General features: G+C 47.1%; 2 protein-coding genes across 2 annotated transcripts in view; both read right to left on the bottom strand.

Moving 5' to 3' along the window:
- Positions 1 to 11,973: 11,973 nt before the first annotated feature.
- On the bottom strand, positions 11,974 to 31,288 carry Nqo1 (NAD(P)H quinone dehydrogenase 1). The gene is made up of 6 exons (XM_059263063.1): positions 31,282 to 31,288; positions 21,877 to 22,044; positions 21,676 to 21,806; positions 17,442 to 17,555; positions 16,145 to 16,246; positions 11,974 to 13,546 (listed from the first exon to the last, which is right to left on the bottom strand). The coding sequence occupies exons 1-6, from the start codon at positions 31,286 to 31,288 to the stop codon at positions 13,241 to 13,243; spliced, it is 828 nt and encodes a 275-aa protein (XP_059119046.1). The 3' UTR covers positions 11,974 to 13,240.
- A 16,802-nt stretch (positions 31,289 to 48,090) lies between these two features.
- Positions 48,091 to 60,948, bottom strand: part of Nob1 (NIN1 (RPN12) binding protein 1 homolog) — a 14,376-nt gene continuing 1,518 nt past the window's right edge. Inside the window, exons 3-9 of the mRNA XM_059264045.1 lie at positions 57,112 to 57,242; positions 54,266 to 54,337; positions 53,858 to 53,986; positions 53,589 to 53,771; positions 52,245 to 52,342; positions 50,384 to 50,528; positions 48,091 to 48,679 (exon numbers count right to left, since the gene is read on the bottom strand). Of these exons, the coding sequence (XP_059120028.1) occupies positions 48,410 to 48,679; positions 50,384 to 50,528; positions 52,245 to 52,342; positions 53,589 to 53,771; positions 53,858 to 53,986; positions 54,266 to 54,337; positions 57,112 to 57,242 (1,028 nt within the window). The 3' untranslated portion in view covers positions 48,091 to 48,409. The remainder of the gene's footprint in view (positions 48,680 to 50,383; positions 50,529 to 52,244; positions 52,343 to 53,588; positions 53,772 to 53,857; positions 53,987 to 54,265; positions 54,338 to 57,111; positions 57,243 to 60,948) is intronic.

Raw genomic sequence — 60,948 nt, 5'->3', positions numbered from 1 at the left:
TTTACAAATCACTGATGAGTTAACTCATGAAAGATTCACTTTTCAGAATAAAACTGAATACTTGCTTTCTGAGAATCACTGCTCTCTGTCCCACACTAGCAGTGCTAAGTGGCTTACTCTACAAACTGGTGCTGGAAAGTAAGTAGGCAAACTGTTGGAATGTTCTAGAGACACCCTCTGTAGTACCCCCACCCCAACCCCGCTGGATTACAGCATCTGTGGCTGGACCCAGAGCATTCTACACAGTTTACTCAAGCCCCGGTTTGTAATCCCTCCTTTAAAAATCCTGCATTCAGCCATGTCACCCCTACTTGCTCTTTCATGTCGGTCCTCCCCCAACCTAGAACCACCCCAGGAGTAATGTATGGTTTGTAGGGGTGACCTCAGGACAGCTTACACTCACACATAATCCCAGATGCAGGAGAGTGGGGTTAGAATCAAACTTCTGTGACCAATAAAACCTGTCCTGGCTGGAGTTAGTAAAGCTAGGTAGTTAGAACCCAAGGTGGGTGCAATCCCCAGTACAGAGAGAGAGAGAGACAGAGACAGAGAAAGAAAAGAAAAAGGAACTGTCCTGCACCGAAGTGATCACAATTTCACTCCGTTGAACTAACTCCTCCTATCTGATGACTGCTCACCTTGTTTCTTCCAAGGATAAGCTCCAAGGGATTGCCGCTTTCCTGGCAACTTGACTGAGTTTCACGCTTTTCTTTTACTTTGTGTTTTAATGAGTAACTTGGACTATTTCATTAACCTGTTCTCAAGTGATTTAGCTGCCATTCTGCCATTTTGAGTTTTTATTTAATTTTATCTGCTTGAGCACACTGATCAACCACTGACTGCCTTCTTGCATTGTCCTGCAATGATGTAAGAGTGACATTTGTGTATATGGCTTCATAGTTGGAATTTCAGAGCACTGACACCAGATATTCTCAGTTTGTTCTCTGGGGGAATTTTCATTTGCATCTATGTTTTTAGCTATCTGTGATAACTTGTTAAATATTAAAAAGATATTTTGCTTCTATTGGAACATTTGTATACTCGCAATTATATTTCTGTAAACAGCTGCAGTCAAAAATAAAACATTGAAAGTTTTCATTTTGTAGTGTGTTGCCATCTTTTTTCCTCAGACTTTGTGTTGTTGGCCTAAATGTATCTGCAGTGGGGAGAAGTGGCTGAGACTTGAGACCATTATAGAGGTGATAGAAAGCAGAGGAACTTTTTGAGTTGTTATTTTGTACCTACCATTTTGCCTGGCAGAATACTCAGTATGTTAGTGTGGCCAGATTTCTCTTTAGTTGTTCATATTGAATACGTGCGTAGATAACACAGAGTCTCTCTATTCTGCTAGTTGCTTCTGCTTGTATGAACTGGTGTTTATCACAGTGTGCCAAGTATAGGTAGCTACTGGTAGATCTCTGTGATCTCCCGTGAGATATGCACAAATAGTTCTAAGGGTTCATGTGTGAGGGACTCAGCATGTAGCTTATAAGAGCACTCTCTTAGCATGTGCAGTTCCCTGGTTTCAGTTCATAGCATCTCAAAAAATAATATGTCCACTAACCAGATGATGAGGGAAAGGGTGAATCAAAGAAGAACAATAAATTAGTAATATAGGTAATACAAGGATATCATGAACATAGTATATAAAGAACAACCTCAGACTGCCTCAGCAGGACATGGTGGTACATGCCTTTAATCCCAGCACAGAGAAGGCAGAAGCAGGCACAAGTCCATGATTTCAAGGCAAGCCGGTAACGTGTATGACAGCAGATGAAGAACTGAGTTGATCCTACCACCTGAGAAAAAGCTAGATGTGGTATACATCTAACCCCAGCACCGGAGAGACAGCTCTACGTGCATCCCTAGAGCTCATTGACCAGCCAACCTATCTGAATCTCTGAGCTCCAAGTTCAGTGGAGAACCTAACGAAGGAATTAAGGTGCAGAGCAATCAAAACGGACACCTGAAGTCAACCTCTGCCCTCCACACTCAAACGTAGGTGTACTTGCATGTACACATGCCGAGGACCGTGGGAATATACAGCGGGTGACAACTAGTATTCAACAGGTTGACCCACCAGATGAATAACTCTATTGGGAAGCCCCACTCGGCAAAGTCAGAGGGGTCACTGGCTGTGGAAACTGGTTGTGTTCTGTCTGTAACTTTCTCATGTGCCATCACAATACCTCCTCCCTAAAAAGAGCATCTCTAGGGTTCCTTCCACAGCCCATTGGTAGTGTGTTTTCCATCTTTTGGGCACATATAACTATGGATGGTCAGGAAGATGATTTCTGCTTATGCTTATAATTCTAATAATACTAGAATATTTTTCATAACAGACATAGGAAAGTTTCAAAGAACAGTCTTTTACATATTTAACTAAGACCTTAAGAACAAATTTAAAATAGATGGGCTGCCCCTGCAGAAAATACACAAAGACAAATTCCTGGTGATTTTTGCTGAATCAAGGTCAGACTTGAAGCAACTTTGGTAGACACAACCCTCTGCAGTAATTGACTTTTTGCACATCCTCCCAGCCTCAGTTTGTGTTGTAGGGTTCAGCCAAATAACTTACTGTTAAGTCCTGAATGTCTCTGTCTGGGAAAGAGCTGTGTGCATGGCCAAGCGTTACTCACTGGCCAGTCAACATGACCTTCCTAGCCTGAGAGAAACTCTGAATTTATCATGTGTCTGCTGAGTGAGAGATGTAGCAGAATGGGCAGAGAGAAAAGTGTGAGAGATGAAGACGTGTAAGAAACATAAGAAGTGCCGGGCGGTGGTGGCGCACGCCTTTAATCCCAGCACTCGGGAGGCAGAGCCAGGAGGATCTCTGTGAGTTCGAGGCTAGCCTGGGCTACCAAGTGAGTTCCAGAAAAGGCACAAAGCTACACAGAGAAACCCTGTCTCGAAAAACCAAAAAAAAAGAAAGAAACATAAGTATCGTGAGAGTAGTATGAGAATTGGAACTAAGGAGAATTGGAACCAAAGAATTGGAACTAAAGATTTAGAACTACAGAATTAGAACAAGAGAGAAAAAGAGAAATACCCTCAGATCATGTGTGAATTATTATAGATAAGAAATCTTTCTATTCCCCGCTCTTGAGAAGTCTTTCTCTGAGTAACCCTGGGAGCTGGACTCCCAGACCACTATGTACACATGCACACACAGACGTATAAACACCGCACATGTACACATAAAATCAGAGAATGTTAATTTGGCATTAATAAGCTTAAAAGAGCACTGGAAAGGTATAATAACCAAAAGGAAAAGGCAGCTGGAAGGATGGCTCAGCAGTTAAGAGCATCTGCTGCTTTGCAGAGGGACCTAAATTTGGTTCCCGGCACCCATATCAGGCAGCTCGTGACTGAAACAGCACGCTTTTTGTCCTGACTGCCTGGTCCCAAATAAATACACAGAGGCTTATATATTAATTACAGAATGCTTGGCCAATAGCTCAGGCTTATTACTAACTGGCTCTTACATTTAAATTAACCCAATTCTATTAATCTATGTATTACCATGTGGCCCATGGCTTTACTGATTCTCTAGCATCTTGCTTCTTGGGCAGCTTGCTGACATCTCTCCCAACTCTGCCTGTCTTCATCCCAGTCCTCAGTTTGATTGTCCCACCTAACTTTATCCTGCCTTGCTATAGGCCAAACAGCTTTATTATTAGCCAATGAGAGTAATACATTCACAGTGTACAGAAGGATTATCTCAGAGTAAGTGACTCCAACTCCATGAGATCAGACACCCTCTTCTGGCCTCTGCAGGCACCTCCATGCGTATGTTTATACACATGCATATGTACATATAGTTATAAATAAAATTAGTCTTTCAAAAACAAGACTCATTGTCTCATAAGCCTGACAACCCGAGTTCAATCCCCAGAACCCAGAAAAAGATGGAAATTAAGAACTAACTCTGGCCGGGCGGTGGTGGCGCACGCCTTTAATCCCAGCACTCGGGAGGCAGAGCCAGGTGGATCTCTGTGAGTTCGAGGCCAGCTTGGGCTAGAGAGTGAGTTCCAGGAAAGGCGCAAAGCTACACAGAGAAACCCTGTCTCGAAAAACCAAAAAAAAAAACTAACTCTGTCAAGTTGTCCTCTGACCTCCATAAAATCACCATAGCATGAATGCACACAACACAAATCAGTGTAAAAATTAAAATGAGGGCTCTTAAGTTTGGTCCTGTGTGCAGCCTTGACTCCCCATACTTTACTGTACAACCATTCACCAATTTGTTTTTCTGTAAAAGAGACTGTCCCTTTAGGGCTGTCATCGGAGTTAGGCCAGTTAATATGTATTAGTTAACTTAGTTCCTGGTTCACAGTAAATACACAATATTAACATTACTAGTCCTGACGCCACCCTGTTCTATTGTCTCATATGCTAGGTACCTTTTCCCTTTACTTTATTGAAAGATCCAGTCCAAGACATGATAATCATACTCATGAACTCACAGCAGCTAAGATTATTTGCACAAGATTTAGTCAGCTTGCCGGGCGGTGGTGGCGCACGCCTTTAATCCCAGCACTTGGGAGGCAGAGCCAGGCGGATCTCTGGGAGTTCGAGGCCAGCCTGGGCTACCAAGTGAGTTCCAGGAAAAGGCGCAAAAGCTACACAGAGAAACCCTGTCTCGAAAAACCAAAATAAATAAATAAACAAACAAGATTAAGTCAGCCAAAGTTCTACCAGAGATGAGGGAGGTACTCTCCAGGCTCACCCCTTACTGTGGTGCTATTAGCAGTTGATAGCTGCTGGGGGAGGGAAGGTGTACCCATTGGAAGATTTCTCCAGTGGAAGGCCCCACACCCCACACAGATAACAGTAATTGGACACAAAAATAGAAGACGGGAAGTTGTGAGGGAGGCTTGTTGGAGATGGAGTTGGAAGAGGGAGTTGGGGTGGATATATTTCATCATTATATGTGTGTGAAATCCTCAAGAATAAAATTAGCTTTTAAAAAAAGATACAGTCTTTTAATTGTCTTTAGCACCAAGGCTCTCTGTTATCCCATTGGTGTGTAATTTTTTTTAAATTTAAAAGATTTTAAAGATAAAGAATTCCTGGCCCCAAGTGCAGTCCTCAGGAGCCAGGTTCTGTTTAATCCACACCATGTGTGTTAGTGTTTCTGTTGCTGTCATAAAACACCAGACCAAAAGTAACTTGGAGGAGGAAAGGGTTTATTTTGTTCATAGTTCCAGAAGTCAGGGCAAAAACTCAAACAGAACAGGAACCTGGATACAGGAGCTGATGCAGAGACCATGGAGGCATGCTGCTTACTGGCTTGCTCAGACTGCTTTCTAACACAACCCAGGACCACCAGCCCTGAGGTGACCCCACCCACAATGGGCTGGGTCTGCCATATCAGTTATTAACCAAGAAAATGCACTACAGGTTTCCCTCCTGGCCAGTCTGGTGGAATTTTCTCAGGCTCCCTCTTCCAAAATGATTCCAGCCTGTGGTAAGATGACGTAAGAACTAGCCAGTACAGCCTCCTCTCTGAGTCCTGACCCAGGTGTACCTTTTCCTTCTGCTGTCCTGCCCTCTTTTCCCAGATGCTGGCCAGAGTCTAAGCATACTTTCCCTAATACTCCGCCTTCCTTACTCTGCCTCTGAAGTTCCCCTCCCCTTTGCCATGCAGTTCATATCATGGCTGACTTCCATGCTTAACTCAAATGGCATGGCTCTCCCTCTCCCCTACCTAGAAATCTATAATCAACATCTAAAACAAACATAAATAATAAAGTCCCTTCCCTTGGCAAGATGTCAACAACATCCACCCCTCCTAAGGTCCTGGCATGTATGATTCCACCAGCGTTCACTGGGGCAAAACAATGAATCTGAGGCTTGCTTACAGAGCTGTGGGTGAGTGGTTATGGACAGAAGCATAGGTGACTTTAAAGTAGCCACACTGGAAGGTCTGCCCCCAGTGGGGAGGATGGCTTTCCCCAGAGCTGCAGAGATGAAAGTCCCGTTCTCTCGTCCTTCAGCATCCGTATCCTCTAGCCTCTCTCGAGACCACATGCATTTATGTTAGAATTGTTTACATCTGTTTGGGAGGAGTGGCTAGATACTCAGGTGAGGATCCCATAAACCCCCACCACCTAGACCCTCCTATGAAAGAAGGCAAATGGTCAACAAGCCCAGTTGTGAGTCCCTCTTGTAAGCAGGCCCAGCAGAAGTCCTGGCGACAGTTTGGTTGGAAGATAGCCTGTCTTCAGCATCTGGTGAGGAATTCTCTGGGGTCACTTCTCTTCGGGAGTGTGTTCACCTTCTCTCCCATCTCCTTGAACACAGCACGTGTATCATTCCACTCTACTGAAATAGCCATTGTCCAGATCACGGAGGAGTGCTTTCCACATGGCCAAGCCTGGTGTTCTGTTCTCAGGCCTCATCTTACTTGGCTTATCTACAGTGTTTGACACACTCCATGAGTCTCTCCTTGGCACTCTTCAGTTGGCTCTCAAATCGGTACAGTCTGCTCTCCTGCTTCTCCAGTGTGAAGGGAAATTCCTGGAAGAAGCTGTGTCTGCCAAGGCTGTCTGATTATGAAGGATTCAGAAATAGAGAAATATATGCCGCGCGGCAGTGGCGCACGCCTTTAATCCCAGCACTCGGGAGGCAGAGGCAGGCAGATCTCTGTGTGTTCAAGGCCAGCCTGGGCTACAGAGTGAGATCTAGGACAGGCACCAAAACTACACAGAAAAACTCTGTCACGAATAACCAAAATAAAAAAAAAAAATAGAGAAATATAAAAGTATAAGCTTAAGAGATCAAAACTGACAGCCATCAGCTTGGCTAAGAAAAAAAGGATTAACTTTTAACTGGGCTTCTCCATGTTTTATGATGGGCAGCTCTGTCAACAACCCAAATGTCAGTTTTCTTTCACTAAAGATTGCCCTTGGCAGCCCTGGGTTAGCTATTCTTCAATAACCCCTACCACTCACTAGTGAAAGCAAAGTTCACTTTTAGTGAGTTCTACGTGACAATGTGCCTTGCATTGTTTGGTATTCCCTGCCACGGGAGCCCAGCTATGTCAGGGGAAGTTGCAGTTTTGGGCAAACATCAGTTAACTGAGTCAGGAAGGGCTGCAGGGATGTACAAATGTTGTTTAGCCAAAACCCCCTAAAACCTTGTTCATGGAAAACTGTAAAAACCTAAAACAATTTGTCTCTAAAAGTTTAACTTCAAAATTGTAAAAATTCCTTTGTCTATGTCTTGTCCCTTACTATCAAAAGAGGCTCATAGCCCCCTCCAGCTGCCACAGCCTCAGAATTCCAACATTGGCTGTGGTCTCACCTAGCAGATAAGCTTTGGTGCCCTGCCATGTTCTATTTTTTTTTAATTATTATTTTTTTATTTTTCAGGAATAGAGTTTGCTTCTGGTGTAATAGACTTTGGTGGTCTGTTCCCTCATTGTTTCGAGACTCCAGACCCAACAATTAAAACTTGAGTGACTGTGGAAAGTTGGGATGCTGCAGGTCCAGAGCCAATAGGTTTCTCTTAGGCTTTCTTCAGTTCCCTAAAAAGCCATTCCTTACCCACCTCTGTGTCAGATCAAAGATCTTGACAGCAAATGGCTTGGTTTGCTTTCTATTGCTGTGATAAAGCCCCCTGGAGAGGAAGGACAGCCAGGGCAGGAACTAAAGCAGAGGCCATGGAGGAAAGATGCTTACTGGCTCACTCAACTAACTTTATTATACAACCCAGGAACACCTGCCCTTGGGTGGAATCACCCGTCGTGAGCTGGGCCCTCTCCCGTACCAATCATTAATCAAAATGCCCCAGACTTCCCTACAGCTCAGTCTGAAGGAGGCAATTCCTCAGTTGAGTTCTCTCTTCCCACATTGTCAGATTGGCAAAAAACAAACAAACAAACAAACAAGTTTGGAATGTATTAATCTTATTCTCTACCAACCCGAGGGCTAAACCAGCACCCCCTCTGCTTGGCTGTAACCCGCCTCTCTGACGCCACCAATGTATTTTTAAGATGCATTGATCTATAACTTTGTAACTTTATGAAAGTGCTTACACACTGGAACAGGGAATTTGGGATAACCTAAATCCATGTTCCCAAGTCATGGCCACGCAGTTCAGCGCTAGGATAATCTTGAGGAGAGAGCTGTGTTTTTGTGCCAGCCCTGGCCACCCCTTTTCAAACTCCTCTTGACCTCAGGTATTGAAGAGCCTCAGAGAGAGGTCGGCAGGCCTCCACACCCAGCTCTAGGAGAGAGCCTCCGTTTCATCCATTTGAAGACTGAAGGTTCCCACATGTGCCTAGCTGATAAATTCCTTACGTTCCACGTACGTTCTTGGGACCCTGCTGTTTGCTCGACAGCTTCACCTCAGTTGTCTCAGAATCTCAAACATAACATGAGGGAAGGCAGATGCTAACCCCGCCCCTCTCCCTCCCCATCCCTACCCCAAAATGCTCCTTCCAGACCCTTGCAAATGGAATCTCTGTCCTTCCAATTGCTTACGCCAATACACCTTTGCAGTTTTGGACTCCACCTAATTCAGATCCATCATCAAATCCTGTTAACCCTGACTTTTGATCTGGTCCACCCCAGTCTCTCACACTTGATTATTGTTCACATACCAACCAGAATTACTTTTTTTTTTTTTTTTTTTTTTTTTTTTGAGACAGAGTTTCTCTGTGTAGCTTTGGAGCCTATCCTGGAACTTGCTCTGTAGACCAGGCTGGCCTTGAACTCTCAGAGATCCGCCTGCCTCTGCCTCCCGAGTGCTGGCATTAAATGTATGCGCCACCACCACCCAGCCCCAGAATTACCCTTTTCAAAGAAGCCTTAGCACACCTCTGCTCAAAAGCCTCCCGGGACTTTCCTTACAGCAGTGATCCCACGCCCTGTTTGTTCTGACCTGTCCTCTGTTTTAGCGCTGCTAGCTGACTTCCAGTTCTTTGAGCTTACTTGCATGATCCTATCCCAGGAGTTTATTAAAGACATCCTGATATGTAGTCTTACTTAGCACTTGATCTGACAAGCATAAACTTAATGGACAGCTTTCTTTATTGGCCTGTATGAAACAGTCCCTCAGCTGGGCGGTGGTGGCGCACACCTTTAATCTCAGCACTTGGGAGGCAGAGGCAGGCGGATCTCTGTGAGTTCGAGGCCAGCCTGGGCTACAGAGTGAGTTCCAGGAAAGGCGCAAAGCTACACAGAGAAACCGTCTCGAAAAACAAACAAACCAAAAAAAAAAAAAAAAAAAAAAAGAAAAGAAAAGAAAAAGAAAAAAAGAAACAGTCCCTCAGCCCCAGCTCTATCCCTTTAATTCTTCTTCTTCCTAGCATTTTCAACACCTAGCATACCTGTTCCTGTATCTGTCATTTTCCACAATAAAGCAATTCTGCAAGGGTCAGTTTCCCATAGTGCTATGTGCTTAGCACTTAGAAGAGTGGCCGATTGGTTGGGTATGTCTGAGTAAACACTGCCCCACCCCCAGGCATCCACTGACCCCATTTTCACTGTGTGCTGTAATTCCTACACCACTTTCTTTCCTAATGCTCTTAAAATAATTACAGCAGGACAGAGGTGGGTGCCTTTAATCCCAGCACTTGAGAGGCAGAGGCAGGTATGGATCTCTGTGAGTTCCAGCACAGCCTGGTCTACAGAGTGAGTTCCAGGACAGCCAGAGCTACACAGTGAAACCCTGTCTCAAAACAAAACACAACACTATTACATTATTTATTTGTGTGTTTGCATGTGCATGCGTGCGTGTGTGTGTGTGTGTGTGTGTGTGTGTGTGTGTGTGTGTGTGTGTATGCATTTCAAGCACATATGCATGGCACATGTGTGGTCAGAGTATGGCTTTCAGGAGTCAGTTCTCCCCTTCCACCATGTAGGTACCAGGGTCAGGTGATTCCATGGCCACTCAATGTGAAACAGCCTTCCTGGGCCAGCTTGGTCTACATCACCTGGCCACCACTTGTTTCTGCATCTCTAAAATGGTTTCCCGGGAGATTCCCCTTTGGCCCACGTGATGCCAACTCTTGGTTGTCGACTTGATTACATCTGGAACTAACTAAAACTCAAGTATACCTGTGAGGGAGTGTTTTCTTAATTAAATCATTTGACATGGGAAAATGCACCTTTTTTTTTCTTTTTGATCTTTTGAGACAGGGTTTCTCTGTGTAGCCCTGGGTTTCCTAGAACTCACTCTATAGACCAGGCTGGCCTGGAACTCAGAGAGCTCTGCTTCTGCCTCCCATGCGTGAGGATTAAAGGCGTGCGCCACCACCAACCAGCTGGGAAGACGCACTTTTAATCCAGATCTTGGAGGTGGGAAGATCCACATTTAATCTGGGCCACGCCTTCTGCTGGTAGCCTAAATAAAGGGCTTGGAAGCAGGAAGCTTTTTCTTTCTTTGCCTGCTTGCCTTCACTCTCCCTAGCAAATTCATTCCTTCACTGGCACTAGAGCCGACTTCTTTGGAATTCTGGCACATACTGAAGACCAGCTGAGACCTCTAGCCTCGGGGACTGAACAACTACTGTATTCTTGGTCCTTCTGTTCTTAGACAGCTATTGTTGGAGTAGCTGGACCACAGTCTGAAAACCATCTCAATAAATCCCCTTTATTTATCTATCTGGATTCATTTTGTTAAAGTTCTATTCCTCTAGAGAACCCTGAGTATATCAACCTGGATGCCTGTACCACTGATACCAGTGAAGTGGGTTTATTTGTTGAAATGAATTCCTGTAGTGGGAATTCACTCCTGTGGCCAGCAGCCTTCGATTATGTCATTTATTCGTACTCTTAGCTTGCACCATTTGATTGATAGATAGATAGATAGATAGATATAATGGGGTCCTCTGGGGAAAACAGACTCATTGATATAGATAAGGTAAGTCCATTTGCAGAGTCCTTGGAAAGCTGGGGACCAATCACATGCTGCTTCTCACCACCTGATCCGGTCTTCACCACCCAAGAGTGAGACCCCCTTTCTTCTCCCTTTTAAACTATCACATAGGCAGATAAGAAGCACCGCCGCTATCAGGCCAGATAGCCCAAGGTCATGGGTGGAGTGAATTCCCACTACAAATTCCAAAGCATCCAGCACTAAATCAGGTATGCAGATTTTTTGGCCACCTAGCTTTGCATTTTTCTTGCCATCTGTCACAAGAGGGTATACTATTATAATTTCCTTGAATTGCACCCACAGTGGAAAGAGATGCACCCAAAGATTTGTTTGTTTCTAGAGACAGGGTTTCATGTAGCCCAAGATGGCCTCAAACTCACTATGTAGCTCAGGATGACCTTAAATTTTTTTAAAAGATTTATTTATTATATATACAGCATTCTGCCTGCATGTATGCCTGCAGGCGAGACGAGGGCATCAGATCTCATTACAGATGGTTGTGAGCCACCATGTGGTTGCTGGGAATTGAACTCAGGACCTCTGCAAGAGCAGTCAGTGTTCTTAACCTTTGAGCCATCTTTAGGGCTGGAAAGACCTTAAATTTCTGACCCCCTGCCTCAGTGTCCTGAATGCTGAGATGATAGTCATAACACTGTCAACATCTCCAGCTTGCATTTCAAGAATTTAAATGGGGTGGTGGGGGGGACTAGAGAGATGCCTCAACATTTAAGAGCCCTTGCTGCTCTAGCAGAGGGCCCAAATGGAGTTCAATTCTGAGCACCTGCATCAGGTGGCTTACAATCAGATGCCTGTAACTCCAGGAGCTGTGACTCCATCTTCTAGTCTCCATAGGCACCCACACTCACCTGTACATACACACCGAAATAAAAATGAAATTCATGCCAAAACTGTTATGCCAAAATGAGCCCCTGAGAGTGTAGTTGGGGGAGGGAGGAACGCTTGCTTCACCCTTGTGAGAAGGTTATTTTTTAGCTACTTCCATAGCACACGTGTACAAACACACACACACACACACACACACACACAGTGTTAAAATTATTCACCATAAATAATAAGATCCACGGCTGTATCCCCCAAATCATGAGATCCAAATATGAATGAATTCTCTTAAAATGAAAGTCGTCATCAGGGCTCGAGAGATAGTTTGGGAGCTAAAGAGCACTTTCTGCTCTTGGAAAGGGCCTGAGTGTGGTTTCCAGCACCCACTTCCAGGGGCTTACCGGTACCTGTAACCCTAGCTCTGGGTGACTGAAGGCCCTCTTCAGACCTCTGTGGGCACTTGCACTCACGTGTCCACAAACCCTCAGGCAGACATGCCTATAATACACATAATTAAAAATAAACCATCTCTAAAAATACGAAAGGAATGTCATTGATTTCACAATATTATAGAAAAACCTTCAAGACATTTGTATAGATGAAACTGTTTTGGTGGAAGGCTATGTTTTTTTGCTTTGTTTTGGCATTTAGGATTTATTTTATGTGTGTGGATGTTTTGCTTGCATGTGTCTGTGCACTGTGTGCATACTGTGCCTGCAGAGACCAGAAGAGGGCACTGGATCCTTTGGAACTGGAGTTAGAAACAGCTGTTAGCTTCTATGTAGGTGTCTTAGCTGGACGCTGAACCCAGGTCCTGGGCAGGAGCAACAAGTGTTCTTAACGGCTGAGCCATCTCTCCAGCTCAGCAGGGGGCTATTGTTTTTTAAGTATTGAAGGGCATAAAGGCTTGTACCACAATGCCCTTGTGTGTTCATTTATTTCTGCAAAAAATGAATTCGAAGAATGAGACAGAGACCTGTTTTAGTATTCATTTCCCAGGACCTGTGTGTGCTGTGTACAAGCCCGAGAAGAGCTGGAGAGAAATCCCCCTGGGAGGCATGTCAGTCAGTGCACAGTAATTGAAACCAGGATGTATCATAAACAGGCTTTAGCTTACTAACTGCTAAGCAAGTCAGTCCCTCAGCCATTATTTTCTTTGAGCAATTCCCCTCTGCCCTAAACCACAGAGAGGTAATTAAAAGAAACAGATCTCTGGAGAGTTAGATGCCATGTAGCCAGGGCTAGCCCTAAGAAAGGGGTTATATTGTGTAGATGACCTAGAGGAGTATCTTCCAGCCCTCCTGCTCCATATCCCAAGCAACCTGTGACACCTAATCTGATTTTGGTCATATTGCAGTCATAGCCATACACTCGATGATAGAACTATCCAAAAATGTATGTAGTGAACCTACTTCTTCTCCTATCTTTGTGGAATAAAGGGAAAAACAAAAGGAAGTCAGACAAGCTGGAAAAAAATAACTAGGTTTAGCTACATGTTCAGGAAAAAAAAATCTTATTTTCTAGCTTTGATCTGGTTGTCAGCTGGAATGGACTTGCCCAAGTGATGGCCCACAGAAAGGCCAAATTTATTCTTTTTCTGCTCCTCTTGAACCTCTTTTTTCAGTAAGAATCCTGCCTCAAAATTTAGATCAAACAGGCTGCTTGGAGCAAAATAGAGTGGCGTCTCATCCCAGATAGTCTCCAGGCGCTTCTTCCAGTCTTCCAGGATCTGCTTCCGAGCATCTGGTGGGGTGTGGCCAATACCGTATACCAGCTGGGGTTCCAAGACCTGGAAGCCGCAGAAATGCAGAGTGCCGCTCTGCAAGACACAGAACACAGAGCTAAGTCGCAGGAGCAGTCTGGCAGGCTGTACTGTAAACAAGCATCAGAAGTTGGTCTGGGGGCTGGAGAGATGGCTCAGCGGTTAAGAGGGTTAAGAGGCTGTTCTTCCAGAGGACCTGGGTTCAATTCCCAGTATCCACATGACAGCTCACAACTGTCTGTAACTCCTGTATCTGACACCTTCACTCAGACATACATGCAGGCAAAACACTAATGCACATAAAATAAAATAAATTATTAAGAAAAAAAAAAGAAGTTGGTCTAGGGGCTGGAGATCTGGCTCAACCATTAAGTTTTGCTGCTCATTCAAACAACCCAACATTGGTTCCCAGAACTCATGTGGAGTGACTCACAACCAACTGTCATTCCATCTCTAAGGATTGGATGACCTTTTTTGACCTCTGTGGACACCTACATAAATGTAGCATACACACACAGAGCAATAAAATAAATAAATAGAAATCTTAAAAAAATAAATAAATAAACAAAACCGTCTGGGACCTGGAGAGAGGGCTTGGTGGTTAAGAGCACTGGCTGCTCTTCCAGAAGTCCGGGGTTGGGTTCCCAGCACCCACATGGTGGTGTCCCACCTGTTCCAGGAGAGCCAATGTCCTCTTCTGGCCTCTGCTGACACTGCATACACATGGTATACAGACACATTCAGGCCAAACTCATAAAATAAAATTTAAATTAAAGTTTTAAAAATCATTTTTGTTTTTTGAGACAAGGTTTCTCTGTATAGCCCTGGCTGTCTTGGAACTTACTCTGTAGCCCAGGCTGGCCTCGAACTCACAGACATCCTCCGGTCTCTGCCTCCCAAGTGCTGGGATTAAAAGCGTGCCCTACCACTGCTTGGCTAAATGTTTAAAAATCTTGTAAAAGGGTGATCTGGGCTTGCCAGTGAGAGACAGTCCAGTCCGACCTGAGGTGCCCCGGGGAGTTGTCACAGTTCCTTCCCTTCCCTTCCGCCTCCCGCCCTTTCTGTCACCCCATTTAGCCTCCTTGGTGGAGCTTTCCTTTGAATGAATAAAATCCTGGAACTGTGCCAACCTGGATCCTCTGCCAAGAGAGCCGGAAGTTCTATTACATCAGGGAGAGTGCTTGCTCCTGGCTCTGCCAGGGAGAGCATGTCGATGTGCATTTTTCTGCCTCTCCGCATGGTAAGCTCCGTCTTTACAAACGGTCCTTCTACCGCCCGCCTCACTCACTGTCTTCTCCAATCCTTCTTTAGAAGATGGCATCCTCAGGGTCCAATGACCCCAACACCCACCGCTAAGGCAAGCTGAATGAACTCAGTTCTTTTTTTTTTTTTTTTTTTGGTTTTTCGAGACAGGGTTTCTCTGTGTAGTTTTGGTGCCTGTCCTGGATCTCACTCTGTAGACCAGGCTGGCCTCGAACTCACAGAGATCCGCCTGTCTCTGCCTCCCGAGTGCTGGGATTAAAGGTGTGCGCCACCACCACCTGGCAATGAACTCACTTCTTAACTTGTCCTGGGGAGCCAGATACGCTGGTCATGCCTTAAATCCAGTCACCCTAGGCTTACATTATGAGACCCTGCCCCTCTTCAAAATAACTTTTTTATTTGTATTTTATATTCATTGTAGGATGTATGTCTGTGAGGGTGTCAGTTCCCCTGGAACTGGAATTACAGACAGTGGTGAGCTGCCATGTGGGTGCTGGGAACTGAACCCAGGTTCTCTGGAAGAGCGGCCAGTGCTCTTAATCACTGAGCCATCTCTCCAGCCCATGACACACTGCACCGCACCAGACCACCACCCCCTTTAAAAAAAAAAAAAAGGGCTGGAGAGATGGCCTGATGGAGTGAGTTAGAACCCAGAACCCATGAAAAAAGTGGATGCAGTGGCATGAATCTGCAATCCCAGCATGCCAAGTCAAGATGGGAGGCCGGGACATGAGAACTGCCCAGAAGCTCATAGGCCGGCTAGTCTCGACTACACATACCGGGACAGAAAGGAGAGAACCCCAGCATCGACAAGGTGGAAGGCGAGAACTGACTTCCCAAAGTTGTCCTCTAGCGCACACGTGTACACACACTTCTTAAAAGGAAAAACATGGGGCTGGAGAGATGGCTCAGTGGTTAAGAGCACTGACTGTTCTTCCAGAGGACCCAAGTTCAATTCCCAGCACCCACAAGGCAGCTCACAACTGTCTGTAACTCCAAGATCTGACACTTCACACAGACATATATGTAGGCAAAACACCAATGCACATAAAATAAAAATAAAATAAATTAAAATAAATAAATAAAATAAAAGGAAAAACAAAATGTTGTTCTGGAGCTGAAGATACAATTCCAGGAAGACTGGGGAGCCCAAGGCTTTGGCTCCACATGCTGAGGGGCGGGTGCACATTGGTTAGGAGAGACTGACCACGTACCCCAGCGGCCTAGGTCATCTATGTCATAAGCTCCTGAAGGAAGCTTGGGTAATGCTATGCCGTTGCCAGGCCTTCCTCCTCACACCTCAGGTCAGTTTGCAATTTCTGTCTGGAGGCTTGGACTCCAAGGAATGCTCAGCTAACAAACTCCCCTGGAAGTTCACTGACAACGAGGTACCTGAATTGGCCAGAGGATGATGTTCATGTCCCCGTGGACACCCTGAACAGAGTACATGGAGCCGCTGCCCCCAGTGGTGATGGAAAGCAAGGCCTTCTTATTCTGGAAGAGAAAACAAGTGTCACCTCCTCTCCTGGGTCCCAGTGAGTTAATGAACAGGGCTCTAGGGAGAGGTGCGATTGAGTCCATCCTATTGGCGCTATTATTTCAGACTTCAGCTCCTCTGCGGCCTCAGCGTGACTCTGCACAAGTTCCAATTGTGGCTGTGGCTGGCATGTGGCTGTGGATAGCCCTGACTGCGGCACAAACCACAAACTCACTTAAAACATTAGGAGATGGCCTGGCACGGTGGCCCAGCACTCGGAAGGCAAAGGCAGGAGGATCTGTGAGCTTGAGGCCAGCCTGGTCTACAGAGTGAGTCCCTGTGTTAAATAAATAAAAAAGTCACAAGATTTTTCTTTTGCAACTATTTGGCCTCCAAACAACAAAGGCCTTTTTTAGTTATTTTATTTTACTTTATTTTTCCAGGCAGGATGTCATGTATCTCTATGTAGCTGAGGATGACCTTGAACTCCTGATCTTCCTGATTCTACTTCCCAAATGGGATTTTAGGTGTCCACCACCATGTCAGTAAAATTTTCATTTTATTTTTACTATGGAAAAAATCTCAAACATGAAGAGAAAAACAGCACAACGAAGTATCCACCAAACATCTTAAAGTCTGGTTTTATCCAGCCTTCGGCACTCATTGATCCCCTCAGCACTCACTTTTCTGTTTTTTCCTGGAATACTTTAAAAACAAAGTCCTAGGGCTGGTCACGTAGCTTAGCCGGTGAAGGGGCTTACCACCAAGACTGACAACCTGAGCCTTAGCCCTCAGTCTGCAATCCTCTGACCTCCACATAGACACTGAGGCCCGCGCATGCCCCTCCCACATAAATAAATAAATGGGGGACTGGAGAGATGGTGTAGGGGTTAAGAGCACTCACTGCTCCCCAGTCAACCCAGGTTCAATCCCCAGCACCCACACGGTGACTCACAACTGTCTTGTAACTCCAGTTCCAGGGGATCTGATGGCCTTTTCTGGACTCCTTGGGCACTGCACACATATGGTACACAGACGTACCAGCAGGCAAAACACCCATATATGAAAATAGTAAGTAAATGTAAAAAAAAAAATCAAATGCAAAACATCATTTGGTTTATAAGAGCTGTACAATGCATCCCTCCCTGGACTTAGAGTCCAGCTGTGCTCTCAGGGCAGAGTCTACCCAGGAAATACCCAATGTTCACCTACCCGGAAAGGCCCCTTGTCATACATGGTGGCATATGTGTAGGCAAATTCTGCGACGAGCAATCGCTCAAACCAGCCTTTCAGAATGGCGGGCACTCCAAACCACTGCAGCGGGAACTGTGGGACAGAAGACAGCCAAGGGGTCAGCTCAGGGCACTCCCCTGCATGGTGGGCACTCCAAACCACTGCAGCGGGAACTGTGGGACAGAAGACAGCCCAGGGGTCAGCTCAGGGCACTTCCCTGCATGGTGGGCACTCCAAACCACTGCAGCGGGAACTGTGGGACAGAAGACAGCCAAGGGGTCAGCTCAGGGCACTCCCCTGCCCTCCCTTTCTGCCTGGCCAGGAAGAGCTCACGTGCTGAACAACTGTCCACAGTGTCACCACAGGCCCTTCACCCTTGTCATTCCCACAGGGAAAGTTAGCACGGTTAGAGGAACGGGAACCAGGGAAGTACCTTGCTGCCTCTTAGTATGAACTACTTGATGAGGCTGGGGCTGCAGGACTGCTGAATGTCAAGAGTTTGAGGCCAGCCAGGATAGCACAACACACACACACACACACACACACACACACACACACACACACAAACTGGATGTGGTAGTGAGCATCTGTTATTCTAAAACTCAGGAGGCTAAGCCAAGATATTGAGGATTTAGGGCCAGCATGGGCTACATACCAAGACCATCTCAAAAAAGCAAGAAAAGAAGAAATGTTAAGAGGACATAGTGGCAAGCACACACAATCCCAGCAACTCGGGAGGCTAAGAGATTCTGAGTTCAAGCCTATCCCAGGAAGCATAGTGAGACTCTGTCTCAAACATAGTCCTAGCACTCAGGAGACAGAGGCAGGTTGATCTCTGTGAATTTGAGGCCAGCCTGGTCTACAGAGTAAGTTCCAGGTCAGCCACGACTGTAAAGGGAAACCTAGCCTCAATAAATAAATAAATAAATAAAAATACAAAAATAAAAATAAAAGAAACACTGGACTAGAGAGATGGCTTACAGGTTAAGTAAGGGCACATACTTCTCTTCCAGATGACCCAGCACCCAAGTTAAGTAGATCAGAAATCTAGTTCCAAGGGATCCAACACCCACTTCTGGTCTCCACAGGCACCTACACCTACATACACATACCCACTCACAGATACACAGCCTACATAATTTAAAAAATGTATTTTCCTGACATGGTGGAACACACCTTTAAAGCCAACTCTCTGTGAGTTCTATGACAGCATGTTCAACATAATGACTCCAAGCCAGCCAGAGCTACACGGAGAAACCCTGTCTCAAAACAAACAAACAAAAACTAAGGAAAAATATATTGTAGTACCTAACTCAAAATAATAAGAAAAGAGAAAATCCTATCCTTGATCTTGGTTCTCTCTTTTTTTTTTTCTCCTAAAAACTACAACCGTTGGCTGGGTGTGAATACAGTCTCATGCAAATAAGATCCATTTCCATGAAATCCAGCTGGTAGCAAAGTCCAAGGAGTAAGGACTGCAGTCGAGTTCGCCTCAGTGAGCAATGACTGAATATTTTCCCAAGAGCTTGTGTTAGCAGTCGTCCTCCCAAGACGTGGCTCCCTTGTGCACACAGATCCACACCCCTAAATCTAGAACAAACAAAGCCACTCAGAATGTAGACCACTGGCCACTGTGACTGAGTTCATCAGGTGCCCCGTGAGAAAGTCTTATCTGGGGTACTGTTCAGTGACAGAGCACTCGCCTAGCAAACAAGTATTCACCCTGGCATTCATCCCCAGCACCTCAAAACTGCGTCGTATCCACCCTCTGGTTCCAATAAAAGTGAAGAAGGGTCTGCTCAAGTCTTTACTCTCCTCAAAACATGTTCAAAGTTCATGAACACATCCAGGAGGAAAACCAGGACAAAGAAAGAATTTGTAGGGCTTGGAGACATGGCTCAGTCGGTAAAGAGCTGGTTTCACAAGCATTAGTGCCTGAGTTCAATTCCCAAGCACCCCTGTAAAAAGCTGGGTGTGGTCTCACATGCTTCTAATCCCAGTAACAGAGAGATGGGGTGGTACAGACAGGTGGATTCCTGGGCTCTCTGCTAGCTTCATTGGTGAGCTCCAGGCCAATGAAAGACCCTGTCTCAAAAGAGATGGTTGGTATTCCATCTTCTGGCCTACACACCTACATCCCAACCAACCCACGAACCAAAAATAAAAAAATTTTAAAGCTAAACAGCTTTCTCCCATATTCAAAGGATTCCTGACCTACAGTAAAGGGCTGCAGAGGTCACGGATGTTGTTTGATTTTAAAGACATAATCTCTCTTTTTTATTATTATTAAGAAATTTTCTGTTCATGTTACATACCAACCACAGGTGCCCTATGAAGGGACAGTCTCTTAAACTGAGCATGGTGGCACACACCTTTGGTCCCCGCACTTAGGAGGCAGAGGCAAATGGATCTTCGAGGGCAGCCTGGTCTACAGAGTGAATTCTAGTACAGCCAAGGCTACACAGGGAAACCCTGTCTCAAAAACAAAAACAAAAAGACATAATCTCACATAGACCAGGCTAGCTCTCTTGCTATGTATGTAGCTAAGGCTGGCCTGTGTTCACTTCTCCGGTGTTAGGATTACTGCTGTGTGCTACCACACTCAGCTTGGAAGTCAGTTTCATAACTGGATGAAAACAAAAACAAGATTGGCCGCTGGTGGTGGTGGTGGTGGTGGTGGCGGCGGCGGCGGCGGCGGCGGCGGCGGCGGCGGCGGCGGCGCACGCCTTTAATCCCAACATCCGGCAGAGGCAGGAGGATCTCTGTAAGTTTCAGGCCAGCCTGGTCTACAGAGTGAGTTCCAGGACAGCCAGGATTGCTTCTCAGAGAAACTTTGTCTTGAAAAACCATAAAACAAAGAAACAAAAAAACCCAAGACTGATGCTGGGTCCGGTGCGCTTACATTTCCCTTCGATGTGCTATTGGCAGCTCACGACCTGCTGTAGAGTCTTTCACAAGACGGAAGGCAGGTGCCTCCTTATGTCTAAACCACGGTGACTCGGAGACAAGAACTGGAAGACACTCCTGTTGCTCCCTCGGCTGCACTACAGTAAGATGTAGAAGCTATCCTGTGTGGCGCTGTGCTAGAGCACCCGCCCAGCATGCACGGAGCCCTCCCTGAGTCTGATCCTCAGAACCACATAAACTGGGTGCTACGCGCCTGTAACCCCAACACGGGGTGGAGTGGAGGTGGGGCAGCAGGCACACATAATCCTCACGTCATCTGCTGATGGTACCGTTGCTTCAGGGAGAATAACCCCCGGCAGGGTCAGCCACGCTGCCTGCTGCCCATACACGGAAGTCCCTGTCACCCCACACACCGTCTGGGATACAAAAGGAGCAGAAACACAAACTTTAAGAGAGCCCACAGGGCGAGTCCACTAACCAGGCACACTGGGGAGAAAAGCAGGGGACTTCTGCGTCATCCTCTGGGCCGGGTTCCTACATGAAAGTGTAATTAACCCCCGGCGCTCAGGAGACAGAGGCAGGAGGATCAGCAGTTCCGGGCCATCCTAAGCTACATAAGCCAATCCTGTCTCAGAAGAGTGTACCAGGGCTAGGCATGTCGGCATACCTATACTCCCAGCACTCAGGAGGCAGAGGCAGGAGGATCACTGGAACTTTGAAGCCAGCCCGCTCCACATAGTGAGTTCCAAACAAGCCAGGGCTGCATAGCAATACTGTGTCTCCAAAAACCAAAGTTAGGACTGGTCAGCTGATAAAGTCACTTGCCACCAAGCTCGATGACTTGAATTGATCCCCAGGACTGCACTGTGCAAGAAGAGAACCAGCTCCTGATAGTTGTTCTCCAGCACACACACACACACACACACACACACACACACACACACACACACAAATAAGCATAATTTAAATAAATACACAATATAGAATTGGAATTCCCCCAGATCCCCTACCCTAATCATTATAAAAAACCCTGCTTGATTGCTACTTGGGGTCTCTCTTGCTCAGCTTCTGCATCAGATGGATGGAGAGACCCGGGTTTAAACTGGTAAATAAAAAGACTCTTTGCTCTTGCAAAATAAACAAACAAACAAACAAACAAATAAATACACAAAGCACAGGCAGCCCAGCTGCACACCATCTGTGACCCTATGCGATGCCACTCGGACATCATTTATTCAGACAGTCTAGGGCAATAAGAGCAAACACTCCAGACATTGCTTTCTTATGACTTCTGTCCTAGCCATACCTGAAATATCACGAGGTCAGCAGCTTCCAACTTTTTCTGTTCAGCCACGATATCTGGGCTCAGGCGGCCTTCCTTATATGCTAGAGATGACTCCGAAGCGTACTGAAAGTTCTCAGAGTCCTTCAGCTTACCTGTGGGGAGGAGAGAGGGGTTGAGGCCGGGGCCACAGGGTCCACTGTCAACGAGAGAGACAGTTCTTACCTGTGATGTCCTTTCTGGAAATGATGGGGTTAAAGTTCATAGCGTAGAGGTCAGATTCAGCCACCTCCCAACCCTTCTGCTTCAGAGTCTGCACGGCAGCCTCTTTCATGGCGTAGTTGAAGGATGTCCTCTCTGAATGGGCCAGTACAACCAGGGCTCTTCTCGGTGCTTAGACAGGAGGTGAGACATGGAAGGAAAAGTCCAAATGGGCTGAATGAGTCTCTTGTCGAAAATGCTTGGGACCAGACCTTAGTTTCCACCTCAGTTCTTCAGACTGGGGAATAGTGGCTAAGGTTATCAATTAAACAGCTCTAATCTGAAAACCTGAAGTTCAGGCTGCTGAGATGGTCAGCAGGTCAGGGCATTTGCTGCCAAGCCTGATGACCTAAGGCCAATCCCCAGGACCCACATGGTAGGAGAGAACCTGCTCTGAGGTTATCCTGACCTCCACAAGGCTATGTAGACACACACACACACACACACACACACACACACACACACACACACACACAAAATGAATAAATTACATTTATTCATCTTTTAAAATCTGAAGTCCAGAGGGCTCCAAAATCCAAAATATTTTGAACATCATGTCAACAACCAAAAAACATTTCCAAAAAAGCCAGGTGTACTGGCACCCCCCCCCCCCTAATTCCAGCACTCAGGAGGCAGAGGCAAGTGAATCTCTGAGTTTGGAGGCAGCTGGGACTACACAGGGAGACCCTGTCCCCCCCCCCCAAAAAAAAATTTCATTATTTTATTTTTTTGCAGTTGAAGAAAGGTGTTCATTAAGGGGTGAAGAAACACACAGACACACAGAGAAAAAGGCCCTCAGCACTGTGAGAGGCTGTGGGTGGGGTGGGGCCTCAGAATGCCTAGAAACCCCACCCGAAAAATGAAAGAAACAATTAAGGCTGACAGTGTAACTCATGGCAGAATGCTTGCCTAGCTCCAGGCTCCATCCTTAATACTAATTTTTTTTAAAAAAAGCTTTGGATCTTAGATAGAACGTTTCTATCTAAAGATCTAAGGTTTTCCATCTGTACCAGCCAGCCAAGCTTCAGCAGCTAGGAGCCAGGGAGGGATCACAGGGAAGAAGTGGTAACTGATAGGTTGTTGGAATCCATCTGTCTTAGCTCCCTTGCTGTTCTATTGCTGTGAAGAGACACCATGACAGTTTCAGAAGGTCAGTCCACGATCCTCATGGTGGGGGCAGGGTGGCACTCATGACACTGGAGTGGTAGCCGAGAGCTACATCCGTCCTGATCCCTGATCCACAGGAAGAGAGAAGGCAACGTGGCCTGGCATGGGCGTTTGAAACCTCAAATCCTCAGTGACACACTTCCTCCAACAAGACCACACCTCCCAACTCTTCTAATCCTTCCAAATGGTGCCGCTCCCCGGTGACTAAGCATTTGAATGCGTGAGCCTATGGGGGCCATTCTCAATGAAACCATCACACTTACTGTTGCTATAACCGAACACCACAGACCGGATAGATTTATTACATATGTGTGAAGGTGTATTTGGTTCACAGCACTAGAGGCTGGGAGGAGGCTGCACCTGGTGAGGGTCTTCTTGCTGGTGGGAACTCTGGGGAGTCCTCAGACAGTGCTGGGTAACACACAGTAAGAGGGAAATTCAAGACAGAGCCACACAGCTTCTTACAACCCCCCACTCAAAAACAATCTCTCCACACACTAACCCACAGTTCTGGGAGTGGCTTAGATCATTTCTGAGGACAGAGCTGTTGTGACCCAATCACCTCTCACTCCTGTGAGAGAAGGCCTCATGTAGCCCAGGCTAGCTTCAAATGCACTGTATAGTACAGGATGACCTTGAACCCCTGGTCCTCCTAAGTCTACCTCCCAAATTCTGGGACCTCCATGTCTGCCCCAATCACCTTGTTAATGCCCCATTTAGTTCTTACTCATAATATCTCACATAGTAATCAAATTCCAGTGTGTGTGTGTGTGCGTGTGTGCGCGCGTGTGTGTGTGTGTGCGCGTGTGTGTGTGTGTGTGTGTGTGTGTGTGTGCGTGTGTGTGTGTGTGTGTGTGTGTGTGCTTACACATGGGTACATACGTACATGTGGAAGCTAGAGGACAACTTTGGGTGCCAATCTCAGGCACCTTCCACCCTGTTTCAGACACGGTCTCTCACTAACCCGGAAGTTACCAAGTAGGCTAGGCTGGCTGCCCGCAAGCCCCAGGGACTTTCTTGACTGTTTCCCTGGCCCTGAGATTATAAGCACGTGCCTTCTTTTTAAACCCGGGTTCTAGGGATCTGAACTCAGGTCCTCATGCTTGAAGGCAAGCACTTCATCGACCTCGCCGTTGAAACCGCAGCACCGTGTCCAGTGCAGCCATAAATGACGAGCCAATGAATGAGGCTAGGCGTGCGCTTGAGTGAGGTATGGGGTTTGCATGCTTTGGTTCTGACTTCAATTTATTACGGTTTGAAGATGAAACGCACCCCCACACACACACACACGACTAGGTTTAGTAGTTTGTGTCTGTAATCCCAGCACTTGAGAAGCAGGAGCAGGAGGATAAACAGGTTCCAACCCAGCCTGAGAGGCAAGGCTGACCCTGCCTTTAAAAAATAAGTCCCTGCCGGGCGGTGGTGGCACACACCTTTAATCCCAGCACTCGGGAGGCAGAGCCAGGCGGATCTCTGGGAGTTCGAGGCCAGCCTGGGCTACAGAGTGAGTTCCAGGAAAAGCACCAAAACTACACAGAGAAACCCTGTCTCGAAACGAACAAACAGACCAAAACAAAACCAAGCCAAACCAAACCAAGTCCCTACAGGCTCAAGGATTGAACTCAGTCCCCAGCAGGTGGCGCTACTTCAGAAGCTGGCGCAACTTCGGAAGCAGGGGTTTAGGGGACTGGGTGGGGGTGGGGCTGGCTGGAGGAAGTGAGTCCCTCAGGGCATGCCTCTGAAGATTAGATTTGGCTCGCTGGCGATTTCTGTCCTTGTCTGCCACGAGATGAGGAGCTTCTACCACAAACTCCCAGGTCTCCTCTGGTCGCAGCTATGAAAAGTAACTAATAAAAATGGAAAGAGGAGCCGGGCGGTGGTGGCTCACGCCTTTAATCCCAGCACTCCGGAGGCAGAGCCAGGTGGATCTCTGTGAGTTCGAGGCCAGCCTGGGCTACCAAGTGAGTTCCAGGAAAGGCGCAAGGCTACACAGAGAAACCCTGTCTCGAAAATCCAAAAAAAAAAAACCCCAAAACAAACAAACAAACAAAAAAAAAAAAATGGAAAGAGGGAGGGCTGGGAAGACGGCTCAGTGGTAACGTTGTCAAAGCCTGGTGACCCAGAGATGATCCTCAGAACCCAGGTAATGGTGGGAAAAAACAAGCGACAGTGTTGTCCTCTGACGACTACACACACACACACACACACACACACACGCACACACCACTGTAATAATAACAACAAATAAAATGAATTTTAAAAATAAAAGTGAGAGGATAGAAAAGGACGGAGGGAGAAGAATAAAGAAAGAATCCTGAGTCCGTGAGAAATTAATGTTGGCATATTTAATTGGCCACCTACACGAAAATAAAGTGATCTCCCTAGAAAATCAGCATAATGGTACCGTTGTCAGGGATAGTGGTTAGGTTACAAAAAGGCCCTCTGGATGCTGTCAGCATTATTTCTTGGGCTGGTGTTAAGTAACTTTTTTTTAAGGATTTACTTTTCTTTTCGTGTATATGTCTATGTGTGATTTATATGCGGGTACCCCTAGAGGCCAGAGGGGGGCGCTGGATTTCCTGGAGCAGGTATTTGTGGGGTGCCAGGCTTGTTAGATGTGAACTCTGGTTCTCGTGATTACGCAGCAAATATTCTTAGCCCAATCATCTCTCTAGTTCTGAGTTTTGTTTTTTTTTAACTATTCCACAGACAGAAATAGCTTCCAGGGTAAAGACCTAACTGCTTGTTTTGCAGCTTAGCTCTAAAATGCACCAGAAATTACCGTCAGCACCTCTAGCTCAACTTCCGCTTTGCCCTGCGTCTCAGCGGAGCACACATATCTAACGGCTCAGCATCTACTTCCTGTAGGTCCTGGGGATTGAACCTGGAGCCTCACACCCTCTACTACCGAGCCAGCCTCGCAGCCACAGCGCGGTTCTGCCAATGCCGCTCGGTCCCTCCTCTGGCACGCTGCCAAGAAACAGATGGGCTCATTATTCGATGAACCCTGAACCCCGGAGATTCTTGCTCCTCCCTCTGCACCTGTGTTTAATTTCCACTCCATTTACCCCCTGGAATGCTCATGTCAGTAGAAACCAACCTCCCAGCTGGGCCACAACTGTTAACTGGGCATCTATTAGGTATCGTAGGAGCTGAGGGCGTGGCATACGTTACTGTGGAGCCTAAACTTTATGAAAAGTGATTTTTGGTCAGGTATGGTGGTGAAAGCCTTTAATCCCAGAATTTGGGAGCTCTGTGAGATCCAGGACAACCAGATCTAGACAGAGAGACCCTGTCTCAGGGGAATCAATAAGTCAATTTTTAAATCACATCTAATTCTTTTAACTTATTGATTTTATAGATATGGGTGTTCTGTTTGCATATATTGCCTGTACAACATATGCATGCCGGGTATCCTCAGAGGGACGGGAGCTTCAACAGTTTTGAACTCCCCTGTGGGTGCTGGGGATTGAGCCCAGATCCTCTGCAAGAGCAGCCAGTGTGCTGAACCAGTGAATCACTTCTCCAGCCCCATATTTTTTGTTTGTTTTGTTGTGGTTTTTTTGTTTTTGTTTTTGGAGACAGGGTCTCAATATGTGGCCTTGGATGCCCTGGAGCAGCTTGTTTATACACACCTCAAACTTAAAAAGGCCCATCTGCCTCTACCACCCAAGTGCTTTTAAATTAATGTGTTCAGACATATATGTGTGTGTGTGTGTGTGTGTGTGTGTGTGTGTGTGACAGAGAGAGAGAGAGAGAGAGAGAGAGAGAGAGAGAGAGAGAGAGAGAGAGAGAGAGAGAGAGAGAGTTGGGCAGAACTTGCAGGAGCTGGTTCTCTCTTTCCATGCGGGTCCCAGAGATGAAGCTCAGGTCATCAAGCTTGGTGGCAGGTATCCTTATCCAAGGAGCCATCTTGCCAACCCTGACTCTAAACTTTGGTAGCTGTCACCTGGAAACTTTCAATTTTGGACTGTCGCCTGGAAATGGACCGCTGTCCCCATCAATTGCCCCAGTATTCATCCTGTTCTTGCTTTCAACCTCCCGACAACCCGGAAGCTGGTGTGCTTCCTAGGCTGTGCACCGAGCCTCACAGCTTCATGGATGCCAGCTCAAGAGACCCGAGTGACCAGAGAGGCACCAGAAAGAGGATGTTCTTGCAGAGAGAGCTAGGAGCATTTGTTTTGTTTTGTTATTTGTTTGTTTGTCTTTGCGACAGGGTCTCACTGTTTAGCCCCAGCTGGCCTCACTACAGAGACCTGGCTGGCCTTGAACTCACAGAGATTATCCACGGGCCTCTGCTGTTTAATTTTAATATTCTCTCTCTCTCTCTCTCTCTCTCTCTCTCTCTCTCTCTCTCTCTCTCTCTCTCTCTCTCTCTCTCTCTCTCTCTCTTTGGCTTTTCAAGACAGGGTTTCTTTGTGTAGCCCTAGCTGTCCTAGAACTCGATCTATAGTCCAGGCTGGCCTTGAACTTAGATCTGCCTGCCTCCCATCTCCCAAGTGCTGGGATTAAAGGCCTGTGCCACCACTGCCAGGCTAATTCATATTTTAAAAAACCTTGTATCTTGGTTACTTTTTGCCCACTTGACGCAAACTACACTTGGGAGGAGGGAGCTTCAGTTGAAAAACTTCCTCCATCAGACTGGCCTAAGGGTATGTTTATGGGATACTTTCTTGATTAGTGATTTAGGAGCACCCAGCCCTCTGTGGGTGGTATCACCCCTTTGCAGGCGGTCCGGTTGTGTAAGAAAGTGATCTGAGCAATCCTATGCACAGCATTCCTCCATGGCCTCTGCTTCAGGTCCTACCTCCAAGTTCCTGCCTGATTCCCTCAGTGATGGACTGTTAGCTGGAACTGTAAGACGGAATAAACCCTTACCTCCCCAAGTTGCTTTTGGTCAGTGTTTTCTCACAGCAACAGAAAAACCAAGTAGGACTGAAATTGGCATCTCAGTGGGTGGGATTGTTGTTATGATAGACCTGACAGCGTTGTTCTGTTGTTTGGGGGTTTTTTGTTTTTGGGTTTTTTTTTGTAAGGATTGTGGAAGGATTTTGGACTGAAAAAGCTATTGAGCACTCAGAGCTTAACGAGCTATTGTGGGAACTTGGAAGGTGAGACTGCCCAGAACAGTGTAGACGGAAGGCTGGTGTGTGTAGTTTCAGAGGGAAGTTTGAGACTCCCTCAAAGACTCTAGCAGGACTGTTTTGGGATGTTTTATGTTGAGAATCAGTGGTTTCTGGTCAGCTGAGGAATCGGCTGTGATTGACAGGAGTCCAGTACCACCCACGTGAAATCTTTGCTTTCCTGGGACAACCGATGCTGGACAGTTGGGGCTGGAAAATCAGCTGTGACTTGGTAATGTGTAAGCGTCACCCAGGTGGGACTGGTTTTGAAGGCATGAAGGGGTCATGGAGAGCAGCTGAGGCCTGGCACTGTGCAAGGCCAGGAGAGGCCACTGGTGAAGGTGCAGCCTCAGTGGCAGTGGAGACCCCAGGGTGCTGGAGATACAAGGACTGTGGGACGACACCAAGGGAGTGGCGGGTATAGAGTGGAGCTGGCCTGGAGGCGGGAGACAGGCTACATGAGCTGCAGATGCCACAGCTACAGAGACAGGACTCCCAAACTCTCTGGAGTCCCAGATTTCAGCCCCAAAACTGTTGGCACAGTTGGAGGCTGGTTTTGCTTTGATCTGATTGTACCTGTGCCCTGATGCCTTCCTCTCAGAATAGGAAGTATTTAACTGGCTTTTTACTTTACAGGAACCTGCAGTTAAGAGACTGGATAGTTTACGAAAATTTGTTGTAAAATGTTGAAAATATGGAGTGTAGCTTTTAAAAGGTGGGCTGTTTATACTGTAATAGTAACAGGAAATCTTGGGGACATGAAATAAAAAGGGTATGGTTTAATAGTGGCGTGTCTATTTGCCAAGTGGACAAGGGGCCAGTTGGAATTGCCTCCATCAGACTGGCCTGTGGCTAGTGGCAGGTGGGGAGCATTTTCTTGATTAGTGATTGATGAGGGAGGGTCAGCTCATTGTTCTTGGTGTCACCCTGGACAGGTGCCGCTGGGTTAGATAAGAAAGCAGGCTGAGAAAGTCATGGAGAGCAAGCCAGTAAACAGAGTTCTGCTTCAGTTCCTGCCTCCAGGCTCCTGCCTCAGTTTCCCCCAGTGATGAGCTATTACCCAGAACTGTAAGCTGAAACACAGTCTCTCCTCCTCACGTTGCTTTTGGTCGGTGTTTTATCACAGCAGCAGACAGCCGACGAGGATGCCTGTGTTACAGCCCTACTGTTGCCATCTTTTTTCTGTTCGGGTACTTCTGTTAATCTACAAATTACATTTAGCCAGGCATGGTGGCACACAACTGTAATCCCAGCACTGGGGAGAGAGGCAGGAGGAGCAGGAATTCAAGGTCAGCCTAGACCAAGTTGAGTCAGAATCTAGTCTGGCCAAAACAAGCAAATGAGTGAGTGAATAAACAAACAGTCAAGTGAACCATGGCCATGGGGGTGTAAGATAACGTAACATGCACGGGCTCTGTGCTGCTGCGGTTCCAATGGAGGGCTCCTGGAACCTTTATCCCCCGTGGATAAATAGAGACCGGTACACTGTGGGAGCCCGTTCTCGGGTTCCTGGTGGCTTTACCCAGCTGGTCTGCATAGAGGATGATTAGGACCACGGGCCTGAGTGCAGGTGTCTGAGATGGTCTGCACTTGGCTGTGCTGGGGGAGGAGGTCATGTGCTCCACCGCTTGGCGTCTCTATAAATACCCTGGGGCAGAGAAAGTCGGGGGCGTTGGAACAGGTTCCAGGCCCTCTCGAGGCTAGCCTTTATTTTCTGTTTATCTCCGCAATAAATCCTTCTATCTAATATTTCCTGCTGCTCACACTCAAGAAAACTCTGGGGAGCTGTGGGGTTGGTGGGTAAACGCCCCACAGTACACAAAGGGAAAAAGAGCAGACAGTCTCAGCAGCTGTTGAAAACTCCTGTCTCTCCCTGCAGCTCACGGTAGAGCTCAGTGGACCCTCTCTCTCAGCATCCACCTGCTACCCGCATGCTCTCAGCAAGGGAAGACCCAAGTGAATCTGTGGAGGCTGCAGTAGTTACAGAGGGAAAGGAACTACAGAAAGGTAGACTCCTGCCCCAGCTGAGGAAATGCTGCCAGAACCTTAGTGCTGAGCCAGCCCCTGTGGGGAAGCGCTTAGCTCTGGAGGCTAGATGCTCAAGAAGGCAGTAGGTGTCAGTTAGGTACTGGACAAGTGTGGTGGTGAGCCCCAAGGACCCCCTCCCATACTTACCCCTGGGATGATAGCAAAGAGGGGATACTGTCAACGAAAATAGAGCAAATAGCAAATCAGATTTCCCCCTCCAGGGTCACAGTGGAAACTCTCCAGGGCCAGGCAGGCTGCAGTTGGGTCCCAGTGCTGTTACACTGCTTCCCAGCTCCAGCCCGTCCCCCCATCTCCACACCTTCCTGTTTTCTTCCAGCAGCTGACAATCCCCTTTTTTGTTTGTTTTTTTGAGACAGAGCCTCTCTCCTAATATGTAGCTCTGGCTGTCTTGGAACTTACTGTGTAGACCAGGCTGGCCTCGAACTTAGAGATATGCCTGCTTCTGCCACCCAAGTGCTGGAATTAAAGGTGTGTGCCAAGCCCAGCAAGAGTCCCTATAAATTGCCTCTATTTTTTAATGTTCGCAATTTATTCCCAAATGTTTAAATACTCTCTGGCCTAGGCTGGGGGTGTGCACAGAGCTCAGGTGGTAGGGTGCTCCCTAGTATGCACAAAGTCCTGGTTTCAGTTCAGTTCCCGTTGCCCTATAACCCAGGCGTGGCAATGCACACCTACAATCCTGGCACTCAGGCAGTGGACACAAGCGAACCCTAAGTTCAAGGCCGTCCTTCGCTATGCAGCAGTTTTAAGGCCAACCTGGGATACATGAGGCCCTGTCTCTAAACAGGCCAAACAAGGTGCCGAGGGTGGCCAGCTCTGTTAGGGAAGGGATGCTGGAGGGGCAATGCTCTAGTTACCCTCTGGTGAGGCTGGGCTGCAGAATAATCTGCGTCTCTGGCTAGGAACAGAAGCTCCCCTTCCTGAGATTAGTCAAGGCTCATCCAGGACCCTAATCACTTCACTGTTCACTCACAGCAAGCCCCTGAATCCTCCTCGGGATGAATTTGGCTGGGGTTGGAGCTGCACTCACCTCCCATGGCTCCAGAAGTTGAGGGCGGATCGTAGTCCCAGACGCTGACTGGCTGAGCAACCTGGTTGCCCGGACGACCCTGAAGAGCTACGGAGAGATCCGTTGGGGTGCAGCCTACGACAGTGGAAGCCCTGCCGGCTGAGCACTCAGAGGCTTTATATCTTGCCTACCCGGCCGGCCCACTGAGTGGGGCAGCCAGCGAAGGCGGGGCTGGATTCCCAAACCCAGAGGCGCTGGGCGGAGGATACCAAGTTACCCGAAGGGAGAAGCAGTTTACTGCTGGAATAGGACTCCTGCACACGGAAGTCAAAAGGGTTCCTTGGGAGCCAGGGAGTGAGAGGAGATTTGAGGATATGGGTACATATGGGGTAAATTCAACTGTCCCCTGCCGGACCTCCTAGGTACAAAATGGAAATTTCCAAAAGAAATTACCCAAGCTTTGTTGGACCTGCCTGCATATCCCGCCTGTGTGGATGATTCTTCACTCAACCCTGGAAGTTGCTTTTGCACGCAAAGGGCAGGGTGGGGCTGGCAAGGAGCTGGCTCAGGTTTTGCCAAGTCACTGTGACTCTAGACTGAGCGCGCAGAGGCGTGTGGATGAACTCGGTTCTTTTTTGCAGCGCTCTGAGTCCTGTCCTTAGAAACTCCACAAAAACTGCCCCCCTGGTATACACCTGGGTCTCCTCAACTCTGCCCCTGGTGGACAGGTAGCCAGAACTGATCAGTATGGCCCTTCAGGAAGCTAGAGTGAGGCTGGCGCGGGAGACAGCAGCCATGCGGAAGTATTTGTACAGCCAGACCGGTCAAATTGAGTAACTTTACACAAAGATTTACATCAGAACATAGAACAAAAAGATTTTAAATCTCTATAAGTAATAAGTATGGTTGTGGGGCATGCTGGCGCAGACCTTTAATCCCAACACACAGGAGGCAGAGGCAGGCAGATCTCTGTGAGTTCAAGGCCAGCCCAGTCTACACAGTGAATTCTAGGATAGTCAAGGCTACATGGTGAGACCCTGTCTCAATAAACAAACAAACAAACAAATAAATTTTTTAAAAAGGGGAAGTCATCCTACAGAACAAAAAGAGATGGACTGCCAGGAAGTCAAGTAAAGGGGGGTGGAGTGATCGACTCTGCTGTTAAGCGAACTGGCAGCTTTTCCGAAGGACTCAGCACCTAATAGGGCTGCCCACAACCAGCTGTAACCCAGCTTCTTCATCTGAATCCATGGGAGATAGGGTCTGTTAGGTCTCAAACCTTGGATCTAACAGATCCAACCTCCAGGCTAGCTGAGGTGCCTATTCAACAACAACAATAAAAAAGCAGACCTAGGGACTGGAGAGATGGCTCAGCAGTTAAGAGCACTGGCTGCTCTTCCAAAGGACCCGGGTTCAATTCCCAGCACCCACATGGCAGCTAACAACTGTCTGTAACTACAAAATCTGACACCCTCGCGCAGACATGTGTACAGGCAGGACACCAATGCACATAAAATGAAATTTAAAAAAAATAAAAAGCAGACCTAGCCACCAGGTTCTCCCAGCATCCCTCAGTCCCTACCTGGTACAAGGGTATGGCTGGTGTACCCTGCCCTCTACCCTAAAAACTCCAGCCCAGGGGCTGGCTGCTCTTACCCCAGCGGTTCTTCCCTATATAATCCAGCCATTTTGGCTACACTGATCCTTTTTACCCTTTGCATTCCTGGCCTCTTGATCTCCTCCTCTTTCTCTCCTCCCTGCTGTTTTAAAATGATAGTGCTCTACCACTGAGCTAAATCCCCAACCCTGATAAAGTAACTCTTATTTGCCTGGCAGAAGTTCCCGTGACGCTGTTATGCAGCCAGGATTACGCTGTGCCCACCCCTGTCCGCCAATGTAGGTGGTAAATGTATCCACCCCTTTGTCTCATGGTTGTAGCGGACAGAAAAATAAAAAATTAAAATAACAAACCGGGATCAGACTCCAATCTCAGGCGTCCCCGAGAGTTGAGAGAGATCTATGAATCAGCTCAAGTCACCGTTCTTCTTTGTCAAGGGAAGGTGAGGGCTCAGCTGCACTGCAGTTGGTCCATGGTGGACCCGAGACAGCATTGATCCCCTCGTCAGGAGGGAAAATGTGCCTCCCGTTGCCAGCACAGCCCGAGGACAACCCCCGGGGTGTCCGTCGCAAAGAATATAGCTCAGACTACAGCCGCGAGAACGGCAGAGTCACTGTGGTGATGGTAGCGGTGTGGGGGTCCAGTGGAGGCGGCGAGGGACGCGTGCGCGCTCCCGGTCTCACGGTCTCGCTGGATGGGGGAGGAGGCGGCAGGCGGCAGTGGTCCTCGGTGGTGTATCTGAGTCACAGCACCAATGTTGGTTAAACGGCACGCTGCTTGTGGCTGGCCGCCGCCCGCCCACGGTGGCCATGCTGACGGAGGAGAGTGCTGAAGGAGAGTCACAGCCATGGTTACCTTTTTAGAGCTTTATTGGGGCGGGGGGAGACAGAGAGAGGGAGAGAGAGAGGACAGACAGAAGGAAGGAGCAGAAAGGAAAGAGGGACGCACAGAGGGCCCACCTGCTTTTTTAGGCTGGGACGCCGTTGCAGGCTGATGACATAATTAAGGACGGAATCCTTACAGACTAGAAACTGGAGTCACATGGTATAGCAGGCAAGGCAGGTCTTGGGAACCAAGAATGTTAAACACACAGGGCTGTCTCTTCAAAGGGAGAGATGTATAACCCGTTTTCTGTTCAGAAGGCTGGGAACGGATGTGGTTAATAGCCTAGTGACCTTTGGGCTATCTATGTGGTTGAGACCACACCATATCCTCCCCCAAAACCTTGTCTCAAATTTGTTTTCTCAGTTAATCCACAGAACCTATGCTTATGGAAGATGCCACTTGTACTTTACAAAGAATTTTGTTATAATAATGTCTTCAGCTTTGTTGTGTACATGGGATTGAGTTAATTATCAACAGGAAACTTTTCACCAAATTGTGCTATGCTTAATTAAATATGCCTAAAATAAACTACTTGGCATCAGACTTGAAGTTTGAAACAGCATTGGATTGTTGCTCTGCTGGCTGTGATGTTTGTAGAGAGCCCCACAACATGGGTGCATTAAAATCGTATCAGGGAAGCTGGGCAGTGGTGGTGCATGGTCTACAGAGTGAGTTCCAGGAAAGGCTCCAAAGCTACACAGAGAAATCCTGTCTCAATCTTATCAGGGAAACTAAGCCCAAGAACTTCCCAGACACTCCGGGTGAGGAAAGGGTAGAACTCCCTCACCCGGACTGCATAAGTGATGTCCCCTGACTGCAGGAGGTGAGGCAGAGGTGAGTGGCAGTGCTCACCTAGCATGTGGGAGAACTTGGGTTCGATTCCTGGTAGTACAAAACAACAAAACCCTTTAAAAACAAGCCAAACAGTGCAACGGCAAGACTCCACACCAGCCTATCATCTGACAGTTGGTGTGTGTGGCTGAGGAGACAGGGAGACTGAGGACTGCCCTGGCGTGCGCTGTCCCTCAGTATTGATGTAACCTGCTTGGCTGCTTGTCCATCCACCTGCTTGCCTGTCTGCACCTGGACCTGGGCCACTGCTGTTCCCTGGTCCTGACCCATTCCTTGCTCCGGACTTGGTTTGACCTTTTCACCTCACAGTTGAACTCTGCAGCTCCATTTTCTGAGTCCGGCAGCAGTTTTGCCGTAGCTCCTTCCAGACTTTGGTCTTCACTGTCCATCTGTGGAGTCACTTTCTCAGCACACTGTGAGACGCCTTGGACTCTTCAGCAGCCATTTCTTTTTTCTTTTCTTTTTTTTTTCCCCCACAGGGTTTCTCTGTGTAGCTTTGCACCTTTCCTGGAACTCACTCTGTAGCCCAGGCTGGCCTCGATCTCACAAAGCCTGGCTCTGCCTCCCAAGTGCTGGGATTAAAGGTGTGCACCACTACCGCCCTGCTCAGCAGCCTTTCTTTAACCTGTATATATGTATAGAGATATGTAGCTACATTTACTGTGTGATGTGTGATATGAATTAATATTAGCAATTGAAATTGGAATAAAGCCAGGCAGTGGGGTGGATATCTTTAATCCCAGCACTCAGGAGGCAGAGTCAGGTGGATCTCTGTGAATTTGAGGCCAGCTTGGTCCACATAGCTAGTTCTGTAACAGCCAGGGCTACGTAGAGAGACTCTGTTGCAAAAATAAATAATAAATAAATATAAACAAAAAGGGCTGGAATAAAGAACCTACATTTGCCTTGGCCAAGCTGCCAAGGTAGGCAGGCTTTATAGAAATTGCCATCATTAAAACTGCTCAGCCTGAGCCGGGCGGTGGTGGCGCACGCCTTTAATCCCAGCACTCGGGAGGCAGAGCCAGGCGGATCTCTGTGAGTTCGAGGCCAGCCTGGGCTACCAAGTGAGTTCCAGGAAAGGCGCAAAGCTACACAGAGAAACCCTGTCTCGAAAAACCAAAAAAAAAAAAAAAAAAAACTGCTCAGCCTGGCTTGGGGATTTAGCTCAGTGGTAGAGCGCTTGCCTAGCAAGCACAAGGCCCTGGGTTCGGACCTCAGCTCCGGGAAAACAAAAAACTGCTCAGCCTTACAACTTTGTTATTTGATAAATCCGACACTGAGGAAAGACGAGTGCATTCTTCTGTTAGTGGTGACAGGCCAGTCACTGTACGGACCTCAGTGACTTCTCATCTTGGCCAGTGCAAAGCCAACACGAGCACACCGGGAGAGAAGAAGGAAGTGTCAGGGGCAGCGGGCAAGGAGAACAGGGCATCCTTTCTAAAGCAGTGCTCTGCCCAGCCAAAGAAACGGGGAGGATTGATTAGGGAGGCCCATTCTTATTCCTACAGGGGACACACTCTGGGGAGGGCACCATCCTGCCCGGGCCCAGTTTGCGCCATAAAGCTTTATCTGGAAATAAAAGGACACCCCGTCATTAACACAGCGACTGCCCTTAAAGGTGCCGGCTTTTGCTTAGCTACCGACAGTTTGAAGCCAGTGAAGCTGCATGAGACCTTGTGTCAAACAGCAAAACGTAGAGCTGCGGATGGAGCTCCATCTCTAGAGGCTCTCTGCTTCCTGACTGGATGCAGTGTGACCAGCCACTTTCAGCTCCGACTGCGGTGACTGCTCTGCCGTGACAGACTCTACCTTCAAACGATGAGCTAAAGTACCCTCCTCAGGCTGCTTTTGTCTCAGCAACAGACAGGTAACTAATACACCACATCACAAGGCTGAACACTGGGTTTTCTGGTGTTTCCTTACATTTTCTGAGTGAAGGCAATGCCTCGTGTTGTCTCTCAGGTGTAAACGAATGCCAACATAAAAACACAGTGCTCATCCTAAGGGGAATAACAGAAGGTTTATTCTGGAGCCATCATGAGTGAGCATGGACTGGGAACACAGACTTAGGTTACCCAAAATTCCATGTTCCAATGTGGAAGCAGTTTCACAGGGTTTTAACAGTTTTACAGATCAAAGAAAGTCATAAATCAAGGCAACTTTAAAATACGTTTGTGGGTTCACCAGAGAGGCAGATACATCGAGATGTGGGGAAGGTGTATTTTATAGGCTCAAGATTCGATCTGATAACTTTTGTTTTGTTTTTGAGACAGGGTTTCTCTGTGTAGCTTTGGCACCTGTCCTGGAACTCATTTTGTAGACAAGGCTGGACTCGAACTCACACAAATTCGCCTGGCTCTGCCTCCCGAGTGCTGGGATTAGAGGCGTGCACCACCACTGCCCAGCTCTGATAACATTCTTACAGCTCTTGGGTTGGCAGAAGCTAATGTTCTGCTAAGCTAATAGCTTCAAGGAAGTTTTTATTATCATGAGGTGTTAGTTCAGATAGAGTGGGAGTTGGGCGTTGGTGACACACGCCTTTAATCCCAGCACTCAGGAGGCAGAGGCAGGCAGATCTCCAGAGTTCCAGGCCAGCCTGGGCTACAGAGTGAATTCCAGGACAGTGAGGGCTAGCTACACAGAGAAACCGTGTCTCTTTTGAGAAGCCAAAGAAAGGAAGGAAGGCACTCAGATACAGAGTGGGATAAGGAATGTCTATTCAAGAAGCTAAAAGCAGCCCAAGATAAAGTAATTAGCCTCTGAACCTACCAAATGGCAATCTCTGCATCAAGGTCTGCTGCTTCCATGTTCTCCCTCCCTGAACTTCTCTCATCTGGTTTGTGGTTTTGGTGCTGGGATTAAGAAAATGTTGCTAAACTGGGTGGTGGTGGTGCATGCCTTTAATCCCAGCACTTGGTAGACAGAGCTAGATCTCTGTGTGTTCAAGGATACAGCCAGCATTGGAGACACACGCCTTTAATCTCAATACCAACCATAGAAGACCTGGAGGTCTATACAGACAGGCAGTGACAAGGCAGTCATGGGTTTGGGTTTACAACCAATGAGAAGGCAGAACAGAAAGTCTATATAAAGACAAACACACAGGAAGTAGGTCTCTTTCGGAGAGGTCTCTTGGCTTAAGAGGCTAGCTGCAGGGTAAGGCTCTTAGCTCTGATCTCTTGGCTTTCTTCTTTGCATTGGTTCTGTGTTTCTTATTTAATAAGACAGTTGGTTACATCTACAAAACCCTGTCTCGAAAAAACAAAAAAACAAACAAACAAACAAACAAAAACTACACAGAAGAAACGCTGTCTCAGGGAAAAAAAATTGTTGCTTAATCCAAAGATGTGAAAATGTATATAAATGTTTTCATCTCCTTTTTTTAGGCAGGGTCTCATGTAGCTCAAGTTGGTCTTAATGTATGTCCAGGGATGACCTTGAGCTCCTGATCCTCCTGAATTCACCCCCATATGGTGGGATTACAGGTGTGTGCCAACATGCCTGGCCTCCCATCCAAGTACTAACGGGGCCCAACCCTGCTTAGCTTATGGCATCAGGTTGGTGTGGTCATAATCCAGTATGCCTGGTTCACAAATGTTTTCTTCTTGAGTGTGATACGAGGCAGAGACTAAAGCTCCCAGCTTGTAGAAAAGATACATACCAAGCAGTCACATGATTTGCTCATTATGTATAGGAATAGTCCAGAAGGTAAGGTAAACCTAGGCCACCAGGAAACACAGTTGGCTCTCTGCCCCTGCTTACTCACTAGCTGAGTTAGAGTCAGGACATGTGTTGTTGTTGTTCTTGTTGTTTTGAGACAGTGTTTCTCTGTGTAGCCCTGGCTGTCCTGGAACTCACTCTGTAGACCAGGCTGGCCTGGAACTCAGAGATCTGCCTGCCTCTGCCTCCTGAGAGCTGGGGTTAAAGGTGTGTACTACCACCTCTTGGTGAGTCAGAACATTGTAAAAATATTTATCTTTATTATGTGTGTGTATTTGTACAGGTGAGTGCAGGTGCACGTGGCAGCCAGAGGTGTCTGATCCTGTGGGGCTGAACTTACAGGTGACTGGGAGGTGCCTGATGTAGATGCTGGGATTAGAACTGGTCCCCCGGGAGGTACTCTTAGCCACTGAGCCATCTCTGCAGCCCAGAGACAGAGTCAATCTTGAGTGTAAGTAGGACCCTACATGTAATCTCAGCTCTCAGAAAGCTGAGGCAGGAGGACTGTGAATTCAAGGCCAGCCTGGATTATGAGTCTGCCTCAAAAAACAATGAATATTTATCTTATTATTTTGAGACAGGGCCTCATGTAGCCAGGCTGTCCTGGAAGCCCCCATGTAGCTAAGATCTTCTGCTCTTCCTGCTTCCACGTCTAAGTGCCAGGAACTCCAGAGTACACCACCACATCTGCTCACGAGGTGCTGGGGATTGATGCCAGGGCTTCACATGTGCTGGCCAAGCAGTCCGCCAACTGAGATACATCCCCAGCCCCCAAAGAATTCTCTCAAGCCACCTCAGGAAGCTGCTAGTGTGCTTCTCTTTGAGCCTGGGTTGCCTCACCTGGGATGTCTTAGTTAGGGTGTCTGTTGCTATGATGAAACACCATGACCAAAAAGCAACTTGGTGAGGAAAGGGTTTGTTTGGCTTACACTTTCACCATAGTTCATCACTGAAGGAGGTCAGGACAAGAACCTGAGGCAGGAGCTGATGGAAAGGCCATGAAGGAGTGTAGCATGCTGCTTACTGACTTGCTCATCATGGCTTGCTCAGCCTGCTTTCTTTTTTTTTTCTTTCTTTCTTTTTTTTTTCTTTCTTTCTTTTCTTGAGACAGGGTTTCTCTGTGTATTCCTAGCTGTCCTGGAACTCACTCTGGAGACCAAGCTGGCCTCAAACTCAGAGATCCACCTGGGACCACCAACTCATGAATGGCACCACCCACAATGGGCTGGGCTCTCCCTAGAGCTGGATCTTATGGAGGCATTTTGTCAGTTGAGGCTCCCTCCTTTCAGATGACTCTAGCTTGTGTCAAGGTGACCTAGAACTAGCCAGCACTGGAGAGCATGGGTCAGCACTGCACTGTCTTTAAGTTTTCATCCTATTTCTGTCTGTGGTCATTACAGGGCCTTCAACCCATGGTCTTGCATGAAATAGGCCTTCGTCCCAGGGCTATGTATGCAGTGGGCATCGCTTGTGGACTGAGATGGTGCTCTCAGTGCCCCTCCCCCACACCCGAGGGGGGAAGGCAGGGTCAGGAGCTGTGAAGCTTTGTTGATGTTGTCACAATCTAGAAATAAAAAGTAGTGGAGTCCCAGGAGTCCCCCTCCTCCTCCTGGTGAACGTACAAACAGGCTCATTAGTCACTGCTAATACACGGTGTCCAGGTGTGGACCAGCTCTTCAGCACAAGAAGTCCCCAGAGCCACTAGCGTTCCCCTGAGCTGCGATGATGGACTCGGTCCGTTGCTCACAGCTCTTCCCAGGTCTGTCTGGGGACTTGGGTATCTGTTGTCCTCAACGGTTCCTGGGAGTGCCAGCCATATCTCTGGGGGAGAACAAGGCCTCAGGCTCAGGGGAGAGAAGTTTCTGCTGTAAGTCCTGTCTTCTCTCTGCTTCCCACCATCACTCTGGCAGCGGATCCGACCACTCTTGCATTCCCTGTGGTTTTGCTGTGGTATATAGTGCCTGAATTAGGGCAATGAGAGGGAGGCCTAATAAAGAAACCAGAATAGCCGCTCCGTGGGGGTAAAAGGGAAAAGTTCATTCCAAACGGCCAAGGTTGTCTCTTGGGAAAGCCAAGAGAGGAAAACCTCCAGGGTACTAAGGGAATGGGTACCGGGGAGGAGGGAGCCTGGGAGCTGGAGTGGGAGCTTTGAAGTGGGTAATGCGTACTTGTGAGTAGGGACTGAAGGAGTCTGGGGGCCAGCATGGACCCTGATATGCTGACAGGCCCTACAGGCACAAGTTAATGGAAGAGCCTACGTCCCTTTTGACAGAGATAAGGAGAATGACTTTTTGGCAAGTGGGGACTAGCTTCATCAGTTCCTGAGGAGATTGCTGGCTTTTCTCTAACTAACCAGAACTTGGGAAAAGGAGTTTCTTTGGACCCGATAATCCTCATCTCTCCCAATGTGTAGCCCAGGCTAGTCTCAAACTTGCAGCCCTCCTGTCTCTGCTTCCGAAGAGCTGGTCATACAGGCTGTACCTCCACCCAGCAAAGCGTCTATAACAATAGCTCAATTGAAATGACCTTCAAAAACTATGAAGGTTTTGTTTTTTGTTTTTGTCTCATGTAGCAAATTAAATTTTGGTTGCAGCTCACAGCAGGCAAGGTAGAGAAGGGACTCCATTGTCCCTGCTTGTACATTCACCAGGAGAAAGAAGAAGACCTCCAGGGAATTGGAACTCAATTGTTACTAAAGACAAGGTCGGGAAAAGGCGTTTCTTCCCTGTTTTCTGCAGATTGGTGTGACTCATGCCTTCAATGGCAAGCACTTACCGAAACCTCACGAGATCCAAGGCCCTGGCTCTATGCAGTGGGGGTAAACATTAAACATTAGCTTCCTGCTCCCAGCACTTGAGACCAAAGTAAACCAATGACAGGCCACCCTGCCTCAGCATCCACTGGCTCACAGAATTACACTCTTATGACTCAGCGTGCAGAAGAGTCTCGTGCATAAGAAGCTTGGGCCCAGTGCAAGAACACACAGGCACTTAGGTGTAGACACACTCGCCATCTCAGCTTTGGATTTCTTTCCATCCTTGTGTGCTGGTTTCACAGGCAAGTACCATCAGGCCTGGCTTCTTTTTAGTTTTTTTGAGACATGGTCTCATGTAGCTCAGCTAGGAATCAAGCTTTTGTGGCCTAGGCTGACCTTGAACTGTGGATCCTTGTGCCCTAAGCCTCCCAAGTGAGCCACCATACCTGGCCTTTTTTTTCTCTTTTGATTATCATCTCTCTCTCTTTATCTATCTATCTATCTATCTATCTATCTATCTATCTATCTATCCATCCATCCATCCATCCATCCATCCATCCATCCATCCATCCATCCACCCACCCATCCTTGCTAAGGACTAAATCCAGAGCCTTGAACATTACTACCCAGTCACTTTTCTAGCTTCCCTTTCCCCTCTGTGCTACTCTCAAGGCTGGCTTCAAAGCCCTGATTTTTCTTTAAATTAAAAATCAATTAATCCAGGCTGGAGAGATGGCCCAGTGGTTAAGAGCACCGACTGCCCTTCCAGAGGTCCTGAGTTCAATTCCCAGCACCCACATGGTGGCTCACAACCATCTGTAATGAGATCTGGCACCTTTTCTGTATGTATAATAAATAAATAAATAAATCTTTTTAAAAAATCAATTAATCCATTATTTGTTTCTATAGTGCATGAGTAGAGGTCAGAACAATGTGTGGGAGCTGTTCTCTCCTTCCACCTTGGGGGTCTTGGGTCACACTCAGGGTGTCAGGCTTGGCAGCAATCAATTCAACTACTGCTCCTTATCCCTCTCTCCCTGTCCTGCAGTGATCTCAGGCATGCGCAACAATGCCCAGCTACCGTTTGTAGACTCACTTTTATTTATTTGTGCAGGATTGAACCCTATATTGCAGGACCGCCTGCAAGCTAGGCGAGTGCTCTACCATGGAGCTATAACCTAGCCTTAAAAAGTCCTTTTGGGTCGGGCAGTGGTGGCGCACGCCTTTAATCCCAGCTCTTGGGAGGCAAAGCCAGGCGGATCTTTGTGAGTTCGAGGCCAGCCTGGGCTACAGAGCGAGATCCAGGAAAGGCACAAAGCTACACAGAGAAACCCTGTCTCGAAAAACAAAAAACAAAAAACAAAAAACAAAAAACAAAAAACAAAAAACAAAAAACAAAAAACAAAAAACAAAAAACAAAAAACAAAACAACAAACAAACAAAAAAGTCCTTTTGGGATGAACTCTCCCTAGGTTGTCCAGACTGGTCTTGAATTCATGCTGTAGTCTAGACACGTGATCTCCTGCCTTAGCCACCAAGTTGGCTTATCCTTCATCAGTCACTACAGGAATCAGAAAGCCGGACAGGCATTCTGTTTCAAGACCTAAGACACAGAGGCTCTGCTATAAGAATGGACCAAATCAGGAAAGAATGTGCTCCAGCAGTTCAGACTGCACTTTACGTGTGAAATCACTTGCACTAATTCTTGGGCAGGAAGTGGACATTAACCACACAGCAGTGCTCACTAACATCTGTTTAGTAGTGGTTTTTGTTTCTTTTGAGAAAGGGTCTCGATATGTAGCCCTAGCTGTCCCAGAACTCGCTCCATAGACCAGGCTGGCCTTGAACTCACAGAGATATCTGCCTGTCGGCCTCTGAGTGCTGGGACTAAAGGTGTGTAAGTATAGTCACTTGACATTGTAGTAGTATTTCTCAGCTTGCAGTGCCTTCTTACAAAAGTATCTTACCTCCTCCTTGTGGCCATTCTGTGAAGTATGGCACTCCCATTTGGCAGGGAAAAAGCTGAGTCTCAGAGTTGTTGTTTTCCTTCTTCCTTCCTCAAAACAGGGTTTCTCTGTGTAGCCCTGGCTGTCCCGGAACTCACTCTGTAGACCAGGCTGGCCTTGAACTCAGAGATCCGCCTGCCTCTGCCTCCCAAAGTATGCACCACCACCACCACCGCCGCCGCCGCCGGGCTAGTCTCAGAGATCTTTTTCCTAGAGTTACAGCTGATCCAGGAACTTGACTCCACACTTGGGCTCCAACCCTGCCCCTTTCTCTTGCGAAACTCTTGTCTCTTCTTAGGCTTAAGTCCGGACCTACAGTAAGCAGTGCCAATACAGCGTTATGCTATAAGTCAGCAAACCACAGGAGAAGTGACATCTACATTCACTTCAGGCTGAGGTGCAGCTCAGTGGTGAACCACTGCTTAGCATTTAGGAGGCTCTATGATGATCCTCAGCACCAAATGAATTTAAATAACGATTGTACTTGAAGTGGACAGACTGATTAGAAATGGATGAAAATCTCTAGAGATGTGGGCAGCTGCTGACTTCTCACTCAAATTTTAGGACTTTCTCAATAAGGAGAGATAGTTAATTATTTGCTGTTGTGGGATATTCAGTCACACTGTGACCCCCCCCCCCCCCCCGAGATTTCGTTATTTAAATAAAATCAACCATAGGTCAAGAGGCAGAGCAAGCAATCAGTTGGCTGGAAGTGACCATAGAAAGTGAGGGGGAGTCGGGAGGTCGGGGAGAGAGAGAGGAAGTAGCTGGTTGGGAAAGAGAGAGAGAGAGAGAGAGAGAGAGAGAGAGAAAGTGTACTCTCTTTCTGGGATACCAGTGAAGGAGGGTCAGCTGGCTGCTTTCTCTGCCTCTCTGACCTAGCAGGTTTTCATCAGGAGCTAGCATCTGGCTCCTGAGCCTTTACTGGTAAAAATAAAACAATAGAGACTTAATTAAAAAAATATTTGGGGCTGGAGAGATGGCCCAGAGGTTAAGAGCACTGACTGTTCTTCCAGAGGTCCTGAGTTCAATTCCCAGCAACCACATGGTGGCTCACAACCATCTGTAACAAGATCTGGTGCCCTCTTCTGGCCTGCAGTCACACATGCAGACAAAACTCTGTATACATAATAAATAAATCTTTAAAAAAAAAAAAAATTTGGCTCCCAACATGGAGGTGGCTGAGGCAGAGGCAGAGGTGGCAGTGACGGGATTCGAAGGCTTGCACTGGCCTCGGAGGCAGTAGCAGCTGCAGAGGTGTGGTCAGCAGCTGAGGCAGGTGCAGCCACTGTGCAGCTGATAAAACAAGAGTCTGCAGGATATTTGTGTTCCTATTCTTTCTGTAACCACCGGCTCACGGTTTGAGGGGACCCAGAACACTGTCATGGGGAGATATGGTGGCAGGTGGCTTCTGCGGCAGGGAGTATGCAGTAGCTGCTTGCTCACATCTCAGCGGACCATGAGGCAGACTGGGAAGCAAGTTCGACCAGGCCAGAAGGCACAAGGCTTGTCCCTCCAGCAACCCCTTCCTTCCAGCTAGACCCCGGCTCTCAAAACAGCCACAAACTGGGCACCAAGGGTTCATACACGCGAGGCTATGAGGGATATTTTTCAATCAAACCATAACAATAGTTATTAACATATCTTTGGGCATGGGTAAATGATCAGAAGAAAAATGGAGACTTCCAGAAGTCCAGAGTGAAGACAGTTCTCCAGGCTGCTCACCATGCTCTGCTGCCTGTCTAGATGGAGTTGTGTGTGCAGGAGCCTCCAGGTTCCTGTCACGTCCCTGTGTAAGCTCCAGCACCATAGCACCCCTATTCCTCCTGAGGAGTAGGCCTGTCGCTGGTCATCATTGTGGAGGCCTGCTTGTGGCACAAAGATGTGGACTTGAGTTTGGAGTCCACCACTCATGTCAAAAGCTCAAATTCATGATTCTCCTGCCTCTACCTCTTACTCTGGGAGATAAGACAACATGAGACAGGAAAGTGAGTTAGGCCAAACAGCCTGCTTTTGGTCTTCTCTGAGGAACCAGAACCCCGCCTGGTTCAACCCTGCAGAGCTGAAATTTTCTGCAATTCCACAACTGAACTGTAGGTGGCAGTAGCCACCACCTTTCCCCATTCCCTCCCACCAGGGAAGGGTATGAACATCTTTTGAAAACACACAAATTCTTAATTACCTTAAATTTAAGAATCCTTAATTTTTTTCTTTGCAACCCAGGCATATTTGATTTTTTTTTTTTGTTTTGTTTTTTGTTTCTCGAGACAGGGTTTCTCTGTGTAGTTTTGGTGCCTGTCCTGGATCTAGTTCTGTAGACCAGGCTGGCCTCGAACTCACAGAGACTCGCCTGGCTCTGCCTCCTGAGTGCTGGGTTTAAAGGAGAGTGCCACCGCTGCCTGACACATATTTGACTTTTAAGAAACATTTTTTTTAAGGAGACAGTTTTGAGACCAGTTTCTCTACACAACATTGGCTGTTGTGTAACTCACAGAGATCCGTCTACCTGTCTCTAGTGTGCTGTGATTAAAGGCATGCACCACATGCCCATCTTTTAAAACATTTAAAAATATTTTTTAAACGTTTTTTTCTTTTATAATTTATTTTTTAGTGTGCACTGGTGTTTTGCCTGCATGTATGTCTGTGTGAGGGGGTCAGATCTTGGAGTTACAGACACTTGTGAGCTTCCATGTGAATGCTGGGAATTGACTCTGGATCCTCTGGAAGAGCAGTCTGTGTTCTTAACCACTGAGCCATCTCTCCAGCACCCCCAAAAAATATTTTTAACACTCAGGAGGCAGAGGCAGGGGGATCTCTAAATTTGAGGCCAGCCTAGTTTAGAGAGTGAGTTCCAGGACAGCCAGGGCTACTCAGAAAAGCCGTCTCAAAAAAACCAAACAACAAAAATTTTTAAAATTTGTTTTATGTGTGTATTGGCTACATGTATACATGTGCAACATGGAATGCAGAAGGCTGCAGAGGACCTCGGGTCCCCTGGAACTGGAGTTATATATTATGAGCCTCAAAGCGGGTGCTGGAAACCAAACCCTGGTCTTCTGCAAACAGCAAGTGCTCTTAACCACTGAGCCATCTCCCACAGCTTTTTATTTTTATTTTAGTGCATCTGTTTTTTGCCCACAAGTATGGTAAGCGCCATATGCATGAAAAGCCAACAAATGTCAAAGAGGGCACTGGATCCTCTGGAACTGGAGTTACAATTACGAGCTGGAAGCTGAACCCAAGGCCTCTATAAGTGTTCTTAAGTGCCGAGGCAGCTCTCCAGCCCCTTCTGGTTTTTTTGAGACTGGGCCTTGCTATGTAGTCCCAGCTGGTCTAAAAACTGTCTTCCCGCCTCAGCCTGCCACATGCTAGGAATACAGGTGTTTATCACACCTAGCTGAAATGCTTTTTTCTTCCTTTCATCCATGAGTCCTGGGACCTGAATTCAGGTCACTAGGCTGGGCAACATTTTGCTGCCCCTGAAATGTTTTACTGTTTTTAAACACACACACACACACACACACACACACACTCACACAGATATATATATGTATTGCCTGCATGTATGTCCATGTGCTATACGCATGCCTAGTGCCCAGAGGCCAGAAGAGGGTGTCAGACCCCCAGGAACTGAAGTTAGACGGTTATGAGCCCCAGTGTTGATGCTGGGGATCCAATGTGAGTCCTCTTGAAGAGCAGCCAGTGCTGTTGCTTGAGACAGGGTTTCTCTGTGTAGCCCTGGCTGTCCTGAACCTCACTCTGTAGACCAGGCCTGCCTCTCTCTACTGGGATTAAAATCATGGGCCACCGTACCCGGCCCTCAGCAGCCTGTGCTCCTACCTGCTGAACTAGCTCTCCAGTTACCCCTTTTCCTTCTTTTTTTTTTCTAGACAAGATTTCACTGTGTAGGTCTGGCTGCTATGGAACTTTTTCTGTAGATCTACTACTGGCCTCGAACTCACAGAGATCCACCTGCCTCTGCCTCTTGAGTGATGGAATCAAAGGTGTGCACCACCACCACCCTGTTTCTTTTAATCGTCAACACAATGAAAAGGCAAGACAAGGGCTGGAGAGATGGCTCAGAGGTTAAGAGCACTGGCTGCTCTTCCAGAGGTCCTGAGTTCAATTCCCAGCAACCACATGGCGGCTTACCACCATCTAAAATGAGATCTGATGCCCTCTTCTGGCCTGCAGGCATACATGCAGGCAAAACACTGTATACACAATAAATAAATAAATAAATCTTTAAAAAAAAGAAAGAAAAAAAAAAAGAAAAGGCAAGACAAAGTGGAGCTGTCAGCACAGCGCTGCCGAGGGAGGTGAAATGGAGGTGTGATGTGCCCCGGCTTCCAGCCACTGCTTCCTCCTGTATGCTAGGCTCCCGGTGGGTGTCAGTCAGTTCCTCAGCTGGCTCAGCCTTCATCTCAAAATTCCCACAGGTGCATTCACTGTTTACAAGCATGTACAGACTAAGCTGATACCTTAGATATCTTATCCATCTAGTGATAATCTGGTCAAGTCACAAAAAGCCTGACACTGATATCAAATCATCTCCTCTACGTCCTGAACTACTCGGTAACTCTGCATGAGGGAGTATTAGGCAGCTGTAAAAACAATAAGCAGCTGATGTAATAAATGTACTATTCTGGGCCCAGTGTGTATTTAATAGAAGGAATTTTCCTGAATTTGATTAATACACTGCAGTTATGTAAATGACCGTCCTTTCCCCAGATGATATATACTTTACAGTTGCATGTAAAAAGACACCAAATGTTAGTCAAATGTGGACCCAAATGAAAGGCTGCAATGTGGATTTACTATACTGAAGTTCCTGGATGACTGAACTTTTTTGTTTTGGGGGGGAAAAAAAGTAAAGTTTTATTGTAGAATACTTACAATTTCTGGCAAAAAAAAAAAAAAAATCTATATAGTTGGTTGTCAGGCACATGTTGTTAGCATTCATGTCCACCAAAGATAGAGAATTTAAACGCACCTGGGCTGGCAATCAGGTTTATTAGAAAAAGGTTACCATTTGATATTTCTACCTTTGAACTTAAGGTTCAATGTTTGTTCCAGGGCACCATTCTTTCTGCTTCAAGCTCCCCTTCCCATGGCCGAGTCTTGGCTCTGGATGCTCACAGGTAGGGCAGCCATGTTGCACTGTAACCCCACACAGCACAAAGTCTGAGGTGGTCCGGAGAAGCCAGGACTTCAGCTTCTGTGTAGATGGTTTGCAGCCCACACACTGGGGTCGATACTCCAGGCCTCCTCAGCAGCCAGCTGCAATCTGCTTTGCCTACATGGCTTGCAATGTCACCTTTTCTTTACAAACTTCTTTCTGGAAGCATTGGGATTTAAGCGTCTCCGCCCAGCTCCCAAGGTGCTGTCCCGGACCTGCAGGGTGGCTGAGCGGCTGGAGATGTCATTCTCCACGAAGGGAGACACCCCAGCTATGTAGCCAGGGTCAAACACGTTGGTCTTCTGCCTGGCCTTGTGGGAGAGTCGTAGCTGGGGGAAGCGCTGATCCTCGGTCAGGTGGGGGTTGATGGCATATTTGCCTCCTTTGGGCGTGGGCAGCGAGTACTGCAGCAGAGGGCAGGCTGTTAGAACAGGCACCCCGCTCACCCGGGTCCAGTTGCTGTCTACTCAGTGCCCTGCAGATCCTCATGCAGGCAGACACAGCTGTCGTGCCCACTGTGTGCCCACAAGACACGTGTTTCCCACGTCAAGCTCACCTCAACTGACAGATGAAAACCTGAAGGCAGCGTCTTAACTACACTCTCAGCTAAAGGCAAACGGTCAGAGAGCTTCACGAAGCTGCTGCCATTTCCACAGAGGTGTGCATTAGCAGCTCTGAAATGGCCACATGGGTTCTAGGCCAAGCAAAGGCAGACTAGCACGAAAAGGGGCACTTATATGGGTTTTATGGCCTTGATTGCACTCTGTGGTGCTGGGTTCAGATCCAGGGCTGCAATCTTTGTTACTAAAAAGCATTCTTGGCTGGGCATGGTGGTGCACACCCAGAATCTAGGTTGAGATAGAGGTAGGAAGATCAGGAGTTCAAGGTCACCCTTGGCTATACGGCAAGTTCAAGGTCAGCAAAAACTATTTTATTCAGAGTAATTGGAACTTTACAGTGCAGAAACCACCTTCACCAAGAGACAAGTGTCACCTGACTATCATGTACCCTCTGCTACAACACAGAAAAGTACCCAACAACACTGCCAAGTTGCCCCCACCAAACACACATTGAAGCACACCTGCAATCAGGAGACTGAGGCAGGAGGATTGCTGAGTTTGAGGCCAGCCTGGTCATGAGACCGAGACTGGTAGATGACTCTGGTTTAGAGGCTGGGGGAGGCCGAGGATTGCAGCTGAGAGGCAGTCAGGACGATGCACTCTTACCCTGTCCCGAGTCTAGTCCCTGCTCTAACTGCTGGGCTACCTCTCCAGGATCCCTTCCCACCTTTGGAGACAGTTTTACTCTGGAGCCACGTGGGCCTCCGACCTTGTAGCATTTCTCCTGCCTCAGCCCCTTGACTGCTAGACTTACAGGCATGAGCCACTAAACCTGGCTATCCCTTCTTGACCCATTCCCACAAACCCAGGACTCTCCTTGTGCTGGGCATTCCCCTTCCTCTGCCTCATCAAGCTCAGACCCTTTAAACAACTCCTGTACAAATCCGGCCTCTACTGTGTTCCAGGTGACCCTTGCTGAGCTCTGCCTTGACCAAATCAAGTGGCCACCACTGAGCACTCACTGCCCAGAATCATTCCTCGTTTCTCCTTTCCCAAACTCCTTAAGATGGAGAGATGGCTCAGAGGTTAAGAGCACTGGCTGCAATTCCCAGCAACTACATTGTGGCTCTATAATGAAATCTGGTGCCCTCTTCTGGCCTTCAGGCTTAGAACACTGTATACATAATAAAATAAATAAATAAATATAGAGAGAGAGAGAAAGAAAGAAAGGAAGGAAGGAAGGAAGGAAGGAAGGAAGGAAGGAAGAAAAACAGACTGACAGACGCAGATGACTTGTTTACACTCTTCCTTCCCATCTGTGTACTGAGACCATGGGCTCCCGGCCCCACGAGTGGGGTGCTAGGTTGGCTCAGCTTTGGTCCTCTGGTCCTTTTTGAGACTGGGTCTAGTAGCCAAGGCTGGCTTTGAACTCTTGCTCTTCCTGCCTCCACCCCAGTGCTGGGATTCCAGGTGTGCACCACTCTGCCCAGTTCTCCCTTGGTCATTTGATTCTGAAGTTATTAGGGGGACAAGATACATGCCACCTACCCGGAGGCCTCGAGGGTTCAGCACCTTGGGGTTTTGGGAGAAATGCATGTGTAAGGTACCATCGTCATTGACAGTCACAGACACTTTCTTCAGGGTCTTGTTCCCACAATGCCCACAGAACACTCGGTTCATGTCCGACGTCGTCCTAGGGGGACACAAAAGAAAGGGTACACACTGGCACCATAGGCAGGAGACCCTACCTCCAGCCTCAGAGAAGCAGACGACAAGAAATGCAGTAAAAGTTAAATTCTGTTATACCCATCTTCCAAAAACCAAAGGCTGCTAGCCTCATGCTAAAGGAGGATGCAGCCCCAGGCAGCCGCCTTCCTTAAGAGGGGAAAGGGCAGAGAGAGAGTGTGAGTGTGAGTGTGTGTGTGTGTGTGCGTGCGCGCGTGCGTGCGTGCGTGCGTGCGTGTGTGTGTGTGTGTGTGTGTGTGTACGTGCATGCTTGTGTCAGATCCTAGGAGCCTTTGCTCAGGGGCAGTGGTAGCAGTGGGTTTATGAGACAAAGAGCTGTCACTAGCCTTGTGCATTTAAGACTAAGAACCATTACATCACACTAAGGCTTAGGAGACTCTAAGGAGTGTCACAACTGTAGAAGGAGGTGCCAAGGCTGAGGCTATTATCCTCTAGGGGATTAAGTCCACACCAGGAAGCTCCAATCTCATCAAGAGTCCCTCAGGCCGGGCGGTGGTGGTGGTGCACGCCTTTAATCCCAGCACTTGGGAGGCAGAGCCAGGCGGATTTCTGTGAGTTCGAGGCCAGCCTGGGCTACCAAGTGAGTCCCAGGAAAGGTGCAAAGCTACACAGAGAAACCCTGTCTCGAAAAACCAAAAAAAAAAAAAAAAAAAAAAAAAAAAAGAGTCCCTCAGGCTCAGCAAAACACCCCAATGCTTTAGCACCACCCTACACCAGGCTTCTGCAAAGCTGGGCTCTGCCAGACGACCTACAAGATGTCCACAGACCCAGCCCACAGATGCAGGATGGCCATAAGCCTGCCCCTAAGTCCTACAACATACTTCCACAGCAACCAGCCCCCCACAGAATAGGAAACAGAAGGGAGCGGTCAGTCAACTGACAGTTCATCAGAGGGAGCACCTCCTATGTGCCAAATACCCTGCTAAATAAACCCCTATGACTCACGTTCCCAGTTCCTTACAACGAATCTCTCAATGTGAAGACCATTTTAAAGCACTAAGAAGGCAACTAACTGTTTTTTTTGTTTTGTTTTGTTTTGTTTTTTCGAGACAGGGTTTCTCTGTGCAGCTTTGCACCTTTCCTGGAACTCACTCTGTAGCCTAGGCTGGCCTCGAACTCACAGAGATCCTCCTGGCTCTGCCTCCCAAGTGCTGGGATTAAAGGCATGCGCCACCACCGCCCGGCGGCAACTAACTGTTAATACCCGCAAATCACACAGCCAGAAGGCATCTAGAGGTGAACCCATATACTCTGGATTCACAGACATAGAGCAGCCATGAAAACACAATGAATCCCCATGTGCCCATCACCCAGCTTGACCATCAACTCACAGCTATTGGGTTTCATCTCTACCCTATGCTCCATCCGCCTATGTCACCTGGGAGCAAACCCCAGACCTCTCTCCTTCTACACAGGCCTGTGTGTGTCATCAGGGAACAAGTGACCTCTGCTCCAGAAGCCACATCCTTAACTCTGGGCTCCTCAGAGCATGTGTGGAGGGACAGTAGGTGGCCACACTGGCCACCTGTCCCAGGGATTTCAGTGCGGTGGACAGTAGGTGGCCACAGGGGACACTGAGGTGGAAAGAAAGGGTTCTCTTCTGAGGAGCCATCAGCAGGGACAGGGACAGGAAGACCCTGGGTCCAGACCCTCAGCCACATACTTGAAGCAGCCATGACAGCGTAAGATGTAGCTCCGGGCCTCTCGGATCAGCATGCCGTTCACTGCCAGCACGTGCAGCCCCATCTGAAGCAGAACATTCTACAACAACAGTTAACGGAGGACTGAAACCAACTGCTTCACCATTAATTTGGCAATAATGTTATACAGTTATGGGAATCCAACTTCTAGTTTGGTTTATAATCCCTGGCTTTTGTTAGCGAACCCCTGAGAGGTCTGGCTGAGAAGAGAGACTGGCGTTACTGGGCAATTGCAGGAACAGAGCACGGTCTTATTGGCAATGCCTCCCAGCAGAGATATTCTTTTTTCTGTTGGGGAATATGTTTTCATTTTTGGTTCATAAGTTCTGTTTACTATCTCTAAAGCCTCAAACATTAAAAAGATAAATAAAAAAGCACCAACTGCTTATGTTAAGAACTATAAAACAGCTGGGCGGTGGTGGTACACACCCTTAATCCCAGCACTCGGGAGGCAGAGCCAGCAGGTGGATGTCTGTGAGTTCGAGGCCAGCCTGGTCTACAGAACGAGATCCAGGACAGGCACCAAAACTACACAGAGAAACCTTGTCTCAAAAAAAAAAAAAAAAAAAAAAAAAAAAAGAAAAAAAAAAAAAGAAAAAAAAGAATTATAAAACAAAGCCAGCGTGGTGGTGTATACCTTTGATCCCAGCACTCAGTGGGCAGAGGCAAGTGGATCTCTTGAGTTTGAAGCCAGTCTGCTCTTTAGAGCAAGTTCCAGGACAGCCAGGGCTACACAGAGAAACTCTCTCAAAAACCAACCCCCACCACAAATGTGTGTGTGTGTGTGTATATAAAAAACAAATACCCAGGGCCATCGAGATAGTTCATTGCATAAGGGTACTTGCCACTAAATCCAACAGCTTGAGTTTGATCCCTGGCATCCACATGGTGAACAGAAAGAGGTGACTCCTGCAAGTTATCCTGACCTTCACACACTCTGTGGCACATGAACATTCACACACACTAAATAAGTAAATGTAATTTAAAAAATTAAAAAAAAAAATTTTTTTTTTAAATGTATACAGGTGCTTTGTCTGCCTGTATGCCCACAGACCAGAAGAGGGCATCAGACTGTGAGCTGCCATGTGGGTGCTGAGAACTGAACTCAGGACCTCTGGAAGAGCAGCCAGTGCTCTTAACCGCTGAGCCATCTCTCCAGTCCCTAAACAGTCTTAAAACAAAAAAACTGAATCCCTATGCATACTGTCACTAATATGATAGGCTCCTCTCAAACAAAATGAACAGTCAGGTTTACGGAAGCTCCGCACCCCTCACCTCACAGCGTTGGCCTGGGTCTACCCTCCTACCTGCATGGCGAAGTCTGTGGTCACACAGCCAACCCGTACATCCTTTGGGATGTCACACTGCTCCAACTCCTGCTGAATCTGCTTGATGTTGCTGGGGGTTATCCACCCACCCCCATCGTCATCACTGTCTTCAAATTCCTCCTCCTCCTCCTCCTCCTCTTCCTCCTCTTTCCTTCTGTCAATCTGAAACATCAATAGACAAACTCCCAGGTTCAGGACTCTTGTGAGAGGCTCTGATGTCACTAGGAGACTACAAGCCAGGGCCTTACCAGCAGCTCCTGCAGTTCATGATCAATGTTAGGCAGAGGGTTTCTCCAGAACATGAAGGAGCTGAATTCCAGGTTCTCAGGCCCATCAGCTGGGTGGCCATGATCCACTGTTCCATGTGAGGGTTTAGGCTGAGATTAAATGAAACATCAGTTCTTTGTTCAGTGCAGATGAACGAACCCTGGGCCTTATAAATATCAGCTAAACACTCTTCCACGAAGCAGGATAAAAATAAAATTTAAATTTAAAAACATGAAAATTGAGAGGTTTAAAGGTGAAACCACTTTATACAAAAGCTGGGTCTGGAAGCACTACACAAACATGCTCCTGGCCCAGGTCAATTTGCTTTGTTATCAAGAGCTATGACGTGCTGTGGAGAAGCACCCCAGGGTCGGGGTCCTGAAAGTCACCTTGGAGGGCAGGTGGAAACCAGAGATGTGAAGAGGAGTTTCAGGGTGCTCAATCGAAGCGCTCACCTTAACCTAAAAAAGAAAAAAAGCATCGAGGAAGGACAGTTCGTTTGAAAATACAAAATTAAGGCTAATTAAAACCGAACAAAAATCAGGATCTTGCTCCTTAGTTATTGAATGTAAAAAACCTGGAAGTCACAAGAATATACAGACAAACGACAACACTCAGACATCCGGACACCATCATTAAGTGCTTTCAGGGTGTTTGTGCCAAAATACAAAAGCTGTGAAGTGCGTACGTGTGACACTTGCAGGTACTCTATGGTGAGAGCTGTAGGCCGAGGCCAGAGAGTTGAACTGCTGTCCAAGCATGCCATGCTCTAAAGCCTTGGGAGACAGTTCACTTAGGCCAGGCTGGTCCTGAACTCACTACGAGTGACTCTCGACTTCTGAGCTTCCCGTCTCTACCTCTGAAGGCACAGGATTCCGAGTGCCCCACCACGCCTGTTTATGAGGTGCTGGGGATGAAATCTAGAGGCCCTGTGCGTGCTATACAACATCCTACCAACTGAGCTGCGATGGCAGCCCAGTCTAAGGCTTCTGATACAAAAAATAAAATAAATAAAAAAGAAAACCAGAGTCTATTTTAAAGTGGAGGCCTCTGAACTTGACTGAGAAACAAGAGGGCAGCTCTGAAGAGTATAAGATTACAAGTCCAGTATTATTATACCTATTATCCTAGCATGTGGGAAGTAGAGGCAGGAGGATCAAGAATTCAAGGTCAGTGCTGGAGAGGCTGAGTAGTTAAGAAAGAGCACTTGCTGCTCTTGCAGAGGGCCCAAGTCTGTTTTCCAGCACCCACATGGTTGTTCATGACCATCAGTAATTCCAGTTCCAGAGTATCTAAAAGTGCTCTTCTGAACTCCCTGGGCACTGGGTACAGGCATGGTGAAGAGGCAAACTGGGCAAACATACATATATGCAGGCAAAACACTCATATACACAAAAGTACCACCTTGCATTTTTCTTTAAATGAACCTTAAAAAAAAATTTTTAAATGCAGAGTTCAAGGTCATGCTTGGTTATATAGCAAGTTCCAGGCTAGCCTGGGCTACAGAAATTCTATTTCAAAAAAAAAAAAAAAAAAAAAAGGATGAATACATTTGCTATATTTATTTATTTATTTATTTATTTATTTATTTATTTTGGTTTTTCGAGACAGGGTTTCTCTGTGTAGCTTTGCGCCTTTCCTGGAACTCACTTGGTAGCCCAGGCTGGCCTCGAACTCACAGAGATCCGCCTGACTCTGCCTCCTGAGTGCTGTGATTAAAGGCGTGTGCCACCACCGCCTGGCTCATTTGCTAAATTTATTAAATATAATATATAAACTTCATTTGGATTTTCACCAAAGCAAACTATTAATAAATACTTACAGAATGGGGAAGTGTGAATACTGACTGGTATTTGGTGACATTGGGGCTCACATTAATGTTCTATCCAATAATGGCTCTGAGGTCAATTTTTTTATATGTTTGAGGCAGGGTCTAGTTTAGTCCAGGCTCACCTTACACTCACTTTATAAACCAATCTACCTTGAATTTCTGATCCTCCTGCCTCCAACGTCAGAATATTGTGATTACAGGACATGAGTGAGCTTCCACTCCTAACATATACACGCTATGACTGAACCCAGGGCTTTATGCTTATGAGGCAAGCACTCTACTGAGAGAGGAACACCCTCAGCCCAAGGTTACTATTATTTTTAAGATTAATTTATTTAGGAATAGAAAGATGGCTGAGAGGTAAAAGGACCCACACAGTGGAGGGAGGAAAACCAAGTTCCACAGGTTGTTCTCTGACACCTCAAGTAAACTGTGGGAGGCTCACACACACATGCACACACCAAATAAATGTAACATACAAAATAAAATGAACTAGGAGTGGTGGTGCACGCCTTTAATCCCAGTGCTCTGGGAGGCAGAGGCAGGAGGATCTCTGTGAGTTCTAGGACAACCAAGGCTACATAGTGAGATCCTGTCTCAAAACAAAAACAACAAAAAAAGTGGTCCAGGCCCAGACTGGACAACACAGTGAGACCCCATGCCTTATAAATAAATTAACATAAAGACCATTTATTGTGTGTGAGAGAGACAGAGTACAGGAGTGTGGGAGCCACATTACACACATGTGGGGGTCAGAGGACAAGCTTTCTGGGGCCTGCTTTCTCCTTCTGTCTCTCTTGTTTCTGCTGTACTGTAAAATGGAGCACCCTAGCAACTCTCCTCTTTGTCTCCTCTCTAACAGGAGTGCCAGGATTGCAAACCCCAGCCACTGCCATCTACCTCCTTAACATAGGCGCAAGCACAGGTCATCAGGTTAGAGGCTCTACAGAGACAGGAAAAGCTACACATCACTGAAACAGCGGATGACCTCCTAATTGAAATACTCAGGGCTGTGGCTCCATGTAAATGAACAGCTCACCTATGGGTGTTAACTGTAGAGGTGAACTATGATAGGGACACTCAGGCTGTCACACGATTCCCTCTTTCATGTGTGACATGAATAATAAGTGTAGTAAAAAACAAACCTGGGGCTGGAGAGACATGGCTCAGTGGTTGGGAACACTTAGTGCTCAATCATGAGGACTAGAGTTCAGATCCCAGCACCCATGTTGAAGGTTAAGTGGCTCACAAATACCTGTAATTCCACTCCAAGGGATGCGATGCTCTCTTCAGGCCTCACAGGCACCCTCCCCATCACCCCAAACGCTTATAGTCACACAGATACATACATATACACAAATTTAAAAACCAAACCAACCAAACAACCCAATACGCCTGATGTACCTTTTCTGGTTCTTGTTTTAGATGAGACACCCCAACGAATTCTGCTTCTAATTGGTAAGTCAGAGCCAGCACTTGGATGTCTGTGGCAGAGAGGCTGGGATAGTCTCCAGTTTTCTTGGAAAACTCAGTCACTATAAGTAAACAAGAGATTTTCAACTTTAGTTAAGGGCAAAAACTAGCAGATCCTTGGATAATCACAGTATCAAAAGAACATATATAGGGCCTGGAGAGATGGCTCTGCAGTTAAGAGCACTGGCTGCTCTTCCAAAGGACCCAGGTTAAATTCCCAGCATCCACATGGTGGCTCATAACTAATTCCAGTCCCAGGGGATCTGATACCTTCTTCTGGCCTCTGAGAGCACCAGGCAGACACATGGTTGCTGTGGAATAACCCTTCTGTACACTGTGAAGACATGTTACTCTCACTGTTAATAAAAAGCTGATTGGACGATGGCTAGGTAGGATGTTGGGGCAGAGAATGCTGGGGAGAAGGACAAAGTCAGAGAAGTCTCGAGCCATGTTGAAGAAGCAACATGGAAAGTTCATAGATGAGGTAAACGAGCCTCTGGGCAGCACATAGATTAACAGAAATGGGTTAATTTAAGTTGTAACAGCTGGCTGGAGACAAGCCTAAGCTATTGGCCAAGCATTTATAATTTATAAGTTTCTGCATGGTTACTTGGGAGCCAGGTGACAGTTGACGGGACAGAGCCACAGGTCCCAATAAAAAACTCTGCCTACACTTGGTACACAAACACACATGCAGGCAAAACACCTATTCACATAAAACAAGACAAAAAAGATATGGGCCACTGAGATGGCCCAGTAAAGGTGCTTGACAGCAAATCTAACCACCTGAGTTTGACCCCTAGGATCTACACGATGGAAAGAAAACCAGTTCTCGGCTGGGCGGTGGTGGCGCACGCCTTTAATCCCAGCACTCGGGAGGCAGAGCCAGGAGGATCTATGTGAGTTCGAGGCCAGCCTGGGCTACCAAGTGAGTTCCAGGTAAGGCGCAAAGCTACACAGAGAAACCCTGTCTCGAAAAACCAAAAAAAAAAAAAAAAAAAAAAAAAGAAAACCAGTTCTCTCACCTCATTTGAATTGTGTCACGTGCAAAATTTTTTTCAAAGAACTTAGAATCAATATCCCTTCTTGGAGTGATGGCTCATACCTGTTATCCTGGTACTCAGGAGATGTAGACAGGAGGATCAGGAGTTAAAGGCCATCTTCAGCCTTATAAAAGTTCAAAGTCAACCCAGGCAACTTGAGACCCTGCTTCAAAACACCACCACCAAACTAACTAGCCAAAGAACCAAAGAAAAACAAGAATCAGTATCTCATGAAAAACTGCAACATCTCTTTCCTGACCTTTCCCTCTTTGTGACTTAAAAGTCAGTATTTATCACCACCAAGTCACCTGCTGGGTAGCTTTTGGGTTTTTTTAAGGGTTTATTTATTATGTATACAGTGTTTTGCCTGCATGCAGAAGAGGGCACCAGATCTCATTACAGGTGGCGGTAAGCCACGATGTAGTTGCTGGGAATTGAACTCAGGACCTCTGGAAAAGTAGCCAGTGCTCTTAACCTCTGAGCCATCTCTCCAGTCCCATCAGGTAGCTTTTAAGGTAACACTCTCATCCACCAGATCAAGGGATAGGATAATAGGAAGGAAAACAAACAAACAAACAAACCAACCACCCACGCTAACACCGTATTTGCCCCTGATAAGAGCTCCTCACTGAAGCTTTGACATTGTTTTCTTAGCTCTAAAAGTCTTTAGCTCTAAGTAAAGCAGCTACATTAACAGAAGAGATGACTGGATTTCAAAATAGAACAGAAAGTTAACTGTAATCATGGGCTATGATAAAACCCAAAGAGATGGTTGCTATGTAATAACGGACAGTTTTTCAAAGATTTTAAGAACTGCACACCTACCCTGGAGGCCAAAGGCATGGCTGCCTCCAGGGAGGCTCCCACCTCCTCCCTCAGTCTCAACCACATTGGAGGAGCCGGTGTGGACAGGACACATTTGCCCTCTGGATCAGGAGCTGACCAAGGAAGCAGAGGCCAGGCCCCTTGGTGGCTGGTTGATCCTGGGGGAGGCACATGCCTGGGTCTTTCAGGGACCAGTGCCAAAACCCCAGGCCATCCTGTTAAGCCCTACTCTGCCACCTCAAGTATCACAGTGCTCTGAGGAGCTAGAGATGGCACTGAGGTCACCACAGTGGTGGTGATCCTATGGCCTTTAGTGCTCTGACGCTGTGGTTGGCGGCAGCTCTGCCCATGTCACGTCCAGGTCTCGGGGACTGTGCCTTCTGCTTAAAGGTATCATGAGCACAACAGGACAGTCTGTCTCAAGAGCCTGGATTTGTGAGGGGCTCCCCAGAACATGTCACTGAGGCCAGAAGCTGGCTCTACTCTCACACACTGAGCCCTTACAAGATCTTCCCAGTCAGCGTGGCCTTTGGGAATGAGCAGAGATGATTAAATATATTTATAAGATTTAAAAAAAAAAAAAAAAAAGAACTGCACACTTATACTAAATCCACAGTGAATGCCAATGGTTACTGTGGTGTCTGAAACACTGACAATAAACACATTAAAGTTCCGTCATAGAGCATCTTCTGATGAACAATGGCATAAGCAACACTAAACACACTGCTAACATTTCCTATAAAAATGGTAATAGCCAGGTTTTGTGAGACCCTAACTCTATTCTCTAAGATGAAGGAGGCTTAGACAAAGATATCTTAATATAGATAGACCCAGGCCAGAGTTTCAAGCTCCCAGAAATGACAGCGCCAGCCCCAGGAACTTAAAAGTATAGCCATCTGGTAGCAACTAATTAACAAAAGAGTGTCCCAAATGCCGGGCAAAAGCCAGGCCATTTGGCGGTGACTGATTAACCATGGGATGTCCCAAAACTGGAGATGGCACTTCTCAACTCCGGAGACGGGCTGTAAAAGTTCTAACAGAACAAACGGACAAACTAAAGCAAGATAACACGAAGGCCCGGGAAGATTTAGCCAATTAAAATTGTACTCGTACTAACTCCCCCACAACCTAGAGGGACTTTAAAAAGCCAGCCTCACAAAGAAAGAGCAACTCCTCCCTGCCTCACTGCGCTAAACCGAGTGAGTGCTTAAGATGAGTTCCCTGTCGCGTGACTTGTAACAGAAATAAACCTTGCTTTTACATTCTGGACATCCTTGGTCTTTGGTGGACTCTCTGGGGATGTTTTTTGGCATAACAGTATGGTAGTGCATCTCTTTATTTTTATGCTTACAAGTGTTTTTTATATGTATGTATGCATGTCTGTGCATCATGTGTATGCCTGGTGCCCTCTAGGTTCAGAAAAGGGTGTCAGATTCCTGGACAGACAGGTGCTAGGTATTGAAACTGGGTTCTTTTTTTGTCATTTGTTTTTGTTTTGTTGAGACAGTGTTTCTCTGTGTAGCTTTGGTGCCTGTTCTGGAACTCACTCTGTAGCCCAGGCTGGCCTCAAACTCAGAGATCTGCCTGGCTCTGCCTCCCGAGTGCTGGGATTAAAGGTGTGCACCACCACTGCCTGGCGAACCTAGGTTCTTTAGAACAGCCTGTAATCTTAACTGCTGAGCCATCTCTCCAGCCCTATCATGGTACACACCCCTTTAATATTAGTATGTGGGAAGCAGATGTAGGCAATTTTGAGGTTCAAGGCCAGCCTGGTTTACATGGCGTGTTCCAGGTCACCCGGAGGTACATAGTGAGACTGTCTCAAAACAAACAAACAAACAAACAAACAAATAAATAAAATTAGTATTACCAAGTCTACCTGGGCACCCAGCAAACTTTT

The sequence above is a fragment of the Peromyscus eremicus genome, chromosome 5 (assembly GCF_949786415.1).
Source record: "Peromyscus eremicus chromosome 5, PerEre_H2_v1, whole genome shotgun sequence".
NCBI lineage: Eukaryota > Metazoa > Chordata > Mammalia > Rodentia > Cricetidae > Peromyscus > Peromyscus eremicus.
This window is presented reverse-complemented; position numbering and strand designations above follow the sequence as displayed.

Coding starts and splice junctions, on each gene's coding strand:
- Nqo1 (XM_059263063.1), bottom strand. Junction 16,247..17,441: donor ATGACAAGGGGCCTTTCCGG/GTAGGTGAACAT, acceptor TTTCTCTTCCAG/AATAAGAAGGCCTTGCTTTC. Junction 13,547..16,144: donor TCATCCTCTGGCCAATTCAG/GTACCTCGTTGT, acceptor TGTGTCTTGCAG/AGCGGCACTCTGCATTTCTG.